This window comes from Sinohyriopsis cumingii, chromosome 4 (assembly GCF_028554795.1).
Source record: "Sinohyriopsis cumingii isolate HCF-2022 chromosome 4, ASM2855479v2, whole genome shotgun sequence".
Lineage (NCBI taxonomy): Eukaryota > Metazoa > Mollusca > Bivalvia > Unionida > Unionidae > Sinohyriopsis > Sinohyriopsis cumingii.
In genome coordinates this window covers 71,460,413-71,532,501 of record NC_142964.1, presented here as the reverse complement: position 1 = coordinate 71,532,501, position 72,089 = coordinate 71,460,413, and the positions used below count along the sequence as shown (strand labels likewise).

General features: G+C 34.3%; 1 protein-coding gene across 1 annotated transcript; it reads left to right on the top strand.

Annotated features, from left to right (window-relative positions):
• Nucleotides 1–18,184: 18,184 nt before the first annotated feature.
• Nucleotides 18,185–68,987, top strand: LOC149801430 (arg8-vasotocin receptor-like). Its single transcript, XM_089955557.1, has 2 exons — nt 18,185–18,685; nt 60,864–68,987. Exons 1-2 carry the CDS (start codon nt 18,239–18,241, stop codon nt 61,605–61,607), a joined length of 1,191 nt encoding a protein of 396 aa, XP_089811683.1. The 5' UTR covers nt 18,185–18,238; the 3' UTR covers nt 61,608–68,987.
• Nucleotides 68,988–72,089: the final 3,102 nt, after the last annotated feature.

Sequence of the window (72,089 nt, the reverse complement as noted above, 5' to 3'; positions counted from 1 at the left end):
AACATAACTGTCTTTTCTTTTGTCCCAACCAAAATTAATCCAAGTTTCTTTGACGAAACGTTTGTACTGCAGTCGAATTCATACCTTCTTGTTATCTCTTAATATGCTTGGGAGGTGGGTAAGCAGTGTTCAAGAGCGTGCATGAATGGTTTGACGTGTGTCGAATATCATATATTGGCACTACTGCTACTACTACTACTACTACTACTACTAATAATAATAATAATAATAATAATAATCATCATTATCGTCGTCGTCGTCATCATCATCATCATCATGGGGCTTGTTATAAGTAGATCCGAACATTATATTTATCTTTTGACTAAAATTTTTGTTGTTTCAGTCTTCAAATATGCACATGCTATCCATCACATCACCACTTTGTTAAGTTTGCAAACATCAAACCATCCATAATGATACGCTTTACGGCTTGAAGTTATGGTATTTATACGGTGATTGTACTGCTTATTTTATTCCTCTTTATTCAAGTTACATAGTTGAACTGAAAGACTACTAAATATGTATCAAAGTACTAGAGTTGGTAGTATGAAAAGTCTGAGTTTTGTCAGAGAATTTCGAGTTTAAATAATTGATTCCAATGAATCCACTGAAATAACTCCCGAATTATCCACATAAAAGTTATACGTGGGCGAACATTTGCTAATTTAAGAGACATCTAGAAGAAAGGACTGATTTATTAATGCTAGTTGTTGGGGGCTGGTATAATTCGATTTCAGGTGTTGTTTTCTGACATGAGCATGAATGAACGATTAATGTAATCCTAGAATTTCGTTCGCATCAGCAGCTAATTTAATATTTGGTGCATATCATCTTCGGTCATACAGTTTGGCGCTTATTTTGTCATTTAAAAATACATGCACACGTGAGGCAAGTTTAAACATGGCTAGGAGGCTTAATGTGCAAATGTTGCGGTGACTTGCAATATATATATATACATATCTATACCTACATATATATACATATATATACATATATATATATATATATATATATATATATATATATATATATATATATATATATATATATATATATATATATATATATATATATATATATATATATATATATATATATATATATATATATATATATATATATATATATATATATATATATATATATATATATATGTGTGTGTGTGTATGTATGTATTTGTGCGTGTCTGAATCTGTGTGTGTGCAAACGCTCCCAACTCTTTGTAAAGGGTGTGGGTTGATTGGCGGATTGTACCTTCTTTCAAGGTGTCCGCTTTATTCGGTTCCCGTAATGTAGGAGATGATCGCCATCGGTGTTATTGCCCGAATCGAGTAAACTTACAGGTAGAATAAATAGAGGTTTGAGCAAATATATAGAACAGAACGAATCGAGCCCACGTATATTAAAAATCAAAATTTAATCAATTGCATAAACAATGGCGACAATACAATAAATCAGGAAGATACACTCCTTTTGAATAAATCTTTCACCGAATTCAAAACACAAATATGATAATAAAAATAGCCGATCCGTTTTACTGATAGAGTTAGTGCATCACACGATCGAGTGAACAATCGAAGTCGTTCCCTTGTACATTTTTGTATAACCTGCTTATCTCTGGCTCACTCCAATTTCACTGTAGCAGTTCTCTGTCCCTTCGCCTTTTTCCTTTCTTTTTCGCTCCCAACCTCCTTACTGTCTCGCCTTCTCTCGGCCCTCAAACTTTGTGCAAGTAGGTGGATATACAAGCATGTAGATACGTCAGTGCTTAGGTACATCTGAGGATACGTATCCGGATACGTCTGAAGATCTATTTTCCCCTTTGAAAACAAACAGAGAACAACCTACATTTTCTGTCAGTTATTCTACTTGTAACAGAACATAACTCCCCTCTCGTGATGAGATCTTACTATCGGCATTCAACAGATAACAAAGGCTATTTAATCGGGCCAAACATGGCAGACCAAAACAAAGCTAGTTTCATAAGATTAATGTACTTCCTAATGACTAATTCATCACTTCGCATTAATACACGAGACTTAGAAGTTCCGCTCTCATCTCAATTACACAAATGAATGAATGAAATTCACTACTTGGCTTTACAATATGTTCAGCGAATACACACATTCAAGTCTTTAGCATACATGAAATCACATTGCATGGCTTAACAACGTTCTATTTCAGTTAATATGTACTCAAGTCTTTATCATGCGTGAAATTGCCCGAGATCGGCGAATTCACACGGATTCGCGTAACTCATATCAACTAAAGAAATACATGAAATTCTTAGAACCTTATTCTTATACAAACAAGACGACAAATTCAAACAATTCGACAACCTTATATAAAGAAGATTTTTGTACGAATTCATATATACATACATATATATATATATATATATATATATATATATATATATATATATATATATATATATATATATATATATATATATATATATATATATATATATATATATATATATATATATATATATATATATATATATAAACTAACACAGATATATTCATATCAAGAGAATTGATCTACGAATTTAAACAACTAAATTCATGCACATATTATCAAATAATTCAAGCAAAACATTATATTGGTATCAACGAATCTCATGAATTTAACGCAAATACATTTCGTGCTTTCAAGCGGTGTTCGTTCATTTCGCCAAAATTGTGTCCGTCGACCTTCAAGACATCCGGTCCCTTGGACAAATGTTTTACGAGAGAATTTCTTCCAAATTGACTCTCGAGGTCCCCTGTACCTTTACTCTTGCAGAAAAGCTTAGACTAATTCGATTTTTCAATGTGGGAATATCTACAGCTAGGAACTTTCGTATGAGAAATACGCCCCTTATTTAGCGTAATCAATCAGGATGAAATATATTTACCTCCTTTGTCAATAGACGCCAAAATTGGGGTCAACTTGACCTAGGTCTTCGAATAACTGTATCTGGAATACTTCAAGTTTGACCAACTATGAAATCGAAGTTAGCCGTGTCCCTAATAGTCCGTCCCACAGTTAAGTAAACGAATGCTTAATTTAAAATTCCCACCTCCACCGACCAGACATTAGGAATTACTGCAGTATAGCGATTTAACAAGCGCCTGTCCCCATAAATTTAACCAATTGTTTTCTGTCCCTAACTAATGTTTTTTCCTAGATCGACATCTATATATATATATATATATATATATAGGCTGTCATTTGTTGTAAGAGGGCAGTTCTGAACACTGAACACTTTTTGATATTTGTTCAACAAAGAAGTTTTATAAATGTTTTCCGAATTCTACCCTACGGAATAAAAAAAAATGATCGAATTAAACAATCATGCATAGTAATTCATTGCACAATGAATGTGCATTAAGATCTATCATTTATATTAAATTTTATCTGTGATTTCAAACTATACTTTCTGTAAAAGTGACATCTTCATTAAATAAAATAGAATAATTCCAAAGGTAAACAGTTCATTTCCCCTTTCTGTACGAGATGTACTTAATCTGGATTTTGATATTTTTCAGCGATTATCAGATTAATCTGTGCTATTTAAACATACGACATACATAAACCAGTCATCTAATCTGTGCTTTCTAAATATACATCAAACAGAAACCATTCCTTTTTATTGCATTAGATTATCTCCTATTTGTCCAGAATGTTTCTTTCATAGAATTTATTGTCAGTGTGGTTGTATTCAGAAAGCGTGATGCTGTTGTACATGTGTTTCCTTTGGATCTAATAAAATTTAAAAACAAAACCGAAAATGGACTAAGTAAGTTATATTACATACTACAAGGTAATAAAAGCAGAGAAAAATACTGCTTTTGACCGAACTTAAGTTATCACTTAAGATTTTCGAAGAAGATTCTCTTTATTCACATGATCAATTCCCACTTTAACCAACATGTCGTAAGTTAAATGTAGACTAAAGACGTCTGATTCGTCAATTTTAAGCCATATTCACGTTTAAGCCAATCAGATAAGTGGATTCTAGACTTATTTAAACCAGGTATTTACCATATTCCTTGTCGTTGTAGATAGAATTTTATCCTAACGCGTTACGCCATAACATGAGGTTGCCGTGGAAAATGTATTCAGCAGCGCATAAATCTGAGGACGGTCTGTCACATTAAGCCAGAACTAATTCGAGTAATGTCATGTTTGACAGATATGGTTTATAGGCTACTAGAGTTAGACAAGACTCCAAAATGCGCAACATGACCACTGGTTTTATCACCAGCTAATCAAACTTAAAGTGTTGATAACACTTCGTAACTGAGGATTATTTTAAGTGGGCGAAATGTTGGAAATATATACACTTTATTGTGGAATGCGACAATAATTATATCTTTTGCGAAAGTGTGGATTGTGTTTCACGCAGTTACGTTTATAGTGTAATCAAGTGGACACGGAACAAATCACGAGCTCCCTTTAATCTCATATATTGAACTCCAAAATGCATACAAGTTATGTAACTTTGTTTTCACTTTAGATCGAACATTTGTTAGTTATGGACCATACCTTTTTTTCTTTGTTGAAAATTATTAAAAGTAAAAATACGAATCTTGAATTGCTGTCATGATTGTTATTTAATTTTAAAATGTGTAATTTGTAGCAATAAAACACAATGACTCGATGGCTTTAACTTAATACGTCGCATGTTTCTACGAAGCTGTTCCCCTCGAATCGCTTTCAGAGAGTTATATTCCTCAAAGAACAATTGTTATTCGCCTACTAATTGTCTTTTCTTAGATCCATGCCTGCTTAGTTTCGATGACTATCTTGTCAAGGTAATTGTAATAAGGTTAAATACATATCTGTTATGCACTGATCCTTAAACATTGGTTTAAAATATAATTTGAAAAATCTGCGAATGAGAGCTCTTGCGTCCCCCATTTACCCTTCAGCTGTATATCAAAGCAACAGAACCTCTTACGCATCATTGTCAGTTTATAATCTTATTTAAACAGGAAGCAATTTATTCTGTATGCAAGTAAATATTAAGATCACTTTAACAGAGGATTCAACTTATGGCATATTTGATAATAAATGAGTTGCTTAAAATCATTCCATTTTGCGGTATCTCCTACAAACCTTTTGTTCTGACTTATGCATCATCTCGTAGGTTGCATTCATTCACAACCATAAAAAACGAGAAAAAATGGAGTTAGTTGCTATATTAAGATTCTGCTCACACAACAACAATACAGCAGAATACAACGTTCTGATGCTGACGTAATTTTAGATTTAGATGCAGAGAGTCCGTTAAACACAGTCATTAAATATGAATTTGCTGTCAAGAAGACCCCATTTTCGTTAACGGAGTTACATAGTGGCTTTCATTACATTCCTATTAGGTGTATACTCTAGAATTCACGATTATTTCCTAGCAGTAAATAAAACGGTACTGACTTTAAATGATTCATTTTAGTCGAGGCTAAGACTACAGACACTTCATTAATGAAACCATGATATTCATGCACATTTCAGCTGACTTAAATGTAATTAGGTTTTTAATTATTTAAGAAGATGCTAGTATTTTAAACAAGTTAAAATGTTACAAGTTTTCAATTGTTTTTTGCACCACCTTCCTCCACCTCCCAAAAAATTGAAATTAACTTTCACTGTTTAGGCAAATTAAAATCATGTATACTAACCTCACACCACTTTTTCTCTAATTATTAGTGAACTCAAAATTACTTTAGAAGGTCGCCATCTAACCCAAACTAAGTCTGCTTGCATCTTGACAACTACGTTTTCCATCTTCATTGCAAATTCTTTGATGAAAATGAAGACCTGATGTTACAAATTTAATCATTTCAAAACTTTGAAGATTTGCTAACCTGTGACTTTTACTTACCATACCCCCTCCCCCACTTAAGGCAATACGACTTTCACTGAAGTTTCTACCCTTATCTCTGATGCCGAAGCGAATCAGAAAAAAAGTGTAAATGAAGTCTCCCTCCCTTCACGTGGAAGTACAATCGTCAGTGAAAGGTAACCAACATTGAACTAACAGTTCAGGCAAAATGCGTTCATTGAGAGTGTGAAAAACAAGAATGATACAAAATAGTGAGAAGTTATAAAGCAGTTTACAAACAGCTGAATCAACCATAACTCTTAGTGAACTTGACAACTATATTGGCTCATATTTACTGTCTATACAAAAGACAGATGTCACTGTCTGGGGAATTTAGTGTTATTTACGGCGAAGCAAAATTGCTACAGCATAGTAAAAAATAAGGATTTAAGTACTTCACGCGCAATAATGTAATCCAAGCGAAAATAGCTAAAGCAAAACAGAAAAGGGAAACCGTCCTATGCTGCGGAACCACGTCAGCAACAGAAGATAACATTTTGACGGAAAAAGTCCATCTGACTGAATAGTCTATTGAAGCTTCGGACCGAAATACGCTATCAAAAATACATTTTGCGGGGGTGGGGTGGGGTTGTACAGCCAGTTACGATGGCGGATATGCAGCTGAAAGTTGGGAAACAGGGTGACACTTCATGGAATTTAATGAACGAAACACACAAATGACAATAGGAAAGACATATATATATATATATATGCTTTTTCTCGTACAAGAGTTTTCTAGTCCTGAAGAAAGATCCACAAAATTGTTTAATCCACGCAAATTAAGCCCATGGAAATCATCGTCCCTAAAAACTGATTTTCATTATAAGCCTTTCTCTATTGTGAAACAACTATATTGAAAGCCTGACGACTGCAGATGGTACAAGTCACCTCCAGTTGGAACAAAAGCTCTAAGTTCCATCATGAAAGTCATGGTACATAAAATCAATTTCCCGGGGAAGAAAACAAATCATTCTGGAAACTGTACCACTGGAACCTTAACTGGCCACAAGCATGTACAGAATACCAATAATTATACCGTTGTTCCAAAAAGATACGCAGCGAAAGATATCAAATATGCTTTCATGAAGTGTCCCACCATCTGCAAGTTTAAGTTGAATGCGTTGCATGGGGATCTCAGCCCCCTCCTAATCTAGTTGCATTTTCTCTGTTCCCATTTTAAGTAAAATCTTTAGGGAGATACCCTGACGCTATGGTGCTTTATGCAGCATCGCAATATAAAACATCGATCAACAGCAAGAAGAACTTCAAAGTCGCAAGAGAATTAGATTTATTAAAAGTTACAGCAAGTGACGATGCATATGTTAGTCATGTCTTTCAAAATAGGATATTCAAATAGTACGCGTTCTGCTTTAATATATTTTTTATATGGTTACCTTACAAAACCTGTTCCAGGCGTCGATTTTTTCTGTACCTAATTCTTTTGAATAAAGGTCACATTAATGACAAACTAAGGCATTTTCTATATTTCATATTTTAGTTCTTTAAGCAGAATATTATGTTGATTGTAATAGCGTTATGTTAGGTCGGGTGATACGCTTCTATGAGCAACTGGATATGATACAGTTTTCACAATTAACTTATCTCATGGTGTATTTCTACCCGTCGTCTTGAGCACAGTTGTAATATATAACACGAATGTGTTGATTGGAGTGTTTGGGACTGGTCAAACTGCTCGGAAGATTATATTTCTTGGTGAAATTAATTTTTTTGGTTGAAAAGCGTATGTTGCGGGTCAATCATATATGTCGTACATTGTGTAATTAGTAATACGTTACATGGGGATTCTTTCCGGAAAAAGTTTCCGTTTGTTTTGTTTTGCGTTACAGATTTTACGTTTTATTTCTGACCAAAATGTATATTTTAAAACGATGAAATATTTGCCATAACTGCGAAAAGCATCGTCACGGTAGCGACAATAGTGGTATCTCCACTGTGGCAATAGCACTTCTTTGACGATTTTATTCCGTTTAGGAAACATCTTCCCTTACGTATAATAAATATCCATATTTCTGCCAATTTTATTTAATTTCCTCTTCCCCTCCTCCTCTACCTCCTTCTCCTCTCTTTCTCTCTCCCTCAAGTTGAAGAGATCTGAAAATACGTGAACACTATACAGACATGTGTAGATGTGCAGAGCCATTCAAAATTGCCTAAAAATAAACTCCAATCAAAACAAAAGCCGGTTTAAAGTATTAACTGATCTGAAGCAGATTTTTATTTGAATCGTCAAAAATAACGTTGACTGAACATGACCTGCTTCTAATTGATACTCAGTGTCATCTATGCTTATTATACTTTTAATAAACGGTAGAGCCTTTAAGGTTAAAACTCTGGATTAAATACAATACTAAATAAATTTAAATTGTTAGTTTTAACTTTCATAACACTCATAATGATGTTTCAAAACGACAGAGAAATCTGGATGGGTGAGTGTTAATTAAAACCAAAATACACTGACTAGCCAATTCTAATTGTTGTGTCTGTTAGCAATGGAGTCTGCAAATTCGCTAAAAGCTATATAATTCACTTTCGAAATTAGAAAGAGTCAGAATCCTATTATGCAAACTCGTATTTATTTAATCTTTTGTTGAACGATTTTACGCTCTGAAGCTGTCTGATCCGACCATCCTGTAATATTGCTATCATCACCTCAACAATCCGTGCAAGAAATGTATTTATGAAATTTAAATTTATGGGGTTTTTTTTGTTTTTTTTTTAAAAGAAGTCTTTAATTAATCAAACAAAATAATATAAATATTCAGAAACACTTTTATAAAACGTCACTGTACTAAAATATTGTAACATTCCGGAACTTGTTATCGATATGTTGATGGAGCTTGCTCGCCGATAGTGTTAGGCACACTGGCACGGACCGGAACGATTCCATGCAAGTGGACGTATTTTGCATTCAAATATATGTAACAAAGAACCAATCTTCGTCTTTTAAATAATATAAAAATCCCTTTGGAGAAGTGGAAAGTTTTATTGTTGCTAGTGTCTTTGCCACTCTTGGCAATGCAATATTTCAACATCACTCATGAAATATTTCCTGATACCTATACTTAAACAATGCAGATATTCTCAATTTACCACTGTAAGGTTTTGCTCTTTTTGTTACATGTTTTGAATAATAAGGCGTCTAATAGACTTAAAGAAGATGAAATATTAGCAGTCTTTGCAAATAGCACGATATTTCAAATTGTACGAACTGACAAGCCATTCCCTTGCTTTCTGTAAAAGTAATCATGAAGCCAACTTCTTAAGTGTCATTTTTACTCTTCTACCTTGGAATGATAACAAATCCAATTGGCATTTGTAAGAAATATGCACTAGAGGATGAAATAAACTCTGATAGAAATACTCCAATATTTAACAGCTGTAATTTGTCATTCTTTTGTCCAAACAGTAATTCTGACAAAATGCTTTACTTACAGTATTCTTCGAGATTATAGTGTATCGTAATGTACACAAATTCTTTGAAGGGAGTATAAAAATTTTAGTTGAAAAGCGAATAAACATCTAAGAAGTATAATTTTTAAAATTTTAAAATATAATAAATGTAACAGGCTGTTACATTTAAGTTAATGAATGTATCTGTTTCTCTGCCTACCTGCACTTGTTTATATGTATCATCTTTGGGTATATTTGTGTGTGCTGATCGATCTATTATCACGATTCTAGGTCTTAACTAAGCAACAGAAAAAAGTGAAACCTACAATTTAAATAAAGTCAACAAATAATTTATTTATGTAGAACACACTGTGAAAGTTCAAAGAGACATTACCGTATTGTGAATTAAATACCAAATTATCCAAAATGTTGTATCACAAGTCCAAAAGTATAAAATGTCTCAGTAGTCTTCAATGTCTTGATGTATCGCTATGATATACTCCAGAATGCCTTTGGACGAAGCCACGTTAATCACAGATTAGTGCTTTAGCCCAAAACAATAATTTAGCACTTTTAATTCCATTGAATAATTTTTAAAAATTGTTCTCCTAAAACATTATGCTTGAACTCAACTATAAGTGATTCCACAGACTAATCATAACAAAAAATGGAAAATTGTTTGTTTACCTAACCTCTTTATTTAGAAACTGTCATTTGACCTTGTAGGCAACAGAATGTTCTGGAAATCTGGTCATTTCTAATGGAAATTGCTAGCACACTCGTAAACAAAGTCAAGCATTAAACTTAAAGTTTAGCAAATATCTTGTTTACGTCTTAGAATCATGACAAAAATCCGAAAAGCAAAGCATGACAATAGTCAGGTGGCTAAAACTCTACCCTCAATCACAGACAAACGTCAAGTCAAGCAGAGAATAGAAATTGATTTTACATAAAACTTTCTATATATCACTGTGGAAGGTATCACAGGGAAAAACATTCTCATTATAAGCAACGTATCTTCCAGATAATATGGGAGAGGTATTAGGACACTATGAGAAAAGAGGTACATTCTCGAAGTTTAAGATAAAATGATTAAGGAAGTTTTAGATAGTCAACCAAAACGTCTTTATTGGTGATATCACTTTTGGAGCCTTTACTTTTTCCCTTTAGGAAATATATCTACCCTTATATATGTTATTCACTTTTTGTGAAGGGGCAAATTTCTGGCGATCTATGAAGAACACATTAGTTTGAGACGAGAGAACAATTAATTAGATTTCTGGGGACAGGCGCGTATCAAATCGCCATACTGCCATGAGCGGTAATGTCCTTTCGAGGGGAGAATTTTATTCTTAATTAAGCATTCGTGTATGTAGCCAACAGAAGACTAGTGGAAACATAAGCTAACTTCGATTCCATAATGTAAATGGCAGGACTGAAAGACTGCATAACTCTGTTACTCAAACTACACGGTCAAGTTGACCACGACTTTGGCGCCTCTGGAAAAAGGCGGCAGATATATTTGATTCTGATTGGTTACGCTAAATAATGGGCGTGTTTCCCACACTAAATTCCCAAGTTTTAATATCGCCACATCGAAAATTTTAATTAGTCTAAACTTTTCGGCAAGAGAAAACAAGTGTAAGAAGACTCCGAGAGTAAAAATGGGAGAAATTGTCTCGTAAAACTGTTGTCCAAGAGGACTGTTGTCGACGAAAACCGATGAACAAATTTTGCGATAGATGCGATGAACGCTGAAAGCTCAAAGGGAGAAAATAGCTCCCGCTACCTATTATCTCAGACATGTATCCTGAAACGTATCCTGTGACGTATTATCTCTGCCACGTATCCTGTGACGTATTATCTCTGCGACTTATCCTGAGACATATAGTGAGACGTATTATCCGGAGATCCAGGTATCTGTGAAACTACGTGCTACGCACAGAGTTGAGGACTGAAAGAGACAAGAGAGAGGTGAGTCAAAGGAACAGCTACAGTGGAAGTGGGGTGAAGCAGGTTATGCAATTGTACAAGGCATTGACTTCGATTGCTCACTCGATCCTATGATGAACTAATTATATCAGTAAAACAGATCGGCTACTTTATTTAAATATATTTGTGTTTTGTAATTCGGTGATTTTTTTCTAGAAGCAAAGTATATTCCTGATGTAATGAATTCTCACAGTTGTTTTATGTAATTGATTAAATTGTTGTTTACATGTACGGGGGCTCGTGTTGGTTTGTTCTATATCTCAGCTCAGATTTCTATCTATTCCACCTATAAGTTTCACCACTTATATTTATATTTACTCGAACCGGGCAATAACATAGAGGGTGGTCAACCTCTAGATAACGAGAAGTAAATTAAGCGGACACCTTGAAATAAAGTACAATCCGCCAACCCACAAACCTCTTGCAAGAAGAGGGACTTTGTGTAAGGTTTCTACAAAGTGGACCGTGGGTCGCTTACACTTCTGTGTTTCCATATGTAGGACAATTGTACTTTCTTCTTCTTGTTCTTGTTCTTGTTCTTCTCCTTCTTCTTCTTTTTCTTCTTCTTCTTCTTTTTCCTCTTCTTCTTCTTCTTCTTCTTCTTTTCTTCTTCTTCTTCGTATTATTATTATTATTAGGCTCCATCTCCATCTCCACCAGGATAAACAGATCTTAAAATATGTCAAGACTATAGACCTTCTATAATATGATTATTTAATCAATCTGAAGGAGCCATGCAAGTGCCCAAAAAAATCAACTCAAGATAACAAATGTAGGCTTCAAATATATTTTTGTTTTAAAAATTATCTTTCCACATAAATCATTCCAGAGATTAGAGACTAAACTTAAATGAACCGTTGCTGTTATGTATTCTGTCACTCATACACTTTTCCTAATACACTTTGACGAGGTTTAGGGGAAAGAAATTCATGGTTAGATATAACGTATAGTGTATGGTAATGATGTTGTTTAAGGTTCGATTTTATCTCTCAACACAATCATAGTCTTGTTTGAAAGCAACAGAAAAATCGGTAATTGATGAGTGTTGACTGTAAAACGGAAATACAGTGCTAATCGAAATTTGGATGCACGTTCTGTTGCCGAGCAGGACTACAAGACTAAAGGTTACCAAGGGCATGTCATGTTTAAATGCACCAAACTCATACAACTAAACTCAGTCATTACACTCTTTTGTTTCAAGAGGCTACGCCCTGAAATCTGTCAGCTGTCACGGCTCCATGACATGTATACACTACATGCGCTATGAATGCCTACTCGATTATCCACGCAAACAAATGTGTTAAAAAACAAAAAATATCATCTTCATTTGAAACAGTCATTAGTTTGACAAAATACACAAGTGTACAAGATAACTTTGTAAATGGTCGCTGTCGTACAATTCTTAAAAAATTTGAATTTCTTTTTATCGATGTAGTAACGCAGCCGCCTTGGCACATAAAGGACAACATTATCCATTTATATATAAGGATTTTGCCTTTCAATAAAGATAAATAATCTACGTTTTGTTTGTTAGATATAAAGGATTATTTTAGTCGACAAATGAAAACATTTTGTATTGTCATTCTTGGTTTCCCATCTTATGTCAATAGTACGTTTTCTACTCCACTCGTGACCTAATTCATTATATCTATTCACAATGAGTAAACTCATTTATCAGGTATGTCAGTTATATATCTATATTCGCACTAATATTGAATATGCTTATAACTATGTTGTTATTAAAACATTAACTTCAGGTACATAAGTCAAATTACCAATGAACAATCGCAGGCCTTTATTGCTGAGCAATGACTGTCGAGGAGATAACTGGGAAAAATAACATTTCTGAAATATCCTAAAGTCTAAGCTTCTATACCGGCCGGTTGGGCTAGAAATAATAGTTGGTCTACATGACACTGACCTTGGATCCGTCAAGTAGATGTAATTTAGTTATCTACTGGTAATGCACAACAGGCGGGAAAAAAATGCTGTGCCATCTCGTGATGCACGGAGCTGTAGATTAATTAACCTCATTCTTCAGCCAATTAGCATTAATAGATCATCATGACGTGCGGCCTTATTTGTCATCCACTGTAATTGACAAGATCAAGAAATCAAGCAAATCCTAGCTATGAGCAACATATTTAATAACAACTAAAATCAGACTGGGCCTAGGAAACATCCGTTGCATTTCATGCTAGAACCTGGGCCTTTAACTTGTCTGCCAATATCCAAACGTCATCTCATGAAATGTTCTCATCATGTCATAAAGAGTAAAGGATTCGATATGATTCATTCAATGAAAAATACTAACCATGGAGATATGATATTATATGATATTCATCTGTTTTCATTAAAGAAAAGCAAAATGATGTTCTATGATGTTGAGCCTTAATTGATAACAAAGAACGACTCGGTTTTATAGTAACAACTATTAATAAACAAAGTTTCATCGTTGTATCCATTTGGTGATTGTCATCCAACAAGGTTTTGATTTTAAATAAATTTATAAAGCAAGAAAAAAATAAGGGCTGTAAAGTTGCTTTGTTTTAATTCTTAATCTGCTTCTCTTATCTGCTCACGAATATTGTCACCAAGTACTTGTGAGAGTGCAGATAAAACTCCAGAAATTCCGAAGGCAGTTTAGTATTCCCTGCTATCCTTATAATTCATAATTAATGGTAAGATCTATATCAACTATTACGCTCATGGCAACGTGGTCAGTTTACCATCATGCTTTTCCCACTATTTTGATGGTTTGGCAACATCGAACACCTGGAATTAATATAGGGGGAAAAGAAAGGAAAGCACCCGTCGTAAAGCAAGTCATTAAAGTAAACAACAAAGCAATGGATTTGCAAAATGCTAGCCATAAACATTTTATATTTATCGTGTGCTGCCATTATATCATGTTATTTCAAAGCAGCGATTTTCTTGCTACGTCATATTTACCTCCATTTAAAGACACAACATCAAGCACTATTTGAAGGTAAATTAAGCAAACGGGAGTACGTTTTAATTCTAGAAAAGTATATATGTGTATGCTGCAATTTCCCGAATAATTATGTGACAACATACAACTTGACTTTTGTCGTTTTCACTCAATTCGTCAGAATTTCGTCTAATATATATAAATGATATCCAGTTTAATAGTTTACTGTTACGTCATGATTGATGTTCAACCACCAGAAATCGTTTCATGCTGCATTCGAAGGAGTAATTGGTTCGTTGTTTATCTCTTTATGCCTTTGACTTCGATGGCGAATACAATATTCCTGGAATGCTTGTTTTGTTGTATCACCAAATATTTATTTCCAACATATAAACATTTATTCTCTAGTTATACCAACATTAAGTTAAAACATGTGATAACACAACCGATGAGTTTATTGCAAGCCTAAGGATATGACTCAAGTAAACCAAATGTTTTCACCTTCCCGAAATATTAGCCTAGTGTTCTTAAAAAATCAAGGATCATACCAACAGACTTTCATACGATATAGCGAACAACGTTAATGTTAGCCCGTGAAGTCTGTTTTTCATTTCCTTTACATTGGTGTATGATAAACGCAGCGTGCGATCAAAAACATAAGACCATTTCAATAAGGCATATAAGTAATCCATAGATAACTCATTACAGTCTCAGATGGATCATTCTTTGATCACTGCCAAATGCCGCAAACAATTACCACGCCTACTTTATAAGTGCAACACGTAATTCAGATACATTATGTGGTTTTATCGATATGACTTCCAATATTATAAATTTCAGAGTGAATATTTCACCATTTACATATTTAAGAAGTCGTTAAAAACATAACTTGATTTAAGATAAGTGTTTTTATAGAAAATTAAACTGAAATAGAGTATACTAATAATCTTTAATATATAAACGGAATAAACTCTAACGCAAAATATACGTCTAAATTAAGGTCATGTGACCGAACCTTTCTTGATCAATTTTATGTTGAAACCATATTTGATTAAACTCTGCCTACATATATGTCAGATTTTGTTTTTTAGATGTCTCATGATTAATGATAATTGTAAGTCCTAATGATAATTGTAAGTCCTAATTTGTGTTGGTATTGTATATGCGGTCTCATTTATTCGTGTCGCTTTTTTATTATGAGAATACAATCCACTACTTACAGCAGTCTTTAGTTTCTTTAATTTTGTGGGTTTAACTCAATTTTTTCAGCAGATGGTAGGCTATACATGGAGGCCTTTATATTTGGTGTGGAACCTCTTTCTGCGTGGGTTCGAGTCTCGGATTCGGCCAATGTGAATATGTGAGAAAGCTTGCCAGTAGCTTCTCGTGGGTCGGTGGTTCTTTCTGGGGTTTTCCCGGGTTCTTCCTCCATCATTAATACTGGCTGCCATGTGAAGCCTATCGTGTGCTGAAAAATGGCGTTAAACCCTATAATAACAACAACAACATCATATTTGGTGTGGAAGAACCCTGGTATAAAACTACCTTTTAAGTAAGCAACCTTATTGCTTTGTCCTTTGAGTCAGTGTGCGATATCTTGCATTCCGGAACCGTTTGAATGCATAATTTATAGCCACAACAATAATGAGATTTGTCGCCTTCTTTTCTATATACAGTTTGATTAAGCTCACCTATCAATCTGGACGCGGTTTGTCAATATCTTTAACACATATGGCACGAATCTCCAAACGTGTATTAAGATTCTCTTATCTATAATATTGGCATGGGAAAACGTTTGCTATGAATGGATCCTAATAAAGATAGAGATCGTATATATAGAATGCCTATGGAGTAGTTCCAGTCACTTGAATGAGAGAATGTTTTCGCACAAAATATGTTATAATAAATCCATTTTCTTTCAACATTATTCCATTGTATGCTATATTTTTCCAGATAAATCTGTGATAAAGTCAAAACTGATTAATACAGTGATACCACATCTGGTCGCGTGTACTCTTATGTTAAACGTTCTTAAAACATTACGTTTTGTTTCCAAGTAATGTTGACATTCCTCCTTTCAGTGGAGTTTATTAACTTTCAACTTACAATAACTTTGCCAGCAAATGGGAGTGAGGCAGTACAAATGTATGTATTTCTGTATGAAATGTTTGTTGTGCAAATATGTTTCAAATTCAAACTTTGCTGATCCTGTTTCAAAGAAAAGATTAATTGCTGAAAGTATGGCTGCCAAAATGTATTACATGAACAGGCATCAAACCACAATAATGTCTTTTCTTGTTATTTATAACCATTCACTATTGTGTAGTTGCTACTATTACTGATAGACCTTTGTAACTTTATGCACATACTAAGTCACCTTATTACATGAATGAACTAAACTTTTCATCATGGATTGACCTGTACATTTTTGTATTACGACGGCAAAAACATGGACTAAAGGGAAGTAACAAAAATGTGCCTGACTGACTTGAAGTTAGATGACATTTTACTTATCTCTGTCTCCATTGCAGACTTATGATTTTAACAATTTATAGAGTTATGTAAACTCTGAAGTCAACCCTTTATTATCAGCATAGCTTGTAACATTTCAAAACAAATCAGCTATGATACATACCATTGTACATGGTACTATTTTGGTCAGTCTTAGGGGGAGCTAATTGTGGTCTCAGGCCATCATTCAAACAGAATTCTGTCTTCACGAAAGTACGATTGATTGTGTTTCATATTGAGACATCATGTTATGATACAGTGGATAGTACTGTTATTTTAAATTGATGAATATATCAATCTTTTAAGTCTTGATAAAATAATTTAACAGTTATTTTTGTGCAAATCCTCATTCAGATCTAAAGCATGATTATTTTTTATCCTTCAAAACTTTCTACATGTTTTCTGAAAAATAAATTTTTGACAAGGTAATTATAAGAAATGCGATAGCAATCTCAGTTCAATAAATAAAATGTGAGATCTTTAGCGGCAGCCAGGATCATTGTATTAGTGAGTGTGATGCATTTGATCGGGAAATATATCAAGTAAGGACAATGAGCCTTGAATTCCGACTTAATTGTATTTTTTTTTTCAAAATCTGGAACAACGGCAGAAAAATATTCCATTTTTCATCTATAATACAATCTGGGAACAGTAGGATCTTACGATGCATCATAATTTTTACTTGTATCACTTTATCGGGTTGAAGCATTATCTGTTTTTCACATCAATCCATTTTTAATGTTATCAGGGTCTTCTTAGGGTATAATCTCAATGCGTTAGACTGGTAGGACTAAATTTTCTTTCACGTTGATTGCATCCATACATTTGACAATGAACTATGACATAATGAATGATGGGTGACAGAAGAATGATGTACAAAATAGTATCAGGTTTAAAATCGCTATGGAGCTAATTTTATATTTAAATCCTATGTGATAGATTCTGAATGATAAATATGTATGATTGGCAAACCAATGAGCAATCAAATCTCTTGTGTAATGAACAATGAGCATATTTGGCATTTCTTTCTTCAGGATAAATTTATGTTATTCTTATACGTGTCACTATGTTGTAGTATATTATGATAAGATTATAAAACGTCTTTCATGAAATGTCTGTGTGTTTAAAACTATGTGATCTTCATGACAAAAATAATGTTTGTTGTTCTACTTTGCATAATATACAGATATCAGGAGACTTGACAAAAACATAGTTTTGGATACAAACCATATTCTTCTTGTCTGCCTTTATCTCATATATTAAATTCAATCAATCTTTGTTCTCTTGGCAAGTCTGGTATGTGGTACCATTAACTCCAACTTTGTCTGTGATGTATGAGTTACCAAGTCTATTTTTATTCTACTATCTGTACATTCGTACGTTATTAGTTTAGAGTCTCACTTACACATGCACATCGTTCATCTTTTTCTATTATTTATGTATTTCAGGATCAAATCATGGACGATGTAGACCTGCTTAGACCTATACAAGGACGCACGACAAATATAACCCCACAGATGCTCAGTACATCATTGTACTCGAATTATACGAACTCTACAGCCAAAAGCTCGTCATGTCCATCGTCTGTTCACGACATTGAAATTCACAAGACATTTCGAATAGTTACGCTCTACTTAACAATAATCATCGGCACCATAGGTGGATTTCTTGTTCTTCTTTGGATGGTTTGCAATCGCCGTCTAAAGGCGCGTCTTAACCACCTTTCTCGAGTGAATAGCTTAATTTTGAACCTCACCTTTGCGGATCTTAGTGTCATCTTTCTTGCAGTATTACCACAGCTGATTTGGGAGTATGTGGACAGAGAATGGGTAGCCGGAGAGGCCATGTGTAAAATTGTTAAATTCTTACAGAGCTTTTCCATGATGTCCAGCAATTATGTGTTGGTCGTCATAGCCATCGACAGGCATCAAGCAATACGAGCACCACTGAAGGAACCCATTCCTGTAAGTTATGATTTTTATTCTAGTGGAAAGATACTATTTTAAATAAATGCATAAAAGATACAATTTAGATCTACGTCTTGATGTGATTTTACATTTTTCAAGTCTAACTTTAATTCAATTATTTATTATTTTAAGTATAATCTAATAATTTGACCATAAACAAGTCATATACAATTTAGCACTTAACTGTTTTTATAGTTATGTTTGTATTCGTTAGTTTGATGCAACATTGTAAATGGAGTTCTCGTACAAGTATGAAGTGAAACAGGTTGAATAATTTTTTAATTGAAAGAATACCTCTAAGATTCCAAAGAAATCTCAAATAATAATTTTTAAAAAAAAAAACAGAACCTGGGTTGCATCACACGGACCCCTCGCTGCTCGTTTAGGCTTACCCTAAACGATATTTCTGGTTCATTCGTTGGATTACTTAAATCTCAAACCGTATAAGAATTATAAGCGCACCACGCATGACGCCCTATAAGAACATTCAAAAGTCTCTGGCACGTATGGGAACGAACAAGCATCTTCTCAAATTATGATTGACATAATGGTGAATATCTGGAATCCTTGCAATCGTGAAAGCGGGAAAATAGTTCGTAGATAATTGTTTTAACTGACGTGAAGAAAAACCAAATTCTTCTAGTACAATACCAAATTCAAATTTAGAATTCAACTCGTAGATATCGTAGATCCATTAAATCTGTTGGTGAAGAAATGTCTTAGGAGCTGGACATATAATACTGTTTAAAACTTCAAAGATATTTGATTTTTTTTTAATTCAGTCTATTCTTACTTATATTCCTTACGCTACATCAACTTAATGATATCCGAAAGCTTGATAGCCAGCATGTTTCTAGCATGTTTTCCAACGATTCAATTTGTCGACTATACACATATCAGCCAATGTCGGCTTTAACAGATGCCGTTTTTGGCTAAGTTTTGAAATATTAGATTTATTTGTTTGCTTAGAACTGAGCCGCATCCTTAGAAAAATTAAGGATACGAAGGTGATATATAAGGAAGACATAATGAAATATTGTCCCGCCTTCTCTTCTGCCGTCTCGGTGATGACTCGTGGAATTTGAATATATATATATATATATATATATATATATATATATATATATATATATATATATATATATATATATATATATATATATATATATATATATATATATATATATATATATATATATATATATATATATATATATATATATATATATATATAGATAGATAGATAGATAGATAGATAGATAGATAGATATATAGATATATATAGATAGATAGGTATATATATATATAGATATATATAGATAGATAGGTATATATATATATATATATATATATATATATATATATATATATATATATATATATATATATATATATATATATATATATATATATATATATATGTATGTATGTATAGATAGATAGATATATAGATATATTGATAGATATATAGATATATAGATAGATATATAGATATATATATATAGATAGATATATAGATATATATATAGATAGATATAGATATATACATATATACATATATAGATAGATATATATATATATATATATATATATATATATATATATATATATATATATATATATATATATATATATATATATATATATATATATATATATATATATATATATATATATATATATATATATATATATATATATATATATAGGGGGTGATGGTTAGAATCCGACAAAATATTTCCACACACTTAACCGCTCTCTTTTGTCGTGAAGACTATATATGTGTGTGTGTGTGTGTATGTGTGTGCGTGTGTGTGTATGTATGTATATATCGATTGAAATTTGAAGTAAGTAAATTTCTTAGTCAAAATGTAACATTGCACGTGCCCATTGTCAAACTGTTTAATTGTGTAGATAAATAGCTTTTGTAAGTCCGTAAACATTTTAATTTCGGCGTTATAAGTTCTTCCAAGTAGTCCTTAATCCCATAGTGACATATTGGTAGTGATCCCTTTCGCAAGTTATTGGAATTGTTGAAGTACATTTTAACTTCTTATGCGTCAGTTCATTCGATTTGTTTAGTTTTACTCTCCTCAAGTAGCATGTTGTTATTCTTATTCTTATTATTATTATTATTACATCCATCCAGCACTTTCTCTTCTATGTATATACCTTGATATCCAGATGTAGTTTTCCTCCTTGTTGAAATCACATTAAAAGTCTGAACACTAGAAGCAAAAATGTTGCATTTTCAAAGCTGGCGCGCAAAGGTGATCCAAATTCTTTGTAATGACTTACTTAAACTGGTAACACCAAGCACACCGCTATAGTCCATGTAGTTAATATACTCACTAGTGTTCCCCTGCATCATTTTGTTTCGTATGTGTTGATACTAGGTCCGGATGTTTGACATGAGGGTAATTCTCATTTAACGTTTTCGGTTCTTAAACATTATCTTTTTTTGGATGCTTTTGCTTGCTTCTCACTGCCGTTGCGCTGCTTGTTCTGGTGCACCGTTTGACAATGTTAAGGCGTTTTATGACATCATCTATTCATTTTCTTTTACCATATTTTTAAATATTTTGTATTATAGATTAGAATTTGATATTCTTTATACGAATAATTTATATTTCTAATTAAAATTTATGACACAATTATTCTTTAATTTCATTATTAATCTTAAAATTTCTTGACATCATGAATTAATTTTATATCATAAATTCAAACTTATGATATTATCACGGGTTTAACTAATTACATCATAATTACTTTTTTCTCAATTCTGGCTTAGAATTATTCATCACATTTGTGCCACAGAAAATGGCGAGAAGAGTCAAAATTTATTGAAAGTTTTGGTAAAGTGGAGGATTTTACTGCATTATAAAATACTTACAATTATATCTGAGTAGGTGCAAAGGCATGCATTTGTGTGCTTTTGGAACTGCAATCTCCAGATAGCTTCAGGTACCATCCGTTCCTTTATGATATGCAAGGGACGGAACATAGCACATTTAAATCAAAGAAACGTGATTTATGATTGTGCCCACCAGCTTTTAAACCTAGCGGCAGTTACATAAGATAGAGATTAAACCATTCCACCTGTTATGTCCCGGTTCAGGGAAGGTATCAAAACTTGTAGAGACTATATTAGAATTGCTGATATTCAAACAATGCTGAGGAATTTAAAAGATCCTACATTCAAAATTATCATATCGTACAAATCAATATTTGAATTGATGATATTATAAAGTAATATCAAATGTTTGAATTAATGATATCAAAAAGTATTGTTAATTCATGCTGTCACAAATCTGAATACATATCATAAAATTTTTATATATCAGAAGATAATATTTGATATCACAAATTAAAATTCATAATCAAATAAATTTATCATATATCATATCATATCATATCATATCATATCTGTAACGCCCTCACTCTTTGTAAAGGGTGTGAGTGGATTGGCGGATTGTACCTTCTTTCTAGGTGTCCGCTTTATTTGGTTATCGTTATCTAGGAGATGATCTCCCTCGGTGTTATTGTCCGGATGGAGTAAACTTATAGGTAGAATAAATAGAGATCTGAGCAGATATATAGAACAGATTGGCTCGACCCCCGTACATTAAAAATCAAAATTTAATAAATTACATAAACAATGGTGATAATACAATACATTAGAAAGGTACACTTCTTTTTGGAATAAATCTTTCACCGAAATTCAAAACACAATAACTTTATACAAATAGCCGATCTGTTTTACTGACAGAATTAGTTCATACGATCGAGTGAACAATCGAAGTCATTGCCTTGAATAATCTCATAACCTGCTGATCTCTGGTTCACTCCAATTTCACTGTAGCTGTTCTCTGTCCTTTCGCCTTTTCCCCTTCCTTTTCTCTCCCAACTGTTTCGACTCCTTTCGGCCCTCAAACTTTGTGTGGGTAGGTGGATATGTAAGCATGTAGATACGTCAGTGCATAAGTACATCTGAGGATACGTATGTGAATACGTCTGAAGAGTTTTTTCCCCTTTGAAAACAAACAGAGAGCGACCTTAGATTTCTGTCTATTATTCCACTGGGAATAGAACATTACTCCCCTCTCGTTATCAGATCTTACTATCGGCATTCAACAGATACCAAAGGCTATTTTATCGGGCCAAACATGGCAGACCAAATCAATCAAAGTTTCATAAGATTAATGTACTTCCTCATGGCTAATTCATCACGTCGGATTAACACACGAGACATGACAGTTCCGTTCTAGTCTCAATTATACAAATGAATGAATGAAATTCATTACATTACTACGATATTTTAGTGAATATACACATTCAAGACTTTATCATCCGTAAAATTACCTAAGATCGGTGAATTCACACGGATTCTAGTAACTCATATCAACTAAAGAAATTCATGAAATTCTTAGAACCTAATTCCTATACAAACAAGACGACTAATTCAAACAATTCGACAACCTTATATAAAGAAGATTATTGACGTATTCATATATATATATATATATATATATATATATATATATATATATATATATATATATATATATATATATATATATATATATATATATATATATAACACAGTTATACTCATATCAAGAGAATTGATCTACGAATTTAAACAACTAAATTCATGCACTTAATATCAAATAATTCAAGCAAAACATTATACTGGTATCAATAAATTTCATGAAATTGACGGAAATACCTTTTGTGCTTTCAAGCGTTTCTCGCTTCAACCGCCAAATTGTGTCCGTCGACCATCCAGACATCCGGTCCCTTGGACAAATGTTTTACGAGAGGATTTCTTCCAAATTCACACTCAGAGTCCCCTGTACTTGCAGCAAAGCTTAGACTAATTCGATTTTTCGATGGGGAGAATATTTGTAGCTAGGACATTTTGTGTGGGAAACACGCCCCTTATTTAGCTAACCAATCAGGATGAAATACATTTACCGCCTTTATAACAAGGCGCCAAAATTGGGGTCAACTTGACATCTACTCCAGAATAACGGTTCTGCAGAAGTTCAATTCTGATAGTTCCGATATGAAATCGAAGTTAACACTGTCCCAAATTGTCCATCTTGCGGTTAAGTAAAATATAGCTTCATTTAAAAATCTCTACCTCTACCGACCAGACATTAGAAATCATTGCAGTATAGTGATTTAACAAGCGCCTGTCTCCATGAATCTAATTAATTGTTCTCTTGCCCAAACTAATGTGCTTTTCGTAAATTGACAGAAATTTTCCCCTTCACGATATCATCTCATCTCACCTCACCTCACCTCACCTCACCTCACCTTACCTCACCTCACCTCACCTCACCTCACCTCACCTCATATCGACCACTCCGGTGGCCTAATGGTTAGAGCGTCCGCCTCGGATGCGGAAGGTCGCGGGTTCGAACCCCGGCTGAGTCATACCAAAGACTTATAAAAATGGTACTAACAGCTTCCTCGCTAGGTGCTCAGCATTAAGAGGTTAGTGTTAGGACTGTCGGCCTGGTGTCAGGGTAATATGACTGGGTGCTATATCATGCTACATGTCTGCGTCATGATGCCCCAGTGCTAGACATCACTGTAAAGTGCCACACTGCAGACATTGTAGCGATATGACTGAAAAATTGTTAAAGCTACCTTAAAAATCCAAATCAATCACACACATATTATATCATATCATATCATATCATATCATATCATATCATAGCATATCATATCATATCATATCATATCATAGCATAGCATAGCATACTGAATGGATAGTATACGCCGCCAAATAAGCAGTTGTTGTTTCTCCCTTCGTGCGTTATGTACGTAAATGAAGTCGGTCAGTTTTCTTATTTTCTAGGTGGAAACGTAGATGCATGGGACCTTTCAATAAATGCAGTTTCAAAAAAATATAGTGTTTTATTCAAAACAATCTGCAGTTTTCTTTTGCAAAGTTTTATGTTCATTACTGTTTGTGAGAAATCGAAATTGAAAGACGTGGCCTCGACGGATATAAGTTTTGATTCCCCCGAGATATATGTAGACATTTATAAACACATTCCGCTTTTGAATATAAGGATCATTAATAAGTTCTGTTGAACGAAACCAATTTCTTGACAAAGTTAGAACATTCGCCCTATTTAATCCCATTTTAAAAGAAGTTACACACACACACACACACACACACACACACACACACACACACACGACCTTTCTTCCAGGAAAGAATATAAGCAAAAATGTATACATGGCATTGTAGTCTTTTATTCTTATACAATGCCGGTACAAATTTATACAAATATAAACTTTCAAACAGTTACAAATCATTAGAAGGAATTATACATTGCTGTCACTGCTCTCTCCCCAGGTCCGCTCCCTCTCCTCGTTTAGGGTTAGAAGTTGAACCCTTACACACATTATACTTTGTCTCCTCAATGTATTAATAATGCTCCTGTTCTGGCTAAGATTTAATATATCTGAGTACAGTTTGTCTGTCGATAATAGTCGTGCACGTGCAATAAAAACTAAAGAAAGAAAAAGAGTCTTATTTTATCTTATATAAGTACATGGTATCATTTAAAGTTTAAATTTCGTCTTGCTACCTGAAAATAAACTGCCTTTATAGTTGATGGCATCCTCCAATTCGGTGAGGATAATATTTATTCTGTATTGAAGCTAAGCTAGTGTCGGGTTAACAATGAAATGTACGATATGCAATGAACTTATTCGGAAAATGTTTACGGCTTTCAGAGTTTAAGTTTCACGCTTAGTTCCATATACACACGTTTTAATAACTGGATAATGCAAGGCACACACGTGTTTTAAACACTCACGTGATCTACTCTGGATAATAAACAGTACAATGGTTCAGTTTTTAGCAGTAGTTCTCAGCATCGTATTTCATAACTGGCTGCATATTGTTCCCATATACTGATGCGATACTTTCAACGTATCTAAGATCTACTGTTTAGGTTGCTTTATTTGACTGGCTTAAAACATCAGATGAAATATTTTTTTCCCATTTCTCTTGTAATGTCAAGATGTATGATAGAGAAGGTCCCGGATTAGAATGAAAGTCAATGGCTTATACTGTGCTTGTCCTTTCACGAAAGCGAAATTGCAAATATTTGTGTCTGTATGGCGGATAATACTGAGTTTTGGTAACCAAAACTATAAATTGTTGAATATTGTAAACGAAGAGGCTCTCGTTTAAACAGTAGCATTTAGACATGGTATAAAATGAACAAAGATGAAAAACGAATGAATTTATAAAAGATGACGATTAAAGATGAGAGAATATAAAAGAAGAAACTATTAATTAATATTTGTACGACACTGTATATAGAGTTGGAAAAGAAGGAAGAACACAAGGGGATGACCAAATTAAAATAAAAGGTGAGATTAAAATGAAGTGTTTCTGGTTGGTACAGAAGAGATGACCAATCATTTTTTTACAGCAGTTCAAATTCTTAGCTTTGCGTACGTGTTAGTAATAGGGGCCTTTAGCATATTTTTTTTTACTATCGATATGGCTCCTACAATAATGCCGATTGTTGTTCCTAAGAGAACTGTTGTAGTCAACGCCAAGCCACCATTGTTGCTGGAGCGCATCCGCAAATACCATCTATGATAACACACACGTGCTTATCCATGCACGTGTTTATTTCGAGAGTAAACCGATTTTCTTAACGATTTCATATCGCAGCTATTGTTTCGCCTCCATTATTACTTCATGTCGGTAGCTTTGAGGGTCCATCACAGCTCTTTTATGTATACTGCTACCGCAAGGCATAATTAATTGCTCGACAGATTCGCTCTGTTCAACTCAACATGTACATTCACTTCTTATAATTAACTTTCTTCACTTATGCAACTCCCATTCAATATAAGAAAATATCTTCTTTGCAACTAGATATACCCTGGTGATTTTGTGTTCCGGTGGCTATGCCTTACTTTAATTCGAACTGCAATGATAACGCCCCTGCTTGGTGTCTTTAAGAATCGTTCTCGTTTTTGTCCGAAACCTGTTAAGCGGAGAAGTGCGTACATGTTGAATAACAGTCAAGATCTTTCTTTTCTTGGCGGGGTTGTGCTGCTTTCCACGAATGCTTGCAGTGCTTCCAGGAAAAGATGTCAACATATGTGACCGCATGTTCGAACTTGTAATAGTAGCTTTGAATAAAACAGAGGTGTATGTAAAATATTAAGAACATCACCTGGCTGTGTAACCCAGTAAGAGTCAACATATGAAAGATGTCGAGGCATTAAAATGCATGCAACCCAATAGGTTCCTCTTCATGTTGTCTGATCCAGGTTAACAATGCCGGTTTTCCATCTGTATGGGATCACCGACGTAGCTGATCCCGTATCAAGACACCTCGGAAATGTTTGATCGATGGAGAAGTTTCCGGAGCCGTTAACGTCGAGGCTGCAACCGATGACCACTTCCATGTTGGAAGCTTCAGACTGGATGGTTGAAGACCCTTTCCTTCGTATGCCCATTGAGCGTCTATGCAACGTTAATCCGCCTTTTTCAGAACCATTCCAGATCAGGCTACGACGGCCCTAGCGCATCTCCTTTTTGAACCGCGGGAGCAGAAACTGCCAACAACACTGGAATGGCAGTGAGAAGTGGAAATAGTACGATGTCATGTTCCATCGCGGCGACCAAGACAGATGACAAATTGAGAGTTATCTCGCGGCGTTGACGTTTGGCTGATTCTAAGTGTTGCGCCTGTGTGGGTGTTAACATTAGTGAGTGTGGTTCGGGATAACTTGTGTGAGAAGGTTTCGAATGAACTCCAGTTTGTTTTCTTATAGCGGCTAAGATCTTTTCAATTTGACCTCAGCTCAACATGAACAGTTTATGCAGATGTGATATTTTACTTGAAAATTTAGGTGCTTTTCTTGTGGCCTGAAAGGTCCATTTTAATACTAAGATTGTAATGGGATCTACGCTTGTCTTTAAAAACTGGAGTAAATGGTGTCGATAGTTGCTGCCGCAATTACTGCAAAGAATAATGTTTCAAATTATTTTTCACGGGAGGTGAACACATTCATCTCTGTTTCATGTGTATTGGAAAACGGACACAAGTTTAATTTAAAGTGCTTTAATAATTAACAGCGTTTAAGCGTTATCACGGAAATACACCAGTCTTCAGGATAACGAAAAGAGACTATATGCTCTCTTTGACACTAATTAAATGGAAACGGTAAATATAGTGAAAAATGATACATAACAAAGCTTTGCAAAACTGAATTTGAAAACTAATTGTTCCCAAATTACAAAATGTTGATAGTGTAGAAGTTTTCGAAAGTGCGAACACAGTCCTAAGTTTAAGTGTAAGTGTAAGTATTTAACGTGGTCACCTTGTATTTTACTTGATTAACATGTCTTTACATTTAAAATAAACTTTCTCTAAATGTATAATCATTTCCCAGCCCTCTTCACTTCCGTACGTTAGAAAAAAGTATGCTTAGCTTTATCTGTCCCTCTCTCTCTTCTGTGCCTGTCTATCTGTCTGTATCTCTCTCTCTCTCTCTCTCTCTCTCTCTCTCTCTCTCTCTCTCTCTCTTGCTTCACTTGTTTCAAGTTTGGTTTTCACTGGATAAATCTATATTTTGAAAGGTTACAATTTACCTTACAGAAATGCTCGCAAGTTAAGGAACTTACAAAATCTCAACCTGGATGCAAAAAAAACAACAACAGAAAGCAAAACATAATTCTTTGAAACTTGAGAAGACAGCCAAAGAGAATAATTATCTGCCGTTTGCCATCCGAATAAACATATCCTTGCATTCAAGTGACATCATTTGCAAGGATTCTGTAGGATTCCTCGGACAGAAAATTAGAAAACTGGATCACACCCAATAACATATATTCAGTTATTTTCCTGTCTTATGCAAGATTGCATCTCAAATTACAATATGGAGGTATGTGTCTTAGACCACTCTCTGTTAGGTCTATATATGATATGCTCTATCAAATATATTATATGTAATCGAGTTTGACCGGAACTAAACGGTAGACCGAATAAATGTTGTACTTACTGATAAACAACCAGTGTATTTGGTCACGTGGATATGAGAAAATTAGTCCAGACTCGACATGGGCTCGTATTCTATTTGGCCTGTGTAGCTTTTCGGACAGAACCAAAATCAATGAGTTACTGTTATCTAATCCGTTTAAATCAATGCAAAGACATACACACACATCAGTATGTGAGTCAGATGTAACGACTTTTCAAAAGACATTTGCGACATATGGACAACATATGCCCATAAAGTGTTAATGTCTGCTCAATAAAGAACATAAACAATTGGCCTGTCGATTTCTGATGTTGGCAACTAGACGTGATCGAGAAATCAAGATCGAATTACTAAGATAATGACATTTTTACATACCTATCATTTCATTGTTTTGAATAGCTGATATACGCACGCAAATCAGTTTTATATATGAAACGTGTGTAACAACGCTTAAATCCTCTACTGATACTGTTAGTAACACGGCTTCTTCGATGTACGGTGACATAAGTTCAATAAATGTCAGGTACTCTTATTGTGCGGTTGCAAAATATTGCATCGCGGAAGATATCACCCTCAATAACTAGGATAGCTTCAATCGGAAGCCCGACTGATTGCGTTCGAACTACAGCTACATGACGTTTGTGAGAGGCTCCCATGGGAACATATAATGTGAATTACAACATTATTTCGGCAGTTATTTACAGCAGGGTTAAACAAATGTTTTGTTGGAACTTGATGACTCAGATTTGTTCAAGAGAATGGTAATCATTTATATTTGTATGTCAAATGAAGCTACGGCAAAGTTATTCAGACTTGTTCAGTTTCAACCAGGAAACCTCGAGAAAAAAGTAGTTCCAGCCTCGTTTGAAAGTATGGTCAAAAAAACTAACGTTTCCCTGCTTGTAGGAAATGACCGTAATAACTGAAAAGTGCATAATAAATGGCTGTTACGATTAACTTTTTTAAAATTCGTTGAAAACAGATCGCTGCCAAAGTAGTTCCTATACAGGACTGTACATGCGCTAAACAAAAAGAGAATATATTTAAAATATGCACAATTTTATATTCTGTTTGATATTCCGGATTACATTAATGAATAGAAAACGTGTGAAAAAATGTAGCAAACTGGATTTTTCTTTTGCTACGGCTATAAACATCCTAGGTTTCTCAAGCTAGTTTTTCTCTCTTTTGGCACAGTGCGAGATGACTTGCCATTTTCTTGATGCCATCTCCGATATCCGATATTTCCAGGCTGCTTGGGAACTCTTACAGACTTGTCTCATGTTTTTGTCATCTATTTAAAAGTGTGTGTTGAGCAACTATATTCGGAGAAGTGAAATTTTAACATTCCAACAGAGAATGGGGGCCGTTTCAATACTCACAGATAATAAACTTATGTACACGTGTTCGATCTAAATTAATGAAATGCATCTTTGGTGGTATGCTTCTCATCGCCGTCTATCAGAACTTAAGATCAGGCACAATGTATGCAACATTCAACAAACAGGAAAGTATATGGAGTAAATATATAAAAAGTAAGTTTAATGACTATGTCTCAGTGATGATCGGAGGGGGGTATTTCGGGGCAGAAAGGGGGAGGATAGACCCTCTATTTCTAGGACGCTCATATAACATCTGGGAGATAATTCCAAAATATTTAAAGAGGTTTGCTTACTTCTTGAATGGCCTGATTATACAAGCAAGTTATAAATTACCATTTACACAGCACCGTCTGAAATGGTATTGTTTCTGTACCTAGCTCAGGATTGCCTTAACTTTGCGGAGTATTTTATGACTGTTTTATAGTTAGTTTTGCTGAATACACTGTCAACATAATGAGGTTTGGAACATTTTCCTGTCGCATATGTTTTTGTTTTTTTATTCGTGTATATTAAATCATGGGCTAACAGTGAGAGACACCCCCCCCCCCAAGTACGATGAGGATGGCGTATATGATATGACATTATTTTTACAAGATTTAATATGATTTTATTACACATAATTATTTGTCGACATTATCCTCCAGATGTCTTTTTTCTGCTAAGCATTAGAAAATCCTTTTGAGGATTCCATGACATTTCAAAACCATCGAGCTAAATAACTGTTCTATCCGAGCCCTCAGTACTACCTTAGCAAATCTCGTTCCGTTACCGAAGAACAATGCATGAATTTGCATGTAGTACGAAAACACCCAATGTGATGGTTCAAATCTTATGTTCCTTCGTCACGAAATTATGTTTTACCTCCCACTCTTCTCGACACTTGGCATTCGTACAATATTTCAAGTTAAATTTACGTTCATACAAATTCAAAGATAGCTCGACATTAATGCTATTTTACAGGCATGTATAGAAATTTGATTTAAGATGCGCCCGGAATGCTTAGTACTCAGCTGATGCAAACAATTTACTGACTTTAGCTCGGGGTTTTTCTCTTTTGCCCAATATACCTAATGACCTTAAATTGTGAAGGGAAATATGTTTATTGTGCATATCTAAAGCAGTCAAGCTTTGAGAATGTGGGTTCAAATTGAATGTTTGCCATCATGTTTTGCGAAAGAAACCTTTGTCCCATTGATAGAAGTTTTACAATGAATAACAAACAAAATGATAAAAAAATGATAAAGAAGTGTAACGTTCAGCATATCTTCGAAGAACACAATAAACAGTCGACGTCTCACAATCATTCACCCGATAAACGGTACTGTAGCTTATAAATTCTGCAAAAAATTTAAAAGATGCCCTGATACGGTCTGAAGATTCCCTGGAGAATTTTAGACTTGGCATCCGTAGACACGGCAATAATAAGATTACAAACCTATACTTGGATTGTATGACAAGAAAATTAATTACAAATGTCAATTTCTACCTAATGTCTCTCCATAATGGCCCTGCCGAGTCTACTAAATTCCTCCTAGAGGAAAGAAAACTCGGATCCTATTAGATAAAACACCATTGCCGAGCTTGGAAATGGAATAGACTTGTTCAAAGCTACTGTGGTATCGAGTTATGGTTCTGGTGTCGCCATACACGAGAGGTAATGGTCTTCAGATGCTCTAACACATCATGCGGCAATCTTCCTTCTGTTCCTTAAAGTGAAGTTGCTATCATGTTTTCACAACTAAGCAAGGCTCTATTTGCCCATCTTAGTATTCAAAATATTAACAATATAATCTATGACTTCTACTGCACTAGAAAATAGGTGCTAGTTATTACTGATACAAAAACAGTATGAGTTGTGGGATGTGTCTTAAAATTGGATCGGGTTAGCTGATCTTCAATGTCTATCATTAATTTCTTCCATTAAAAGCGAAGGAAGTTGCATCTTTATTATCTATATTCTTAGCTTTACGATTCTCTTACTTCACCCTGTACGCAGGCGCCATAAAATAATGATTTTGACATCACCTCCAAAATGTCGAAATATTTATGGCTCTATTTATGCTCCATCATGTACCATTGTGTAGATGGCTGCTCCGTCAATGGGTCATTATCACATAGGATTAGTTTTCTTGCTTTGACGTAAGCATGGAACATGACAGAGAACTTTCCGCCATCTGCATGGTTAATGGTTAGTCGATGTTGAGGATAAAAATACAACAAAGTTGATTTTTATCTTGAAGTGTCAGATTTTATTTGACCCACGGGTTTGGTCCACCTTTTGTATCAATATCACCATCATAAAGATAAGAGTCAACGAGAAACGTTCAATGAAAGGCATTGTGACAAACTAGGGCCAAGAGATTATAAAACTTATAAAAGACGTCATGTGCTGTAGAGTTTTACAACCTCATCAGCATCATGTGTAATTATATGTATTTGCTTAGTTCGAAGTGCAATGTAAGTTTTATGTGTCAGATTTTACAAGAATATGCTGAATGAATAGTTTGCAATTAGCGTCACTTTAATATCAAGACAGTAGTTAGCAGGCGTGTGCGTGCCTGTGTGTGGGATTTGGATTTTTAACGTAGCTTTAAATATTTTTCAGTCATATCGCTACGATGTCTGCAGTGTGGTAGTTTAGCATGATGTCCCACCCAATCACATTATCCTGACACCAGGCCGACCAATCCTAACACTAACCTCCTAATGCTGAGCGCCTAGCGAGGCACCTGATAGTACCATCTTTATAAGTCTTTGGTGTGACTCAGCCGGGGTACGAACCCGCGACCTTCCGCATCCGAGGCGGATGCTTTAACCACTAGATCACAGGAGCGTTACTTAGTTAGCAGGCAGTTTAACTTTAATATCAAGGCGATAATAAGCAGGTAGTCGAACTTTAATATCAAGAAAATAGTTTCAATATAGTCTAAATTGAATATGAAGACAATAGTTTGCAGGTAGTCTGACTTTACCATCAAGGCAATATCCTTCATCATCATTATTCACGTCCCACTTCATAGGCAACGGAAACATCTCTGGCTTTTCTGAAGTGGCAATATATCTCAGGAGCAACAATCAGTCGAAGCAACTGATGGAATTAGAGCCACATGAAGCAGACAAGAGCTCTTATAACTATAGTTGCTACTATAGTGCTTTTGTGGCGATCTATGATATTTTAGCGCGACACCATTTATAAAAACAAAAGAGACAGAACTGACAACAACTTACTTTGACTCAACACGTGCTATCCAATAGACACGTAGCTTATATGCTATTCAATGTAAATTATAGCTTTTTTCTTAGAAGAGATGATCACAAAAATAATGCAGCTTACCAAATTAAAATAATTGCTATTTATCAAAAGATTTTAAAGCCTGAGCAGCTATGGTTTCTTTAAACAGCTAGATTCAGTAGCGCATTAATTAGAGATCTGGAACCAGTTCAGAGAGGCTTATTTGAACCGAATGTGTCTTTTGTATGTTGTGTATTTTGATCGTATTCTCTTCAAGGGCACAGTGGTTGAAATTGAAACGTTGTGGTTGAATTTTGTGTGCGTGTATATTTGTGAAGAAGATTTGTCAGTTATTTTGGAGCATGTAGAACTGTGTTGTCAAGCGATCAGTTATGTATCTAATCTGGACAAAGTATAGCAAGAAAATTACCCAAAACCATCTTGTTCTGATCACAAGTTTTCGATTGTATCCAATCTTCCAGAACCACTTTCTGTACAAGTGTAAAGGTCTCGTAGACTACCTTAGGTTGGGGTGGGGCGCTCCCAGTATTATCCTTAATTATTACAGAAGACCCACCCTGGCTCGTTTTTCTTAGAAATTGAAGTAGTGATAGAGATGCATAGCTCCGAGCCCCCAGTCAGCGATGCCGACAGTTAAATTACTGAATACACAAAAGGTGGAATTCAAATAAACAACAAATTTATTGCCATTCAATAACATATAGTCCTTCCTCAAATGACATTCAATATTCAAAACCCTATCACTCGTCTTTCACTCGACCAAGTGACGGCCTATTTCATCATCTGACTTAGTGTGATAGATTTTCCTCCTGTCATGTGTTTCTACTCATCTGTAGTATTTCTTGACTGGTACCCAGTACCCCTTCAGTCCAAAAACCATGTCCTTCACCCTTCCACTTCCTCCACTTCCATTCTCTCCTTTTCTTGTCTCCCAGAGACTCGGGACCAACTGTACCAGGGTATTTCCCTTCTGTCTCCTAAAGCTCCTCCGGTCCCTAAAAGCTTCATGTCCGAACATACACAAGGACATTAGTATATTCCTCTAGCTATCTAGTCTCACACTAAACAACAAGCTATCATCAGATAAGCCATTACCTTCTTTGGTCACGCATTCGTGCACATCGAAATACCCATACGTTCTGGTATGGTATACACGGTATCAACTGCTTATCATGCATATATCAATAGATTTCATCACATCGGTATATATAGATTCTCAATCTTATTATACAGAACAATATCACATAATCAGACGCATTTCTGTACATTACACTTCTACAAAGTGTACACAGATATCCACATATCAATGCTGATATATCCTTACACATTATACTCCATCAAAGTATACACAAATAGTCAAATACCCCTATTAACTAATGTTGCACACTGCAACCATTATACAAAGTTATAATTCAATGCAACATTTACAAATCTAGAATATCACATGAATAAATGCACGAGGTTACTACGAATTAATCAAATAGTAAATTACAATATTAATTCTTTACATAAACATATCTCATATCTCAAAATATGCATGTAGATCAAACACTACAAATGAATCAAACCCTACAAATGGTAATTCTACGTACTAACGATTCTAGTAATGAATTATACATACTGCACATAATTCAAGTACAATTACCTTGCCGTAATAGATTGCGACAATCGAGCAAATGAGTCACTGACCTGGCCGACGTTCCTTTGTAATTCCCAGAATAACAATGTTTCCCGCCAATTTCGAATGACGTTTGAGTAGCTTATAACTTCCTTATGTAATTCCCGCAAAATGGTTTAGCGACTACTGACGTTTAGTTTCAAGACACTAGATTTAAACTTGCGATTCCAATGGTGGCCACGCCTTGCTCAATGCGAGTGGATGTCGATTCACCCATGGTCTACATAATTAGCAGACACTGGCCCCTCCCCGGCAGTCTGTCAAGGGTGGATTTACGACCCCCACTTGATGTTCCTTTGAGCCCAACACCGGCAATCCATGCCACTTACCTGTGAATCGCACGCAGCCAAATAAGGCGCCAGTAACAAGTTCCTATGGCCATGTTATATACAACTGGCTTCCCACCCGTCCTTTTGATGTCGGCTTATACTATCATAACATAAGCCGGCCGGCCAGCTGGGTACACATCGCTTTGACACTCAATGTTCGCAAGACTGACACTCGCAACCATTACGAAGCGAATAATTAGCCTCAGGGTCTAGCATATACATGTTGCAATCTGGCTATTGTTCCTTACTTATAACGTGACAATAAGCAAATGTAAACGATAGTTGTGCTTTACTAGTTCCTATATAAAAGTGTCCCTCAGCGTAATATATAGCACTGGCACCCGATGTAAAATTGATTGTTGAAATATAATCGGACAAAATATGAATTTAGTGGAGAAACATGAGCCTGTTCTTCCCAGTGAGGAGAATACAGTTTGGCTTAGACCTAAGTGTGTTTGTCCTAGTAAGATGAATACAGTTTGGCTTAGACTGGTGTCAAACTATTATTCCCAGTGAGATGAATACAGTTTGGCTTAGACTGATGTCAAACTATTATTGCCAGTGAGATGAATACAGTTTGGCTTAGACCTGAGCCTCTTAGTCCCAGTGAGATGAACACCGTTTGGCTTAGACTGGTGTCAAACTGTTATTCCCAGTGAGGTTAATACAGTTTTGCTTAGACTGATGTCAAACCGTTATTCCCATTGAAATGAATACAGTTTTGTCTAGACTGATGTCAAACTGTTATTACCAGTGAGATGAATACAGTCTGGCTTAGACTGATGTCAAACCATTATTCCCAGTGAGATTAATACAGTTTGGCTTAGACTGATATCAAACTATTATTCCCAGTTAGATGAATAAATTTGGCTTAGACTGATGTCAAACTTCAGAAACACAACGTTGAAAGTTGTAAATACGGAAACATCTTTGATGTTATTTCCAAAAAAGTTGCGTAGTGTTTTATGAATTGTATTTGTTCGTTACCCTTCTCAGAAAAGTTAAGCTTTTCAAAGACATCAATTTCAGCATATTAACTGATGCATGTGATAGTTTTAATAATGAAAATATGAACACTTCACACAGAAGGTCTGTTGTTGCCTGATCTGAAACGCACAAAAGAATTTCTGAGTGAAAATATAATTTCATGTCAGCGTCCTTTGACCGATTATACAATAAATCGCTTGGCAATTTGATTTTAAAAGCCTGAAGAAACTCTCATCAGTGGGCTATTTCTACATAGCGAACTACAAAAGAGGTAAATCGATTTATGATATTGTTTTGCAGTACAAATCAAAGCAAGACAAGTTTTAATTAACTGAATCAGTCACAATATAGAATAGCGAATGAAAGCACAGCAAGCGTGGAAACAAATAAAAAGAAAACAATTTTGAGTTTTGAGTCCTTCTATGTCGTGTCAGCTTCAAGCATGCATGATGCAGGATTTTAAATTGTATTTGTGTGATAATTCACTATATTTCCGTACATGTCTAGCTTGCATGAAGTATTACGGTTCTATTGTCTTAAAATAAGTAATAGAAAAGAGCGAAAAGCAGCACGTTTTGTAAAATTCAACAAATAATGTAGTTCCGTAAAATAAAAGGTGAAAATGTAAAAGAATACCTTACTGTATTGCGAATTAAATCCCAAAAAATCCTAGAATTTCTAACATATGTCCTAATGATTAAAGTTCAGAGTAAACTTTAGTGGTATTCCAAAATAAATCCAACTATGAAAGTGTTGATGTGCCTGTGATGGCCGTAATAGTAATGATATACCAACAGGTTTTTTTTTATCCAATCCGACTGAAACAATATAAGAATATATCCTTGTTTATCTACTTGATAGCTGGTCACAAATAGCATGTTCTATTAAAAGAAACTATTATTTAATGGAAAATTTCATTGTGGAAGGTTCCAAATATTTATAAGACAAACTTTTAGTTATAATTGGAACGTCGGTTACTAAAAGTATAATATACAATGTGATAAACAACGGGAAGATTGAAATTTCTTGGGGAATTTCAAATGTTCTGGATTCAGATTAAGATCAACATATTGTTTACGAAACCAAAATCAATGGTTCAGGTCAGGTAGCTTAACGAAGCTGAATCTTATTTACGTAAAGGCAGACCTATGCGGCTATTTATACTTTTGCATGTTCTGTTAAAGATAGAATACATAAAGGTGATCTATAAGAAAATGGCTCATGAGTGAAGTGGAAACGGAATTATTTTGAACAAATGAAACCACAAGTGACAACACGAAGTCGTTCCACGCTACGAGCTAAATATTTCCTTGTAATTGGCAACCAATCGTAGTCTTTTCTTTTCATAATAGACTTGAAGGGAAAGCATCGATTTTCATGGAAGTTTCCATTCTGTCGATGCCAAAGCTTGGAGACAACAAGTTCATCACCACTGTGGCGATATAACTCTTTTCTCCGATGCATTTTAATATCCCATTCTCAAATATACATGAAAGAACTTATATGTAACCTCGAGTTCAAACCTTGAGTGTTCGATGACTCTTTTTCATGGAATGAAATGATCTGAAATTAATAAGTGGAATATACACGCAATTAAATGTCCTGAGCTGATGTGGCCAAATATTGTCCTGATCAATTGGCTTACCGTCTTTACTAGCTTATAAGACAAGTCCAACTGTAACCTACAAATATCCGGATAGGCCGTAGCTTAATTCTCTGGCAGATCTTGGTTGTGCCATTTGTTAGGAGGAACAAACAAGCTAGACCCTGATCAGCAGGCACATTATGCTACGAAAGGATAGGAACGTTGTTGATTGCAGTTTGACAATACTTATAAGCGAGTACAGACAGTATAATTGCACCGCTCGAAGAGGCTATGGGCTGTTTGTCTATGGTATTGTGTTAGTGAATTGTGCAAACCCGACAGTGCTGCCTTCAGATGGGTGTGTTTTCATCCAGTGAAAGATAGACTGACATTCATATTTCTACTTTTGTCGGATCGTTATCATTCTTGTGAGATGGTGGATTTTCCATCAGTTTCAAACGATTCGCATTAATATATACTATAATAGTCGAAACAAATACAACCGGGAGTTTCAACTGAATAAAACCAGACAGACTATCATTTTCATAGACCGTTGTATTAATTTTGTTCTCACAATGTGTTAAACATACTCAAGACAAGGAAGATCAGTTCGTATTGCTCATAGACGACAGGTCAAGAATCTTGTTTATTTACTCCAGTGATTTGTTCTATATGGTGGCAGATTTTCCCCTCATCCGCTTAAATAAGCGGACGCATTCGTTCCCTATGTTGTCATAATTATGAATAAATCGTCTTAAGGCGAGAAATACGTCAACTTATGTAAAATGTAAGTCGAAATAGATATTTATTTATGTCGACTCAATCACAGGACATTTTTACCAAAAACTGCGTTAATGTCCACTTATTCCATCTGTGATGGCAATATTTCTGCTACACTTCCATTTAAAATAGATGTAGTAGTCATTCAGATTTGCCGAAATAATTATAAATAAGTCGTCTTTTCTGTGTCGACTTATTAGCAGGAGAAGTTGAACAGGTCGTGTTAATGCTAACACGAGCCCTCCGTTGTAATCACTTGAATTATTCAGATAATTCGGTATCATCTTGAAAAGAAGGTGGCAATTTAGGCGAGTTTTTTGGGCATTAATCGGAATACACCAGGTTGTTACCGCGTTTTCTTGTCTTGTTATATATTTTGGTTACGTGTTGCAAATATTGATACAGTCCGTTACTTGCATTTATACAATGTTAATCTCGTACTTCCAGGCACGCGTATGAACCTTCCATTTTATTATATGTGGCTTACAGCGAAATTCGTGCATTTTTATATTCTTTTCTTTTCGTCAGCTGCATGCTTGAACATTTGGAGACATATGCATCACTAATCCGGTGACGATTGCAGCAGCACAAAATACTGTCAAAGTTGTGTGGAATAGTTTTGGGTTAAAGTGCTTGCAGGCTAGGTATGGGAAAAATATCGTTGCGCGGAAGCAGGTAAGATACTGGATTCCGTAAAGCACTTGTTTCCCTCTTTTCAGTTTTAGATATCTGTCCGAAATGACATCTAATTTACAAGATCTCACTGGCTAGTGTGCCTTTTACTGACTACGTTACCTCTGATCCCACATCTTAGAAAATAAAGTAAATAGCTGGTTTGCATTTTTGTTTCTTTTTCTTAAATTTAGTAATAAAATTAGAACAACTCGCAGACAAAGCCTTTTTAAAAAAAACGTAATAAACAGCAAATAACGTCCGTTTATTCATCGATTTACAAGAACTTCTGGTGTCATCGTTTTAACTTGATATTTTAAAAGAAAATACGATGTTTTGTATGTTCTTAACGTAATGGTCCAATATTTTCTATAGATGGTGATTTGGATGGCAACACAACCACTTTCCCAAATAAAAAAGTTCAACGATGCTAGAGGGCATTGTCACGTGATTCAGTTGTAAATTTAGAAACATAGATTCAATGTAGTTCATTTTTACGTCATGTTAACTTCTTGCGTAGAAATAACAGCTAAAATTTTGAACTATAGGATTAGCCATGATAATGTAAATCGTGAAAGGCACTAATGTATTGCGATAAAAGCAAGTAAAGGAACAAGTTAGTTCACAAGCTTGCATAATTAACCAGATTTCCAGTGGGGAAGGCATATGAGTCAGATAACCACAAACTGACTGCTAGCTCTCCCGTTTAAATCTAGAAAAAAGGTAATTGTAAAATCTGACGACCAGTGACCAAACATACTCTAAAAGCATTTTGAATTAAGTCTTGAGTCTTGAAAACCCCCTGAAAATTAATACCAGACCCGGAGATGGAACTCCAGAAGGGTACCTGGAGCATTTGAGCCTCTAACATACTTAAAGCGGAGGACGGTCATGAAAATAGAAGCGAGCGGTGTAGTGTCTCCTTACGGTGGTCGAGTAGGTTGCCGTTCTGGTCAATCAGCGAAAAGCACTTTTGCGGAGATATTTGTAATGCAAGCTGACAGGCAGGGGAGTTGCGAATACCAGGAACCGCCCTGGATTCTGGTCCTGCATGATAACTATACAGTTGACAGCTTTGACTAGCACTAGTCCACGGGCCACCCTAATAGCTGGCTCAGGCTTCAGTTTGCTATGACAATTGATAGGCAGCAGTGCTGGCCTCTATCGCTGCGGAAAGGGTTGGACCATCGGCAACAATTCTAATCATTGTACCATCGCCCTTTAGGACTTTAATCTGCAGCTGAATTTCCTGGTTAATGGCGTCTATTTAGCAGGTACCCTCTGACAGGTTTACCGTATTCCGGGTGGTTTCACTGTCGGAGGAAAACACAAAAGTATTGTTAGCCGAAAGGCTGGTAAAAGACTGGGAGCAGGTGTAGGATCAGCAAATGTAGACTCGTAGAGACACCAGCGCAATCTCCTCAATATCGCGGAGAATGGGAGCCTCCAATGCCGTCTAAATGATTACACTAAACGCGAGTTTTTTCTAGCTTGCTGTGGGGTCGCCGGCATGCTCTTCAATAGCTCGATGGCATGTCGATTCGTCCTTGCTTGTTGGCTTTAGCATTTACGTATTTCTTTTGTTCCTTTTCTGTGCATTTTTCGTTCATAATATCATTCTTTACTCAATTGTTGGTTGATGGCGCTACCCTAATTGATTAGTGCAATGCGCCTGTATCCAACCCGGAAAGATGTTATCATCGTATCGAGTTGTTTGACCAGCTTGTTCTTGCCACTGTAACAGAGGATCGCGCTAGCACTGTTAGCTGTGGGTATTCAGGCTGACTCTCGTGCAGCAAGTGTTGTTTTGTTTTCTTTTCATTCTGGCTCATGTTTATACAGTGTTAGTACTAGTGCTTGTTATTCGTGTCCGCACTCACACTTGAAATGTTGATTGACATTAACTCGCATGTGTGGAACTCTGCAATTTGCTCTTCCATAAACGTCTCAAACACAGTACTAATTGCCTGCTTTTTCCCCTCTAAAAAGAAAAAAAAAACATTTTAGAGGATGGCAGTACCATCCTTGCTGTTCGCAAAACAGGCACTGTCGGAAGTACTTCGCACGTTTGTGGTGCAATAGTCGCAATGAGTAACAGTCCAGCATGCTGCAAGAAGGTACGAAATTCATTGCTCTTTTGTCGAGCAATATGGGACACCTACAGCTAATTCCGCCACGAGCTTGGCGTCGAGGAAAACAGCAAGTAGGTGCAACGAGTCAAAGATATGGTTGTCACTTGACTCGGTGGCAAGACAAAGTATCAACGGCAACTGGCTTTCTGACCAAAACTATGGCAGTCTGGGAAAAGGTTCTTACAGATGCCCAGGAAAAGAGAGCTGCAGCGTCTGGGGAATAGCAAAGTGAAGCCGACGGCATGGAAGCCCTTCAGGACGATGATAACGGCAACGATAACAACGTTAACAACGTTTGTGGCGGCTAGCAATGCCCACCTAGCGGGTTTTAAAATCATAGTTTTGTGCCGGCCATGAGGAATGTCCCCCCCCCCCATTTTGTCACAGTAAGTGGATAGCGGTGATCCAACGGTGCACGCCAGCGTTTGTAGTGTTACGAGAAATATGCGGGAACGAAAAGTTGCTATATTCTGCTGACACCATTCTTACCTAGTAGTCTTATGTTACTTGTTTAGGCTCGAATAAACAGTAACAAAAGAAAAAGTGAAAACAACAAGCTTTACAAACTTTAACATAATTTATTTCTCTGGAGAAACACTGTAAAAATGAAAAATAAGAACTTACGGTTTTAAGAATCAAATCCAAAAATAATCCAAGAATAATCCACGAATTATTTTTTAGAAGTCCTAATAATGAAATGTTCTAATGAATTCAAGTTCTAGGCCAGAAAAAGTCCAAAATGGAAGGCGATGACGTATACTGCAGTCTTTATGGTGTTGTAGCGTCTACAGTTCTTTGCAATTCCACAGACAACAATATTCCGGTGTTTGAATTTCCGAATAAAATTTAAATAAATGTCTTTGTCTAAGAATTCTTTATGAGCACTCAAATATTTCCAGGAAAAAGAATTATCTTTTAGAATCCAAATAATTTTAATAAAAATTGAAATATGATTCCAAATGGAAACAAACGCACTTTCCAGCGTAAAAGCCCAACTGAGAATATATCTACTAACATCGGCAGAAAACCTGAATACCGTTTAATTTCGGAAAACCAAGAATTGCAAAAAAGAGGCTATTTACATATAAAATCACGTACTCCCAGTATGACCTTGATAAAAAAACCAATAATTTTTTTCGAGAATAAAATAAAAATAGAAAGTTCTTTACTTGTCTCAGTGATTTCTGAATCAAGGTCGGAAACTAAGTCAAAAATAGAAACAGTGTTTCTATTATTAGCCGACCACAAAAAGAATCCGGTCAAACTAAAATTTCTGGAAAATATCAAATTCTTACAAAATTACATTACTTTGACATGTAATTAAAATAAAAAGATTTAAAAACTTACAAACAATTAAATTAAATCAAATATAAATTAAATCAAATATACGTAACTGTAGCTACTTCGCAGAAATGTCAGCTGTTGGCTTGGTGGCGACAAGTATTTATACTATTTCAATAAGGGTTTGATTTTTAAGTGGATTTAATTTATTATTTCAATTGCTTAATTAATGGGTGAATTTTGCTATGTCATGGGATCATTGGATTCGCTATAAACCGTTCAAGTTTTATTTTCTTTAAGTATTGTTTTTTGTTACTTTTAACGTTACTATTGTCTTAACAGCTTCAGTTCAACAAGTTCTGTGATTAAAAGAATTATATTTTGGTACTTAAGTGACTTTCGCCCACTGTAATGGACCAATAATCGCTTTCATTCAATTAATAATAGATGGTATAACATTTTTGTATAATTGCCTACAATTGTTTGAAAAATTAATTTGATAGTATTGGGATTTTTTAATATTAAAACAATGGAAGGCTACCTTCCAGTCTATTGAAAAATTAAAATAAGTTATGGAGCGTTACCGTCTGTGACCAAGGGTTTAAGAATAAGGAAAAATGATGGTTACGTGTTGACGCTAGTTCGCGTTTATTGCCAAGGCTAGTCGGCGAGTAGGTAGAAAACTAATCAGTATTATATCCCAAAGTCTTCCAAAGTGATTAATATTATATCCCAAAGTCTTCCAAAGTGATCAATATTATATCCCAAAGTCTTCCAAAGTGATCAGTATTATATCCCAAAGTCTTCCAAAGTGATCAGTATTATATCCCAAAGTCTTCCAAAGTGGTCAGTATTATATCCCAAAGTCTTCCAAAGTGACCAATATTATATCCCAAAGTCTTCCAAAGTTATCAGTATTATATCCCAAAGTCTTCCAAAGTGATTAGTATTATATCCCAAAGTCTTCCAAAGTGATCAGTATTATATCCCAAAGTCTTCCAAAGTGATCAATATTATATCCCAAAGTCTTCCAAAGTGACCATCAGGCCATGCAACTTTTTAATCGGACAGATACATTTCTAAAGTTTCCATCCCTGGGGTCTCGTGAGAATTTTCAAGGAGTTTTTAACACGACTTATATGAAATAAACCAATTATATGGAATCTTTGAGCATGGATCGCCCGTCTGTACACTTTCTCTTATACCACCCATTTTGTAATTATTTGACTGCAGTGCTGCTCACTCCCGCTTCCCTGCTGCCTCTGCATGCTAATCTATGTAGATGTGTGCTGCTTTCCTTGCAATTTTAAAGCTTATTTCCTTAACATAACTGTTAACGATCACCTATGTCTTTACGAAAATACTTAATTAGCAGTTACAAGAGGGTGTATAATCAGCTTTAAACCCTAATGAATGATTTGAGATGTAGAGAAAAAGGCTAGACTGGTTGCTAACTATTTTAGAGCGCATCGGGTTGTGTTCCATTAGTTCTTTAGAGATGTATAATTCAATAAATTGCCGGACTCGAACATGAAGATAACATTTTCCCCATGAGTGACAAATTTCTTATCTTATCTTTGGCAATACCATGCGACTTTTGTGTTTAAGTGCATTTTTATGTCATCAGTAAATAGCCACCGAAGAGAAGTTTACATAACGAATCGGTATCTGGGAAAAAAATGCATAAGATTTCGCGCAAAATAAGAGGAAAATTGCTCCTGACGTCTGTCTACTATAAATGCTATTCTCTAATCAGATAAAAGCAAAGGACAGTTTGCTTTACAAGGCATTATAAGAACTAGGTACTTTTTCTGGAAATATTCTTTTCAATAAATATCTTCGACCATTATCTGCTTTTCAACACAAGATAAATGCAGCTCAAAAGAAATAAATCAATCTTTCCGACTCAAAAGCAGTAAAAATGGTTAAGGGAATGGGGGTCACAATAATTTACACTGGACTTTTCATTCCGAAACAACATATGAAATATTTTCTGTATGTTTGGCACACATACTCGTATGGGTATGATCGCCACAATTCCTTTCCCTTTAACTTATTTTTCAGTCATGTTAATGTATAAATAAAGACATTCTCTCATACAAATTTGGTTAAAAATATACAGATAAATCCACAAACATTGAAAAGATAATATTAAGTTTTATTACTATTATTATTATTATTATTGTTATTCACCGTGTCAGATTCCTCCCCCCTACAATGTTCTAATTACTCCCTCGGACCTATATTTGCAATCGCACATTTATTAAACGTTACATTAGATTAAGATAACGGGAAAAAGAATAAATTATAACACTTTCCGACAGTAGATAGTTCACTTTAACATTACACATTTCCTCCACCATTAGTCATTTCAATGAATACCAACAGAAAAGTTAATTAGAGACAAGGAGGAATGTAGGATAGTAGCCGATTTAGGCCCGCACTCAGTTCCCAGTGGAACAAATCCCAATATGAGTTTTCTCTTTCTTTCTTGTAAATATGTGCTTGCTTTTTATCAGGGACGGTTTCATTATCGGAAATGGACCATCAAAATGTAATCTGTTTTGCCTACGTTGTGGCGCCTAAATTCGTGACATATTTCGGGTTTTTCTTTCCATAATCGTCACAGTGGGTTTCTTCTTTAGGTAGGAAAACACGATTGCCACAGTGCTGTAAACATGGTGGTAAATTGGTACCTAGAGTACTCTTTGAATAATTAGATACCTAACTTATATTGTATTTACTGTGATCTTTGCTCTTTTGTTGTTGTTGTTTGTTTTTGTGTTTTTGTAAAATGTGAAGATTTTGTATAAAACGCTGCAGAAAACCTAGAATTATTTCATCACAGAGATGAAACAGAAGGGCTAAAATATCATACGTTTACATGCACAAACAACTGATGACGTCACAATTTAATGAGTCAAACTTAATATGATTAGGATCTGGAAAAAAAGTCCCATAAATAATACAATAGCCACACTTTTGCATATACAAAAACCATGAGTACCAAATGACATCAAGACACGTAGCACACCATCGCTGTGTTCATTACCGTGACTTACTGAATGCAATCTCTTGCTCTTGGCCAAAACATTCACGTTTCTTTATGAAGTATAAACTTACCAGAATATGTATTGGTTAGTGTATTTGTACCGGAAAATATGAACGAATTTTTTTTCTCGGATAAATAGTACACGACCTTTGGGAGTGACAAAACCATATTTTCCCATCCAAATGCAGTAACCGTTTTATTATATACTCGTTTTCTTATTCTGCCTAAGGCTTAATCATATAAAAAATACACAACAAGAAACAAAGTAATTGAATTTATACTGTATTCCAAAATAAATACACATGCGCAGTTTCGTCGATACACAGCAATAATATTAATTTGCACATAACTCCGCCCATTTAAATTTGAACTTAGTCACGCGCTCGACATTCAAAAAGAATTGTCGCATTTGTCTACTTAAAATTGAAATTTTGAGTCATATTGTGAATGAACGCCCGTTCCAACAACCTTTCCAGTTGGTCTAGACTGAATGGATTTTTTGGTTTTTTTTGTGGATTTATTAGCTGTGTCAATTCCACACAAAATACCCGTGTCTGTGATCTGAACAGGGAGGGACGTGTCTTGACTCAGCTGCACGTGTGTCATTGAATGTTTGGGATCATAATGTGGGGAAAATATGAAATATTTTTATTGTAACTATTAAAAAGACGTTCCGAAATATCAGGTTCATTTCATTTTGAATAGAGTCATGAGAATGGTATTGCACTTGGAAGATATTCGAAATTACAATACAATTTCGAAATGTTTAACCAAGCTTTAGAACCCATGACGTAGTTCATATAGTTCGGATTTGCAGAACTAAGAAAGTACATTTTGAGGAAATTCAAGATGCAAGAAATGTAAGTATATATTTTACCGTTCTTATTACCAGCTAAAGAAAACATGTTTATGCCTGGTCATTTGCGTGCTACCCCAGCAATGTTATGACCTGTTTGGCATTTATCGCTAGCCTAAATCTGAAACATTGTTATCAAAAATGTTAACGCGGAAAAACGCTTAGCAGCTGGTGTGTCACAATCCATTCAGCCAGAGGAAATAAGAAATCTTTGTCGTCTTGGCTTACTGGTTCCGAGGCCCTTACTTTTCTAACAAAATCTTGAACTGCATTTTTCCCCACGAATTTAGTACTTTCACTTATAAAATGGTACGTCTCTGATAGATATGCGATAGCCCTTGCCCTAAGTATGCCTTTCTATGATGTATTTACGTATCCCAGAGAGCACAGGCCTGAACCATTCTATTAACGTAAATTATGAACATTTCTCCTAAAGAACTGTTTGAATGGTCAGAATGGTATTATCAATACTACGTCTCACGTTTGTTGAGGACATTGCGAATACCATATTCATGCACTCGCTTTGAAAAGTTTAGTGTGTACTCAGTAAACTCGCCACGTTGTTCACTTTATCGTCTCTACTTTCAAATAGACGAAACAGATGTTTTAGATCACTCAAAAAAAAAATCTAATAAACTGAAACCTAAACTCTACTCCATGAGTGTACATGGTTTGTTTACAAAGTAGTTCCTAATATTCCATATTATTTTAGGCACACGTTTCGTGCACGTGCGTGCAATATAAAGGTGTTCATTATCATAGAATGCTGCACGATTCTGACAATGTAATTATAACGGAAAAAAGAGTATATACTATTTTTTTACTACATGACATATCGCACTGCATTCGGCATAGAACTCATTTCCCTGTATACCTCAAACTGGTGACTAAGTTATTCGCCATTTGCCGTCAATTTCCTCCTCTTTATGTTGTTTCATTCAATAAAAGAATCTGGGAGGTGGATTTGGGTGTAGAAAGTCATGACGCATTTTGTCTTCTTCGTTGACACTGTTCTTGATGTGATATTAAGAAATGTGTCCGAAATAAAAGTAGCAACCAGTCATGGTTCTTGTATTCTAATGTGCGGAGTTGATAGAATAAGGTTTATGCGACCTAAACGTTAAAATCTCGTTACGGCAGCAATATATTCTGAAAGATTATGAGCTGCGAGGAGCGGGCATTCATTCCTTACATAAGTTATCAAAAAAATATCATTTTTAGATAAAAAAAAGAATAATGTTCAGTGAAATATATTTGAACACTTAATGAAACAAACATGGCCTTAAACAAGGTTAAAAATATTGCCAGCTAGACAAGTTTATCGGAAGGACTTTCATTAAACATGTATTCATTACTATGTCTGATATACTTAGTGCACGTGGTTATGTCATCGTTCTTGTATATGTCAGGCAAGGTTCCCAAATACTCTTCTTGAATACGCACAAAGGCCAGTGATCAGTGAAAATCCTTTAGCTTGAGTCTATCAATCAGAAACTGATTTTGCTGTCGAAAATCGAATCTTAGTTCAGGTTAAGACCTTTATGAACCCCTGTCCCGGGTTGAGGCACTAACTATTCTTCTATTCCTATGATGATTTCGACAATCCGAATATGTATTTCTGTATGCATACTAAACTTTAGAAAAAAAAGACGTCGAAGTGAGATTGAATGAACATACGTTGATTAAATCAATAAACCGACGACGTGTGTCGAATTCGAGTTCTGGGTAGTCATGGGATAGTTTAAAGCTCTTTCCCTTATCGGTCCCTAATTTCTGAATATACTGCTTATGAATGGGCTGTCAAGCATTAGGCCGATAAATTAGCCCTTCACCCGTGATGATACTGATTTTCGGTTGAGGGGCTGATATCACCTATTCATTAAAAGCTTCAATTATCTACATCCATGTTTGGCTGCACACATGTGTGTACATTTTATACACTTACCGGTATTTCTCGTGGCTTTTCAGTTATCGTCGGCTGGAGGGTTTATTTGGTGACATGTAGATTATATTTTCGGAGTAAATCATATGTTTGGTGACTTGTAAATCCACCAGGAATAGCAAAACCACCTGTCCTGTGTCCATTTTGAATTTCGCGCCTGGTATTAATGTTATCAATTACCGGTATGTGTCTTTAGTGTACGCAGGTTTGTTCCGGAAAGATTTGCATGCAGCAAAACTGCACATTTTAATGAACAAGTCACATCAAACCCACATATCGTCTATCACTATCAACACATATTTGTGGGGCTGATTTATCGGACTAGTCAAGCATATGAAGGGTATTGTATTAAGGGTCCAGCAAAGTACTTATATAAAAGAATGATGCATCACGCTTGCTTTAGTTCCAGAGTACATTACCGTTAAGATTAACTTTGACACCCCTGTGCACTCCGTGCTAACTTCGTTCCAGCAAGGCGTGCACAGCTAAATTAACGCAAAGTGAATAACTGTGCGCTAGGTGGTTCACCTTGAAGTACATTATGGTTTACTGATTAGTTTTGCCTCCACATTACAGCAATGTGGTTGTTTAAGTGAAGTCGTAAATCGTTTATTGAATGAATCCCAAAATTATAATTGATGCCGTTAAATCATTCATTTCTTCATTCATTCCTTAGTTTATTCAATTATTGTTTTAATTGCATAGCATTACATATTTAACACTAATTATCGCAATATAACAGTTAATTATTACAAATATATAATGGCAAAAAGTGTTGATTAGTCGTTGATATAATTATTAGTTCTTTAATTTAATTGATCTGATTTTTGTGCATTCAGTTAAATTAAAGAATAAATAAATAATTTAGATAAATAAATCAATCAAGCAATTATTATTAAACCTGTATTTTATTTCAGATAATATAGAATGTTACCGTATATATAATGAATATATACACGCTCACTGCGAATTCAAGGCATAACATTTTTTTTCGGTCCCATTTTAAGTTTCTGTTCAAGTGATTTGACATCGTTAGGTTTTATATCTTTTTATCTTTTCTTTATTCAGATATTTGTTGGTTCTAATTATAATTGTGGCGCAGCACCTCTTGATATATTAAATGAAACGAATATATCTCTTTATTTGTATTAATGCAAGTTACATAATAAGATGGATGGAAGGAGAAAGGAAAGGTTAAATTGTATTTTTTTAAAGTTTGCAAAGACAATTAATAAAGCTTTAAAAGGACACTTTATAAGCTTGAGGTTGGATATCTTATTAGACTTAATACATTCAAGCACCTGTCGACTAGCAACCAATGCTACAGCTGGCAAAGGACTTAGGCATCTTTCTTTACTGCAGATAAACCGGAAGCACATCTAACTTTCAGGCCTAATGGCCGTCGGCCGACTCACTGCCACTATATATCGCACTCAAATTGAAAGGCTATTAACTTCAAACTTTGTCAACCTTTCTTCGTGGAATTTTCAGCATGCTCCTGAAAGAATTACCACAAAGTATCATGGGATAAGTGTCCACATAGCATACCGTGACTTTAAAATCATGTGTTGTGCTAATGAGTGAGCGTGGTTATATATGTCTGGCGATATGTAAGTGATCAGTATTGAATACAGTTTGACCTAGTACTGTCTATATTTACTTATAAGTTTGGTTCAGCTTCAAACAACATACTGCACCGGCATACCAGGGCTTATATTGGTTGTTCTACTGATCATTCTGGGACTATACAGTTTTTGCAGCTGAACCCATCTTTTAACACAGTCTAAGTCTAAACGGTGCTGTACGTATTCGCTTATAAGATGAGTCAAACTGCAAAAAACAAAGATCCTGATCGGCGACAGCATAACCAGCATGCATAGCAGAGTGTATGTTGTTTGTTCTACTGATTACTCTCAATAACCTGCACAGTGCCAGATCTGCTGGCGGATTATGCGACAGCAGATCTGGGTCTGTGTTGTTTGCATTTGGACTCTTCATATAAACGAGTAAATACGATATATTGAGTAATATTCATAATTTAGAAGACCTGTTAATATTAGGGTTTACTGTTTATCATGTAAACTGTGATCTCAGACCACATATATCAATCCAATTATTACATTTCTCGGAATAATTAAACAGTCTCAGATTATATTCATGAGCAGTCATGCAAATTCTTTGAGGGACTGGATGTTGGAGGGGGTGGCTGTTCTATTATGACTATCATAAGTGCTCAGAAGGCACAAAGGTAAAATGGATGATGCTCATTTCCATTAATGAATGCTTATCTGGGACAAAAGTCTTTTTTATTGCTTGGTAAACTATATAAATTATACAAACAAAAACGTCCAAGCAAACAAATCCCTTACAAAATAACACAATGCTTGTATATCAAATATCCCTACCCGATTCTACGTTACGTACAAATTGTTTCTTATTCTATTTAGGTTACCCCCACCCCTCCTCCTACTCCAAGTATTCTGGCTCTGACTCTGGTAAATGAATTGCATTTTTATAAAAAAATAAAATTTCATCTTTACTCCAACTTAATTTATTCCCACGTCTTTCCCCGCGTTTGTGTAACGAACTTGCATCACCCCCACCCCCCACCCCATACTATAAGCTTCTAATGCATGCAGTCTTAATGGTAAATTAGTTTCAGAGTTGGCGCCATTGCTAACATATCTTTTTCAACAATCTTTGAACCTTTACAACATCCCAAAGGATTATACAAACCTATGTCCACTGTTCACAAAAGATGATAGCGTAATGGCCGTTAACTACCGTTGAGACTCCCTCACATGTGTTCTTATAACGTACTGCATAGTGTTTGCTCTAACATATTCTGTGCTCTAACATCAAAAAGCTCTTTGTTTCTTTTTTCTATCATAACTAATAAACAGCCTTCGGGAAATTAGACAACTGTATCGTATAACTGGAGACTGGACGAAAGATTTAGATCAAAGTTTCCAGGTAAATATTATTGTACTAGACTTTGAAAAAGCTTTTGACACTGTCCTACACGAAATGTCAAAGAGTAAGGTGTCTCATGATTGAATTGTGAGGCAAAACTCTACGCTGGGTAGATTTTTTTTCTTTATTGTTCAAGAAGAATATGAGATGGTAAATGGTTCTAAGTCTGGTTGATCCAAAGGAGCGTCTGGAGAGAATCGGGGAACAATACTTTGATGAGTGCTTTCTCCTTGCACATTAATGATTTCATGATTGAAATTGATCCAATAATTTGCTAATTGGCAAGTGACTGCGTATGATTCAGATGAATCAGAACTCACAAGGATGCAAAGATACAATAAAATGATATTAATAAACTTGCATAGTGGGCAAAAATATTAACATAATTCAATGACAAGAAAGAAATGCCATAAAACCAGTATGTCATATTCACTGGTAGTTACTTTTTTGTTAGACAATTTTAATTTGATAAAATATTTGGGTTACAATGGTTAAACATTTATTGTTTGTTTTTTTCGTTTTTTTTTTCTCGTGAACACTTAAAGATTGGAATTCTTTACTACAGATATTAATCACAACTGCAGAATCCTCCGAAAAACAAACTAAAACCGTTTCAAAATTAGAACGGATACATTTTTTCTAAAAAGTGTATGTTTTTTGTGTGTAATGTTGACGTTGAGCAGTGCAATAACGTCATCGTGATGTAACACCAAGCTAACCCTTGTCAAAAATATATATTCTAATATATACATGTATGCATGTCTACTCTCTCGGGGCTTCGTGTAAATCGGTTGCCAAACACCTTTACTATACCTTTCTTTAGATCTTGACAATTATCGTGGAACAAAACAATAATTATCAACCCCACTTAGAGACCCTTAGCATCTTCTTGAGACAGGTAGAAATGTATTTATGTTTACTGCCCTTTGAACAGGGAATTCAATACCTTCCCTAACCGATATGTCTTTTACTCTAAAACTAGAGGACGGAGGGTCTTTACTGGTCTTTGCAAAAGGATAGATAGAAAAAAATAAAGAATAAAAATATATGGTTAAAAATATTCCCACTTGAGATCATACGTGTTCAAAAATTAAACTTACACAGAACACAAATTTAGGTCGCATGTGAAACAACATCTCTGAAGTAAGACAAATTCAGATTGTTTGAAAGTGGTATTTGTTTCCAAACATAGGTCTGTTTGAAATGTTTCTCTCCATTTTGCAGAATGTCTTTTCGTAACCAATATGACTAATTCGCCTTAAATTTTATTTTGAAAATTACGGATTTCAAAACGTTCCGAGAAGTATGTTGAAGATAGCACCACATAAGTATTCTGTAGTCTGGTAAATAGATCATACATATGCCTGTCCGTTTGTCTTTGGCTTTATGTTTGCTCCTAAACCGCTAGATGGAATCTGACAAAACAGGATATACTATGTAGGTGTTTGAATGGCAAAAGGGTCATTAATTTTTCCCTTCGTTATCTGGGGTCTAAGATAGTGGTAAAAAGTTATAAATACAACTGTAATTGCATTTCCATTTTCAAGTATTTGACTACACTTTCTGTAAACGTAGTCATGGCAAAACTACACATTATAAACAGGGAACGTGTGTACGTGTGTGTGTGTGTGTGTGTGTGTGTGTGTGTGTGTGTGTGTGCGTGCGTGTGTGCGTGCGTGCGTGCGCGTGCGTGTGCGTGTGTGTGTGTGATTTGGATTTTTAACGTAGCTTTAACGATTTTTCAGTCATATCGCTACGATGTCTGCAGTGTGGCAGTTTATAGTAATGTCTGGCAGAAAATGTATGATACAGCAGACATGTAGCATGCTGTCCGACCCAATCACATTATCCTGACACCAGGTTAACCAGTCTTAACACTAAACTCTTTATGCTGAGCGCAAAGCGAGGCAGCTGTTAGTACCATTTTTATAAATCTTTGGTGTTACCTGTTTAGACTTGAATAAACAGTAACACAAGAAAGAGTGAAAACAAGAAACTTTGAAAAATTTAACAAATAATGTATTTCCGTGGAAAAATACTGTAAAAATGAAAAAATAAGAACTTATGATATTAAGAATCAAATCCAAAATCATCCAAGAATAATCCACGAATAAAATTTTAGAAGTCCTAATATTGAAATGTTCTATTGAAATCAAGTTCGAGACTTGACGAAGAATCCAAGATGGAAGGCGATGACGTATGCTGTATCCTGTATTGTGTTGTGGTCTACAGTTCCTTGTAGAAACACAAGAAGTTATACTCCGGTTTTGGAAATCCGAATAAAATTTTTAAGAAATGTCTTTATTCAGGAATGCATTCTGAGCACTCAAAATTATTTCCTTATAAACGAATTAATAGTATTGAATCCAAACAATTTGAATAAACATAAAAATGTAATTCCCAAAATGACACAACAAAAGAAACACCTTTACATCTCAATGTTTAGAAGCCCGACTTAGATTATTTCTCTAAAACGATGGTTTAAAACTTGTATTTTACGCAAAACAGATGCCCGGATAAGTGTCATGTGATTATGTTTGCATAAAAAAAATTATGTCCTTGATAAGAACCAATAATTTTACTCCGAGAATAAAAGTTGTTTACTTCATTAAAAACTATTTACCAGTCGAGGGTCATGTAATTAACATAGCTTAATTCGCAACCATATTATTCCCACAATAAAACTAAATTAAAAATAACTTGTTCACATGGTTGTTAGTAATTTTGAATTAATGTCTGGAACCAGGTCAGCCTTATATCCTTACAAAAATGAACAGTCAAAGTCAAACTATTTTCTGGAAAAAGTATCGAGTTCCTAGTAAACATAATTACATTATTTTGACATATAATGAAATTAAAAAATAAAAATATTTTAAAACTTACAAACACCTGAGCGGTCGGGGAACTTACAGCCACTAATCACAAGCAGAGATGTAGGGTTAGGTGGGAAAAATAAATGATAAAAAATAATGAGTTCGCTATGAGACGCTAAATGTTGCTTTCGGTTTTTATCTTCTATAATGAGTTTGAAGTAACACAAATGGATGAGATCAAGAATTATCACGTATCATTACTCCATAGTGGGACATGCCCTTCTCCCCCTTTCTTTCCTTATGCACGTTGTATTATCTTTGACCCATCACATAGACAGTGTGATCTGGGAACATGCGTCTATCTTAAATTGGGGGAAGCGAGGTTGCTCATTTGGTAGAGAGTCCGACTCGTAATCCAAAGTTCGACACCCGTCAGGCGAGCCCGAGTCAGCTGTAACTTTGAGAACGGCACTTAGGTCCTATTTCCTACGCATGATATCGCTAAAACTAACTTGTCTTGGTCTCAACGGGGAAGATAATTTTGAATCTCATACATGACGCAGTCGAACGAAAATCATTCCATATCACAGTATTACATATCGAGGTTAAGAATTCAAATACACAAAATTCTCTGACCACATCATCCAGATATAGTTTAAGACAATTCAACAAATGTTTCAGAATATATAATAGAAAAATGATGAAGACACATGTGAAATTATCGCATATGCCCAAAATATATTGCGTAGATACAAAATGGGTATGTAGATCATTTTTTTTTCTTCTTGTTTATAATTAATGTAGCCGATGCGCGAGATAAATTGAAAAAGTCACATAAATTGCTAAAAGTACGGTTAGGTATTCCTGTTTTTCCTCGATTGGCATTTCCGTATCAGGTATTCAAGCCACATGCGTTTCCGCTAATGGTCATTTCCGCGGCAGGCAGATATGCGATAAATAAAAACATTTATTGAAGATTGAAAAGTGAAATTAAATCTTGAGAAAGGCAGTAAGAAAGATTCAGAACTGAAACAGAAATAGCGAAAAATATGAAAATTAGACATTGTCAATTGGAACTCAAACAAAGATTAAAAATTAACATTTAATTTGTAGGTGTTATAGAGAAATTAATCATTTACAATATTACTTAGATTGCGAAAAATCAAACCCATATTTTCAAAATCAGACTTATTTACAATGATAGATACAAAATGGGCTTGCGATGTCAATCAAAAATGAGACTTCGGAAGCAGTTACAAAAAAAGAAATGCAAAATAGAAAATTATCATGTGACATAATGCATCGAGCATTTTGAGAATCTTACTTCATGCAATAATTTGCATCAGTGTTTTCCGTTTATTTGCGATACGCTTATTTTTAATCTACATATGCCTTCATTTTATGTGCGAATCTGACAGTTTAATATGATAATTTGATAATATTTATTGCACATTAAAAGGATTTGTTACTTTGTTCAATTCCTGAAATCTTGTTTAATGTTTACTTAACTCATTAATTAGCAATAGTATCGTTTTGCACTTGCGCGTAGCAATCTTCCATTCATACCAACGATTTCACACAATTACCGTAATCGCTGATGAAGCGGTCACTAACATCGGCGCGGAAATTTCGCGGAAATGCAGCCGCTAAGATGACGGGTGCGGAAATACCTGTCCCCGAAAAACCGGAAAACACTTCTTTACAAGCGTTAAATTGAAGCTTTGCATGCAAGACTTTGCACTTGTAACTTGTTAATGAATTCCGACGCAGGAAACAGTCTGGTTGTTTTGATAACAATTGGCCTACCGCTAAAGCAGACATAACCACAGTTACTCATTAGAATATAAGGTCAGCTTAGTTTATGTTGACACTGCCATCCTATGAATTTTGTTTATTAATTTAAAGCAGTTGAAAAGTTTCATGAAATATTATTTAAAAAAATGTTTAGGTTATGACGTTTTGAATTTGAATATGATATAAAGTCGTGTTTTTCGTGACGTCAAGAGCTATTGTTTGTTTTCTCCCTTGGGCGAGTCCAACGACCTTATTCGATGCGGTGATTCGTCTTTGCATGTTTACTCACCACGATTTTGAGGGAAATTCAAGTCCCTTAAGTTAATTAATTACATTTAGAGTGTTGATATCTCCGAAGAAAGGGCCTTTTGATAATACCTATACAAAGTGAATTAGATGCGTAATATGGTCAGTAATGCTAAATAACGTACTAAACGTGTTAACTACATCAAGGATAAAGACTAAACATTCACCTCAGCTGATAAGGAATCACGTCAAAAGTACATAACGTCCTATAATGATAGTCGGCTGCGTGACGAACATAGTGCTCAAATGTTTGATAAGCTTCCAGTGCGCCTATATAAAAAGGAAAACAAATTTTGTCGGTGGTAATTTTGGTCGGCTGTGTATCGGTATTTGTACGTGTTAGAATTTTAGAGACATAAGATACGTTAATTATATCTTGATATGACGTGAATGGGGAATATGACGTCTATTTTACGTTCAGTGTTTGTTTATATTATGATTGTTTTAAATTATTCTGATTTAATCTAACTTTATTAAATTTCAATTTTATCATGAACAAAACCATTTGCTGTTCGCTCATCCATCAGTTCTTCTTGTCATATCTTAGCTAATTCAGCTCTACTGTTGTCACTCTCAACAATTTCTTTAGCCAGGAGCGAGTTGCTCTTATGGAGAAAACAAGATGAAATAAAGAGAAAATTGATATAAGGTAGGTAATGAAATAAAGACAGAGAAATTAATAATATGTAATTACAGTAAATTCAAACCAAGATAAGCAAAAACTTAATTGAATCCCGAACTCCCTCAAGGTCAAATTTAATTAAAAAAGTTTATCACTCTTGGTGTTACCTTTTTATGTTACAAGAAAAAATCCCCTCCTGATTATAATGTCGTAAGTGCCTGTAGAATATTTCACCCCACTCACCAACCTTAGTGGAACACGTTACCGATTGAAATAATTAGTAACCCATCCATTAAAAGCTTACCTTAATCGGGTTAAACATAAAATTCCTTCGCATTATTAAGGTGGTGATCGGGTGGATCAAGTTTTGAGATTGCGATTAAGAAGCAAATGCATTGGCTGAAATAGCAATTTATTCTTGTTTTTAACAATAGGTACTGTACATGCGGACAAGCAGAAACAGTTGAACACTTCATGTTAGAGTGTAAAAATATACAACTCTAAGATACAGAGCAGAGCAGAGAGAGAGAGAGAGAGAGAGAGAGAGAGAGAATTAGGATTGCAAGTAAACCATTGAAAGCCAAAAATTCACGTTAATAGGTTGTTTGTATGTCAGTCTCAGTCTGCCAACGGACCATAGCTTAGTTCTATTGAATTACGACAATATAATGTCTGACCTAAACTAGTGGGGATAGTGTTGGATCCCAGGAGAAGAAAAATGCCTTGCAAATATGCATGCTGGGTATTGCTATTTGAAAGAAATTAGCTCCATACATATTCTGTACCTTGTGCACTGTTATTTACTATCGAGTGAAATCCATGTACACCGACTGTACTCGCTTGTAAGACGAGCTCAACTGCAAAATGCATAATGCGCGCTAGACCTGGGTTTATGCAATGTGTTAGGGGTAATCAGTAGAACAAACAACATAGACCCTGACCTGCAGGCACATTATGTTGCTGCAGATCATGATCTTTGTTGCTTGCAGTTTCACTCGTCTTATAAAGGAGTACATACGGTACCTTGTTCTTTCAAATCTACTTAAACTTCGTAGACAAGAAGTGCAACGTCAAATTTGATCTTAAACGTGCATTATGTTAGCTTAAGCTCTTGACTCGTGACATAGGAAGTATCCAAAACACCGCTTTCTTTTTCCATATGAAATCAAAATGATGTGGTCACTTATTTAAAAAAAACTACTCCCTTCAAGTGAGCACTAAGTCTCAAAGAATGTGTCTTTGGATTGCATTACATATATTTAATTTTCATCAAATGACCAGTTACCGTATATCATTCAATAATAAATATTTTTGAACTTTTAAATATCTAGTATGTTAATAAGTGTGCTTTATATTCAAAATAATTGTTATATTATCTTGAGTATTTATTCCAGTTTAGGAATTTTTGTGTGTGTCAAATTTAATGTATGCACAAACTGTGTGTACTTTGCAGAGCGACACCGACTTCATAATTTCCTGAAGAGACATTTCCGTTGGTAAATGTATGTGTTGATTGACCTTTAAATTATATTTCTTGATCTTCAATTCCGGATATTAATGCATTTAGCACAATACAATCTAATTATATGTGCATTTTTCACAAAGTGGAAATTTCTAAATTTACACTTGTATTACAGAATTATTAATAACAAAATGTTTGGCATGAAGAAGGTTAGATTTTCACATTTTGTAGATCTTCATAAACAACGCATTTTTTGAAGATGATGTTTTCATAGAAAGGCGTGAAAACTATCGAAGGCATAATAGGCAGCCTACACATAATTTATAGCACCGGAAACCGATGTTAAGCTATGAAATCTTGCTTACGACGATTATTTTTGTTTTACTAAAGATAGGGTTAGTTTGGAATCAAGGTGAATGAACTAAGTGTCCTGTTGTATAATATTTCACGCAACTGTTTGTAACATTTCTTCTAGATGTCTAGAATTTTATAAAATAATAGGATACCTTGACCGTTACATGAGAATAAACATACATTTACCGACGATTATATTCGAAGGTACTGACAAACATGAGACATGCTAGTTTCTATGAGACCGTAAAAAAGCTAGACAGCTTGCGAGCTCACACAGGCCGAGAAAAAGCTGGACCTGTGTATGTTTCCACTAAGACCTAGAAAAAGCTAGACAGCTTACAAGTCCACTGTGACCGGGGAAATGCTTTACTGCGTATGAATTCACTAAGACCGAGAAAAAGTTAGACTTGTTTATGTGTCCAATAAGACCGAGAAAAACCTAGATCTTTTATGATTTCACTAAGACCGAGAAAAACTTACGTCTACTTATGAGTTCGCTAAGACCGAGAAAAACTTGCATCTACTTATGAGTTGGCTGAGACCGAGAAAAACCTACATCTAGTTACGAGTCCAATAAGACCGAGAAAAACCTCGATCTTTTTATGAGTTCACTAAGACCGAGAGAAACTTACATCTACTTATGAGTTCGCTAAGACCGAGAAAAACTTACATCTACTTATGAGGAAACATAGGTCTTCTTTTGAGTCCACTTAGACCGAGAAAAATGTAGACTTCTTTTTGAGTCCATTACGACCGAGAAAAACCTAGACATACTTATCAGTCCACTAAGACCGAGAAAAGTTAGACCTTCTGTTGAGTTCAGTTTAACCGAGAAAAAGCTAGACCGGCTTACGAGTCCAAAAACTAGACCTGCTTATGTGTCCAAAGAAAACTTATCAGATTAATTGGCTCGATATACTAATGCCAGCATCTCCACGTACAAATTTGATAAAATTTTGTTCACGTACAAAATTAATTTATCTCCGTATAATCTACATGTTTGCTCTTGACAATAATAGTGGCAGATCTCAATACCTCAAGTTGCAAGGTTTGCTTATGACCAACACTACGATTCTTTGACATATTTCGTTTTACAGTAACATTTCAGCTCAGTGCAAACATTAAAATCAATTATTCACACACCACCCCGAAAATTAACGGATACTATACAAATAAAAGTTGTTGAACATGCTATTAATATGTAAAACAATCATATCTTGCTGGTTTGAAAATAATTACTCAGTTAAATGATATTTTGGTTGTTTTTTAGTGTATCAAAGAGGTAATTGCCTGCTAGTTCTTCGCTGTATTAAAGTTTATTAATTTGTGGCACATCCTAATTAGCGTGCCAAACGTACGACCAGAAGGATCCGGGTCCAAAATCCTAGACAAAAAGGTCCGGCTTAGCCAAAGTGGTGTGCCTCAGGGCCGGGTCAAATGCTCTAATTGCCCAGGCGCGATACGGACTTTCATGTGTTGATGTGCCGTTAAACATAAAAGCAAGCAATCCAATAAAAAAGCATAAGCCCAAAACACATACTAACTGGCTATACAAAATTTAAGAAGAAAAAAAAAATGCTCAAATTCCAATCCGTATTTGAAACCACGTGATTATATTTAAAAAATAAAACTTTTACAACCTAAAAGATGTCACCTGGAATATGTGGTAACAAGCAACATTATATGTATTTATCTTTACTCTATGTTTTTGAATATATTGGGAAAATTAAACCTAAAACTGTAAGCCCGCTTAGTATTTTTAGTTATTGAATAGTTAAATTGCCGTGACATTTAAGCCATTACATACAGATTATAGATGAATCCATCAATTCACATATTTTTACATGTTTTATCAACGTAAATCTATCTATTCGTATTTTACAGGTCTGGAAGATGGCGGGAGCCGGATGGTGTTGTGCGGCCTTATTGTCTGTTCCAATGTTCTTCCTGTTCCATACAAACATCAACAAAAAAGGTGTAACAGTCTGCGAAAACATTTTTCGTGATTTGTCCTTGTCATATCGACAAGCGTTCTTGACCTTTATTGCCATAGTTGTCTTTTTCATTCCACTGGTAATTCTAGTGGTCTGCTACACAAGAATATTCATTAAGATAGCAAGGAAAGCAAACGAAGGGTCTCGTAACCGACGAACTAGTTTAAAATCTGGAAAGGTTCATCTGCAGAGTACACCCTCCAGTTCACTTCCAAGGGCCAAAATAAAAACCCTGAAAATGACCTTTGTTATAATCTGTGTATTTATTGTCTGCAGCTTGCCCTATTTCATTGCGGAGATGATCATGTCTTACGGTGACTTTTGTTTAATCTCAAATGAGTTGGTTTCCGTTCTAGCTGGTTTAGCACCGTCAAATTCAGCGACAAATCCTTTTGTTTTCCTGCTATTTAACGCAAACATAAAATGGATAAAGGATCTGAAAGCGTGTGGATCGAATAAAAGAAGTCCGCAGAGAGGATACGTGTATTCATCCACTAGCACAGCTAATACACATTACTATGTGCATGGAAACGGTGCTCAGATTTACCAACCTTCTGCACGTGTCATTCACGAGCGTCTGCAAATGTACAGTGTGAACAGAAATTCTTTGATTGATCAAAATATTATTACATAAACAATAAAGCAAATGTTCAGCGAAACTGGTGGAAGTAATGAACGTGTGTCAGAAACGTTACAGTGACATCATATTATTTAATATTATTTCTTTACCAAGAACTCAAGTTGAAACAGTTTTTGTGTGTCATATTAACCGACTCCATCATATAAAACAAGTGAAAAGTCCAATTTACTTTTATGGTATCAACATATTTCTCCCACAAACGATATTCTGCCTGTGTTTGACTTCGAATATTTCGGGAGGGCATTCGACTCTAAAAATTTAATGATTACTCATTTTCAGCATCAATCTGCCATGTCGATAATTATGAATACATCATTGGAGATATATGCAAGGATAATGTTTATTATTGCATATATTCAATTGTTCATGGCGGAGGTTTTTTGAGTCTTAGAAATATCATGTGTTAACGATCAATACTACAGTAGTGCATGTTTATATCTGCGTGAGTGTCCCGTATATCTGTCTCATTTTGCTCTGAAATTTATTCTTGCCTTAGGTCTTTGTGGCAGATTTAAGGGTTGAAGTTTCAAACCAGTTTTACGCTAGAAAGGGGTTGTTAGTTTATTCTATGTGTGAATTATAATTGGTCGAGTAGGTGGAATTAATTTACCTAACTGTATCAAAGAAGGTGAAATAAGATATCACGTATTGGTCAGTCTTATGCTGTACTGAATATTATTCCTGATCCATTGCGAACAACGGATATAATTTAATGTTTGAATACAGTACTACATTTGGTATTTTAACACTTTTCGCGAAAAAAGCTTACGAACAAAATGATAAAATCCTGATTGTATGCATTCTTTTATTTGTGCATTATACGTATTACGGTGCAATCACATGTTTCTCCTCACATTTTAAAATATATATAATTCTGGTGATTGACATGTTTGTAAATATGCGGAATATACTTACTCCAAATAAGCGAGTTTTGGGAGCCTTTATTTCCTCGGGAAAGTCACTAAGTACGGATCAAAACAAAGGTTATTTCTCAGTATACCAAAAGCGACCTAGGTCTCGTAACTACAAGACTTCATTCAATAGTACATTATATAAAGTCTTAGTACTAGCTCACTTGACTTTTTGCCGTAAACATCTAAGCATTGACTTTAACCGCTAGCATCTGACCATCAGCCCAGGTCCTCAAATTTTACTAAACTAAACCAAAGTCGCTGGCCCGCCCACCCATACCCCTTACAGAAACTTTCGTTATGGCACAGTAGCAAGAATTTCTTTTTTGAGATAAACGCTGGCTCTTTAATCTTCCCATGTAGCTGGCTTAGTGATAATCAAAGAGTTATGAGCCAAACATCTAGTTCAATAGTCGTAAAACTCAATGTTCATACAATTTTTACGAGCGTAACATTTGGCTCACTGATCGTTAAGTTTATTTTTTAATGAAAGAAAACTTCACTCTTAGAAATCCAAAAGTTCAAGATCGTAGCTACTGGCTCAGTGGTCGTATAATTGTTATGAGGAAAAACTGAGCCACTGTTAGTAAATGTTTTATGAGAGAAACCTGGCTCAATAGTGGTCACTATAGATTTTGTAACATGGCTACCAACACTCCCCTAATATATAATTATCATCGAATACCATGTTAGCGCATATCTCCCAATTTTTTAAATGTTACTTTGAAAGGAAACTAAGACAAATTTTGTATAAATAAATAATGAAAATCAGGTTTAGAAAACATGCAAGTAGTGCACTTAACCCTTGTCACGCAACACGGTTTAACAATAAACTTTATCTATGGCCATAGAAGTTAGTATATCAAATAAATTTGAATATAGTACATAGGAAATGCATATTTTACATGCGAAACGTTGTACATATTCAATATCGTCACTTTAAAATTTGAAGTTCATTTAATAGCCATAGCGCACAATGTGATGTGAAGTTTTGTCAAAATCGATTAAAATGGGCAGTACGGATTGCGACACCAAAATATGCCAACTTTTAATTCGCATTTAGCATATAACATTATAGCAGAGTGAGCAATATAAATGCATTGGTTCTTCAGAGACACTTTCATATGCGAAAATGGTAATGATATATACCATTACTATGCTATAAAGCATTTAATTGAGCAAACAACATTATAAATCTAAATAAATTTTAATTACCTTGTGATAACTTTTTACGTCGTGAATATAAATATTTAACATTAAATAATATTTGTTGGTAATGTGTCAAAAACCTATTCCACAATAGAGAGGGACAGGACAATTGATAAGACATGTGGCCAGGAAAGATATGAAAAAGGAGAATGTGGATGGTGGTCCTTAGCAATATAAGTCTGAAACAAAATCAATAAAAGGAAGATAATGGGATGGAACTATTTATTTCTTACAGGTAAACACGTTAGTATTCTATTTATATCTGATTTCTATTTTAGGTGCTCAAGTAAAACTAAAACAAGTATTAGAAAGTCTATTTCTATTATTCCAGTCACTGTAAAATTATTTGAATCGCTGTTTTCGATGAGAAAGTTCGTACCTCAGATGAAAACATTGCAGCAGAATTTCAACAGGATATTTAAGTTTAAAAGTTAGACTATAATATACAGTTTTATGCGAAGGCAATTTTTCATATCTGATAATAGCTGGTGAAATCTAGCATAGCAGATTATAATAATAATAATTTACAAAAGTCAGCCGATTCATTGAAACTAGGAACACACCGTACTGTAAATACCCACGTCATAAAGAATGCAACAACATTAAAATAATTCCCCACATGGCAGACAACAGATGTTAATAATGTTACAGATCATGAAACATAACAACAAATATTTCTTATTATGTCTACGCCTGCATGAACTGGTACAGTTCGTATTTAATCATTTTTGCCAATACAAATAAATTCATTAATACAAATGCAGAGAACAAGTTAATTAATGCAAGAATCGCCAAAGTTGTGTTATCTGCTCTTATGTCAAGGCTAATGTTCAAAACCAGCTTATTACAGTACCAGTTATATCAGGCAACGCTGCTGTTGAATAATATTGCCATACCTTTATCAATTTATTATTCAATGCATCCGCTCATCCCGACCACCACTACTGTGACTGCTTCTTATGGTAAATCCATTTACCAAATTTGATATGGTTAGAGTTGTTGCTGTAATTCCTTAACTGCCAAAAGGAAGTAAATTTACACCATTTTCTTTGAATAGCAGTTTTAACCATTCCACGACTGGTAATTATAATTTAATTTTTGAAGCAATTTAATAATATTTTCCCTACAGTTATTTTCCCTATCTGTCAAATAGATTACCATTTTTCTCCTTTGCTTTCATATCATTGTAATGCCGCATTTAAGTTTTATTTGTTAGCTGACCTATTTTCTTTAACACTAACATATTTTGATTTCTTTCTTGAAGCGATAATTACAAATTGTGGAATCAGTATTACCCTTACTTATATTTTCGTGCATTTTTGTTATCTTTTTTAAAGACTGTAATATGTTTGCTGTAGTGACTCTATTTTGAAATATCGTCATTTCTCTGTGAACGATTTATTACTTATTCCATAGATATCGTCTTCGTTTCTAGTCTTTTGATTGTCGAAACGAACATCCTGCTTTATTAGATATGTTGTTAAATGATAATACTTTGTTTGGGTTACCCTTTGGAGAAAATGGAATATTATTGTTACCGAACTGTTCCTGAAAACACAATTTGTTTTTATAAGTTTAAAATGAAGTTTGTTGATTATGTACTCTTTATCACATAACTGTACGTTATGTGTATGACATCTGCTGAGTATGGATCGAATAATATTTGTTGTACTGTTGATGCAGGGGCCTTAGGTTTTCCACCTGCTGGTTTACGATGAGGAGAATTATCAGGACGAGGTTGAGGGGTAGGTACCTGATCCAAGTGATCATATTCGTATTCCGCCATTTTACCGTTTTAAACTCATCACAATCAGCTTGAAAAAGAATTAGATATCTTCGAATCTAAACAAGATACAATCATCAGCAATATTTTGAAACAGAAAAACAAAAGTATACAAGCGAGAATTAAAATTGTTAGAGTGCATGGAACATACAAAGAAATAACAGGTAAACACATAACCGATTAAGAGTGTCAGAAATGGATCCAAAACAATCAAGACATTACATAGATATATAGCAAATTCTAAAAAGTCATTGTCATATAAAATGATTCAATGAATATTATCTTTAATGGGAACTTTCTTTCACTTTTATAATGAAAAGAATTAAAAAGGAGTTGAAAGAATACTACTTAACAACAAACGGAATTAGGTTCTTTAGTTAGTATTTGTCTTTAAGTTTTTGATTTCGGTATTAATTACTAGCTTAAATTGACGACTTGTATATTCATTAATTTAAACAGTAAATCAATAAATTTCTAAAAAACAAGGACGTAATTGAATTAGAAAGTCAGTAATACTATTGAAATTATTTGTAACTGGAAAATAACTTGAGGACACCTTGAAAAATGTCATATATGTAGCTTGAAGGTAAGTTGAAAATAACTTAAATATAAGCTGAACATAATTTGAAATTAACTTTACCTGAACTCTAAAATCAACTGTTTAGGATACCTTTAATTTCGTTACTAAATAACTGGATGGTGCGAAAAGTATACCCGAAGAAAAGTTTAAAGTTCCTGAATCACAGCATAAGGAATTTCAACAAAGATGTGGAAACTATGCACAGGAATGTTTAAAATTCCATATATTCCGGCTATTATCGCTACTGAGAGCAAACCTTCATCCAAGAATTTCCTAGATGAGTTAAAATAGGCCATACATTTACTACTAGATAGCTGGTGTAGTGATCGACATAGAGCAATGTGCTATCTATCAAAAATTAAAATAGAAACTTCTTAATAAAATAAATATTTAAGGCGAAACCTGCTAAAATATCTTCCAAAAAACAAAATAAAGCTTAATTGCTCTATATACTGGTTGCAAACGTTTAGAGCGGAATTAAACATGATATCTATAGGAAAATGTACAGCTGTGATTGCAGCCAAGTGAAGAGGGGCTAAATGCAGAAATAATATCATTAAAGACTGACTTGGAGGAAATCGAGAAGTCTCTTAAAAATATAGTATATTACTATCAGATCTTGAACAGCTGATGGAAAATTAACCGATGGGAAGAAGGATAATGGTGAGGAAATTACAAATAGGCTAAGACTTTAAGAAGATGAGAAGAAAGATAATGATGAAGGCATTGGAAGATTACTAATGCCATTAGAGCTGGTGTGAGAGGTTGGAAAATAAACGTACAGCCAAATTAGTCATTAGCAATTGATGACATAACCACAAAAGCAGAACAACTTATGATCAAGCAAATATATGGAGAACATGACGTACAGACAACATGAACTAAATCAGAGCCCATATATTCATTGTATTGCTGAATACCTTAAGATATATTACTTTTTGTTTAATTTTGCAACCTAGGTAAATAGAAACGAGAAACTGTTTTTGTCGTACTACGTACGTATCGTGTTATTATCGTTCGATGTAAATGTGCGAGGATATTGTATTAACTGAAATGACAACAATATTGAAATATTGCTGATTAAGGGCATAAACGTTTCCAATGGTAGTAATGTTGTTTCTTTAACAGCTGATGATTGTGACATTTTCATGACGTATAAAGACTTCTAGCTATCAACATTTGTGAAAACAAATAAAATAAAGCAAATTTTAATCAATGAAAATCTGAGTAACGAGCAGCAGCAGCTAATGTCAAAATAGTGGTACATAAGCTGTCCACCTTAGTGTTCACTTAAAGAAACTTAGACCTTCTCACTTTTCCGATCCTGGCAGTTCATTGCCTTTCATTCGTATTCACGATTTGTGATTAATTATTACGTTCGTAAAATCATTGGAAGTGATAGAAGATGCAAATCAAAATTATGAATTGGAGTATATTTGTATCCAATCAGGTGCGGTTACTTCTGAGCTACTATTGAGATATTGGCCATTTATGAAATCGATAAGTGCAAAATGAAATTTCTTTTCATGATTAAATTAAATGAGAGAGAATTACTAATATATCTGCCAATACGACCTTAACAAATGTAACATTTGATTCATTTAGAATACGTTTTAAAGGACAGAAAATCTTATTGACGTGAAGTACTTAAAGGGATATTTGATTTATCAGCATTTTTCAAAAGCAAATACATTTTGTCTGAGGTTAACTGGAAACATGCACTCATATTAGCACAGTTAGTGTCAACAATGTTATAGTAACCACTATGTAGCTGGCACGCGTGACTAAAGAATCCATATAACACAACATAAATTAGCTAATTTTTTACAAATATTTTTCCTACAAATAAATAGAAAAGACAACATATATGCCACAAAATGTGTATTCATTTTGTTTCTGATGTGCGGATAATATTCACAACAGCCAATTAATATTTTCTCTTCTCTGGACATGCGAAACAGTCGTGATTAAACAGTTAATACAGGTGCCTAAACTTACTCAATAATATGATAATATGATTATATGTGGCGTTATACATTGCGCAAAGACCACATAACACCGTTGAAATAGTTTTGATTGAGACAGTTGTTTTATTTTATTTAATTGACATTATCTTTCCAATCGTCACGTACAGAAGACTTACAAATGAAGATGGCTTTTCATACACAACGAATATTTTGCTACGAAGATCTTTGTGATGAATCGGACAAATTCCCAAAATTACGTATTTGTACTACCAGCAAACTAATAAGATGCTTGTTATTGACGATTATGAGAACTTAGGTAATGTACTAAGAAAGCAACTTGACAAAGCTTTCATTCAGCGGTAGGCAATGTGGATTATTTACGGATTTTAGTTCAAAGGCATAATTCTGTCCACATAAAAATGATAGATTTATAGAAGGTGTGTACTCAACAGATGAGAAGTCTATGGAAATTTTTGTAATGAAATCATGTAGCCTCAGACATTACTATCGATATAGTTGTTGAAACTTTGGAAAAGGAGAAGAAATAAACTTTGAATGAAGCTGGGTTATCCTTCCTTTGATTACAAAGTGAAAGGAGAGTAACTAGATATAATTCAAGGTTCGTGGTATAAACTAAAGAAGAGCAGCATCACATTGTGAAAGAGTAATCTTATTTACTATGGCATATATCTTGTAATTTAATTAAAATAAATCTTGATGGTTTATAACTTTACTGATCAAGCAATCTTGTACATATATAAATTGTGATTCGTTTAATATCAGTTTTCCTCATACCATCACATACTATTCATCTATTTTTTTTTTGGCCAGATTTCAAGCATATATCTTACTTCTTACGCCAAACAATTCTTGTATTGGCATGACATTCACCTCAGTTTTAAAATTCCAACAAGTTTCTTATTAGCTGATATTGTTGCATATATATATATATGTATATATATATGTATATATATATATATATATATATATATATATATATATATATATATATATATATATATATATATATATATATATATATATATATATATATATATATATATATATATATATATATATATGTATATATATATATATATATGTATCTATATATATATGTATATATATGTATATATATATGTATATATATATATATATATATATATGTATATATATATATATATATATATATATATATATATATATATATATATATATATATATATATATATATATATATATATATATATATATATATCTATATGTATATATATATATATATATATATATATATATATATATATATATATATATATATATATATATATATATATATATATATATATATATATATATATATATATATATATATATATATATATATATATATATATATATATATATATATATATATTTCTTGTTTCGTAAAACTGTATTTTTTGTAGCATATCATTATGAAAGTAGTTTTTCATTTTGTTACCATATTGGTTCTTTTCCTTGTTCAAGCCAGCGTCATACATCAGGAACCTACTTAATTCTATCACTGAAAAACCAACATAAATTAGATTGGATAATTCTATTTTCTTGATGTATCAACTAACAAATACAATATCATCATCTATATTTTTGAAAATTTGTTTACTCGTAAATGAAATATCCTTTTGAAGTTTAAAGCATAGGTTTTCTTTCTTACATTTTCCTTTAGTTTTCTGAAGATGGCATTCTTAGTTATCTGAGAGAGGTCTTCTTTGTAATCATTCCTGCGTTTGGCCTTCAAGATGTATACAGTTCTCAACATGATTTTAACGATTGCTGATCCGGCAATTTTTAAATAAAGGTTTTCGATTTATGGTGTTATTATATCTCTCAAATGAATTCATATAGTCGTGTGGAGTAATATTGTTTCTCAGATGTCTAGATTCAATGTTCATGCCTTCAGATAAGTTAATGCTTTATTCTTTCTGTGAATTAGGACTTTTGTGCAAGTTCATCTAGTGAGTGACCAATAATCCGATAACTATATAACAATAAACATTATCGTTCTTTTAACAAAAAGATCTTTATTGTTTTTCTTGAATCTATCTATCTATCCACCTACCTACCTATATATCTCTCTCCCTTTCTTTCGCTCTCTCTCTCCATATATATATATATATATATATATATATATATATATATATATATATATATATATATATATATATATATATATATATATATATATATATATATATATATATATATATATATATATATAATTGTTTATGTACTTGATCTAGATATTAATACACTGTAGCTATACAGCCCCGTCTTCTACAAACTACTGACTCACACTCCTTGTAAGTTCATTTACACTAAAAGCGAAATACTGCTGGTATGTGTTCTAATGTTTTTATTACCCATGACCTACTTATGGCTTGATTAATGGTGCTTATTAGGCGAAACATACTCTCAGAATCACTACGAAAAGCAACATGAGGCTTTATCATCTGTAACGTCGTTTTGCATCTAATATATTAAATGCTTGGTTGCATAATCTATTGCGTTCTTGTAATTTTTATTCAGGATGTTAAAGATATCCATATTCTACTGCTTCATCTAAGTAATTAAATATGCTTTCTTCTATGCAATGGTTGCTAGCTTTGAATATACCATAGAGGACCAGCAAACATAAAACACACTTCTCAAGAAACGACAAAATATTTAGTTGACTTGGGAAATATCGTAAACTTCAAATAGAAAATAACCGCTTTCCTGAAACTCTTAGGATGATTCACAGCCTAAAAATGAAATACATGCACTTAAAACATTAGTGTACGATAATATATAACTAAAAATTACATGTTCTAATTTGTTGATTTAGTCCGAAAATTTTGCAAATAGTGCATTCAGCCCGAATATCTTTCACAACATCCCATTTAGCCACAAAGTTATTAAATGATCATAAAAAGTATAATTGTAATGGCAATACTGACAATTAATTTATGACAGTACAATTGTTTTGCAAAAATGATGAGAATAATGTTTTAAATATTTTGTCATGAAAAATACAAATTTACTGACTATATAAATAAATTCGAAATAAGATCACTCAGGAGTTTCCGTACGTTCCTTCCTGACGTAAGCTACCTGAGTATCGGAACAGTGAAAATGATCAATAATATCGCGGTAAACCAGTATATCATTTACTTCACACCTCTACGGTATAGAGTACCTAGTTTTTCTACTTTCACAGATAATTTGTCCTTGCTCAGTTTTTCTTATCTGTTCTACTATAATACCATTTAGATATCATTACATTTGCACAGTCTTTACAACGCATGTAGTTGGTGTTTAGTGACAGAATATGTTTTCTTCCTGCTCCCATCTGTTGAGAGCTGAATCATGTTTTCTTCTTCATTTTATTAGATCATATGTTTGCCATTAATTTTGTTAGTTTTCAAAATTTTCTAAATCATGAAGACATCAAATATCTTGTCGCATAGAGATAACTCAAACACGACAATTATTCTACAGATATTCTCTCCCTTCAAGATTTGTAATTTATATACCACGGGGTTTCTAAAATAATTTATCTGATTTAGAAAAGCTCTTCTGTAAAATTAAGAATAATTTCAGCAAAGATTAACTAATCTTGGAGATGTGTTCAAGTTTTTAACGTTCGATTAAATGTTTTTTACTACAATAATTTCTGGACTTCATCGTCATGACATTTCTTTCCTTCCTTGAGCTTCATTTCTGATAAGGTATATCATCTGACCTTTTGGATTTTGCTTCCTTAGCGCATGCGTTGTTTGAACTATTAGAATATATCCATAGCTATTATTAATTTTTTGAAATGTTTCCAAATCTCTGCATCATAAACCAGTCAAAATGGAAATAATTTTTCTGTTAGTATAGTATGAAAATAGACCGTTTAATCTTGAAGTTCAGAATGTTTTAAAAGAATTAAAAGTCGATTAGCTATCTTAGTTTGTTCAAGATTTATTTGCCTCCACACTTCACTAATGTTTGTAAAGCAATCGG

Coding starts and splice junctions, on each gene's coding strand:
- LOC149801430 (XM_089955557.1), top strand. CDS start 18,239: ATGCTCAGTACATCATTGTACTCGAATTATACGAACTCTACAGCCAAA. Junction 18,686..60,863: donor CACTGAAGGAACCCATTCCT/GTAAGTTATGAT, acceptor CGTATTTTACAG/GTCTGGAAGATGGCGGGAGC.